Source organism: Nerophis ophidion, linkage group LG03 (genome assembly GCF_033978795.1).
Source record: "Nerophis ophidion isolate RoL-2023_Sa linkage group LG03, RoL_Noph_v1.0, whole genome shotgun sequence".
Classification (NCBI taxonomy): domain Eukaryota; kingdom Metazoa; phylum Chordata; class Actinopteri; order Syngnathiformes; family Syngnathidae; genus Nerophis; species Nerophis ophidion.
Window position 1 is genome coordinate 21,439,406 of NC_084613.1, and position 62,536 is coordinate 21,501,941.

Here is a 62,536-nt window from a genome sequence, read left to right on the forward strand (position 1 = left end):
GTAAAAGGCACATCATAAGATTTAATATTTACGTATTTTGATCATTTTAAGTATACGTGGCAAGTAATTTCAAAAACACATCACGTTAGCTCTTTTTTAACATCACTGATTATTACTCACTGCATACTTTATGAGCCAACAAACATGATAAACCATCACTTACTGTACAAATTCTGCTGTCATTAGGATGCCGACTGCTAGGATGTTCATATATCAAGCGTCTTTTCGTGTCGTTCTCGCCATTTCGGGTCTAAATTGGCTGTCAAAGTGTACCAACTTGTCGGAATACGTTCGGTCCTTCTACTATCCAGGTGAGAGGCATGATTTATGATCTACATAAAGTTTGACGAGCAAGGAAACGAGAAGCAGCTGATTGGTTGATGAGGTCAACAAGCTTGTGATTACGGCCATGCTATAAAAAGTTTGAGTTAGCGCTTAAAATAACATTATCATTAGTACTTGGTTAATATTCATGTTACAAAATACCTTTTTATTGGGTTTTATGGGCAAAAGAGAGGACCTCTCATTGGCTCCCCTGTCAGCGGACTTTTATTTACGAGTTAAAATGCATTTTAAAAAAATACATCCGTCGTGATGTCTTTCACGATGATTGTGAACGATAGGCAAAATTCCACAAAAAAGTGCATTTTCCCTTCAAGTCCATGTCTCAAAGACTGCAAGTTGTTCTAAAAGCCAGAGGTGGTGCAAAAAAGTTTTATGTTTTTTCTGAGAATTGACATATTCCGTTATTGTATATCGAGCGATCTAAAAACAACCACAAAACTAGCCATAAAGTTTCCAATTGAAACAACTATAGTTTCGTGTGATGTTTGTTATCTGGTTTTTCTCCCTACAAAATCAAACAACTGAAGTAACATCCTCCAAGTCTGCTGATTCCATCATTTTTGCCATGGGTTGTCCATATGTCTGAAATGTAAAAGTTTTACCTGGAAGAGTCACAACTTGGCGGTCACCTACAAACACAACTGACAAATGCAGATAATTAGAATAAAATGAACAGAGAGTAACGTTCTTATTATATATGATGACAAGACTTCCACATAAATTGGCCCCGGTTAACAATCTTGGTTTTTTTGGGGTTTTTTGACTGGGCATCACAGACGAAAGACGACCCGGCGAGAAGACGTTTGTTTTTAACCATCAGAACGTCTCAGAAAACAGTCCTTTCAACTCCTTTTCTTCTTTAATTCACAACGCGTCTGTTTGTAACACGGAGCGTGTAACCTCCTCAATCAAAACAAGCTTTGCGTTTCTCACGTCTATGAAGTGGCATCGATTGGGGAAGGGGAAGAGAAATAATAACATTTAATAGTCAGCCTGTCAGATGTGCCCATCCGCTGGAAAGCAAACCAAAATAAAATGTGACCACATTTGAATATCTAACATTTGAGGCTGACGCACACGGAGGTGGATCAAAGCCAGGAACAGACGCACGTTGTCTCATTTGAATAAGTGAGGGGAATAGTTTCCTAACCGCCGCATACGTTCATGCTTTTACAGTGTTTGTGCACAGGGATATATATCAAAATATGTCTAATGAGGGGCGGGTAAGATACTGCATGAAATATTGATGGAAATATGTTTTTTCTCCTAATAGAGCAAGCGGAACACCTGCAATCTGGGGTATGTTATAAACTAATCATTCATTCAGGCCATCTTGTAAATATTTATGCTCTCTTAACAACCATGATTTTTTTTATGACAGTGTTTTCAACATATAGGTACTGTATACATTCCCGGTACCAGGTACTCAACAGTATTCATTTTCTGTACTTTTTTTATTAAATATTTTTTCTGCTAATAAAATCAATTTTTTTATTGCAACATTTAAAGATGAATTTATTATGATAACTAATATCCAGTTGTTGTATATTGTTTTATTACACATTTCTGAGTCTTTTTTAAGTATAAGATTAAGTTGCAATTACATTTGCAAGTTAAACACAAAGTCTTTGCTAAATCTAGTCTTTTTGTCATGATCCACGTCTTGGATCATGACATATTCTGGTTTTGGTTCTGTTTATCACATTCTGTCTTGTATTTGTCTTTCTCCGTTCTTCTGTGGTACTTCCTGGTTTGTGTCTGTTGTCCTAGCAACGCACTTGTGTCACCTGCCTTACGTTTAATCACGCACACCTGCCTCCTGATTTATCTCCTTATTTTAGACCGCCTTTGTTGGACATACATTCTTGGACTCTTGCTTGCTACACGCAACAGCTGACGCCGCTCTTCCAAAATTGTGGTAAATCTATTTTGTATACTTGTTAGCTTCTATGCTATTTTGTTTGTTTATGTCCCTAGCTTCCACGCTAGCGCCCCTTGTTCTTTCTAGCTCCCAAGCTACTTCTGTTGGTTTTTGGTTAGTGCCTTTGTGCAAGTGGTTTTGTTCTTAGTTTGTTTTATTATATAAATAAATTCTTATTCCTACCTTTACGCTGTGTTCCATCTTTGCTGCACCCACGAGAGAACAACTCGTCACCACAATGCCACTGACACGTAACACTTTTGTTGTGCCCTAAAAAGTGTTAAAACTGTAAGTGCTGTACTTTTTAAGCACCAGCTGTCTTATTGTAACATGCATCTTAGACATAGTTTTTATTAACAAATTTGAAATCGCCATGTACAATTTCTAATGCTACTCAGTAGCATATCAATCAACGTAAAGTATAACAGGATCAAGCTACCGCATTTTTGGAAAGGAGGGCCTTATTTAACCTACGTTGTATTAGTATTTGTATTCATGTGACTATATATGTGTATATTGTATGTATGTACTGTATTTTTGTGCCAACGAAAAGTGAGTAAAGTGGGTAAAAGATTATTGATAATATATTGCAATAAGACTGGTAAATGTTTATATATATATACATATATATATATATATATATATGTCTTGATTGGATTATCCAGAGAATAGTGCTCGATACCGTGGTAGAGCGCAATATGTAGGTGTGGGAATAAATCACAAGACTACTTCATCTCTACAGAACTGTTTCATGAGGGGTTCCCTCAATCATCAGGAGATTTTAATGGAAGCATTCACATACAATGGTTTATATAGGGCACAGAGTGGGTGGGTACAAGCAGGCGTAGGGTGTGGTGATTGGCTCATGTGTTACCTAGGAGGTGTTTCCGTCTGTGGCGGCATGTTGAAATGATTTCACTGCGCTTGTTGAGGGATGATAGATCTGGATGATATATAATAAACAGTTTCTCTTTTAAGCATAGGTTGCATCTTTTATTACCACTGTTGTAAGGTGTGCTGGATGCAAGAATTTGCCATGTTATTGAATATTCAACATTATTGTCTTTGAGGTTCCAAATGTGTTTGCTGAGTTCTGTAGAATTCCGCAAAGTCTGGTTTCTAAAGGAGGCGTTGTGATTATTCCATCTTGTTTTGAACGCTCCTTCGGTTAATCCTACGTACGTGTCGGATGTGTTAATGTCCTTGCGTGTCACCTTTGCTTGGTAAACGACTGATGTCTATAAGCACCTTCCGTTGAGAGGGCAATCAGGTTTCTTGCGACAGTTACATTCATTATTGGTTTCAGAGTCGTTTAGTCTGGGGGTAGGCAGTCCTTTTGCAATTGCTTTGTTGTGGTTTGAAATGATTTGTTGCATGTTGTTCATACAGCTGTAGCTCAATTTAATGTTGTTCTTGTTGAATATTTTTCTTAGAGTGTTGCCTTTGGGGAAGTGTTTGTCGATCAGAGTGAGGAACTTGCGGCCGATGTTGGTTGAGACGTCTTTGCTGAATGGCGGATTGTACCAGATGATGTTGTTTCGTTTTTTGCTCTTTTTTGGTTGGTTACCTGGAGTGGGTTCATAGGTGAGGGTGAAGTTGTATCCGCTTTCATCAAGTGCTTTCTGGTACGGGGGGTTGCTTGGTCGAATTCAGCTTTGCTAGATGACAGCATCGATAGCCTTTTATTAATTCCGGTAGGTATTCTTTTCGTGGTGGTTGGTGGGTGGTTGCTGTCATGGTGCACGTATTGGAGTGTTGTGTTGGGTTTCGTGAATGGTTGGTAGCTGTTATTTCTCAGGTTGAAAGTGACGTCGAGGAAGTTGACGGTTTGCTTGTTGGCTTCAATCGTGATCCGTAGGCCGTTTTCTTTGAAGATTTGGCATATGCGCTTCTTGGTGTTCTCGCTGCTCCTTGGCGAGGCGCGGCACACTGCCAGTCCGTCATCACGGTAAATACCAAGGTTCAGGTTGAGGCTAGCAAGCTGGGAGAGGAGGAAACTCCCAACGAGTTCGCACGTTTCTGCTCCGTCAAAACTCCCCATAGTAACGTCAAATGTTGCATTGTTCTTTTTTTGCCATGGTGTACTGTTGTGGATGAGTATGGAGTTCTTTGCGTGGATGATGATGTTTCTTTCGTTGCCTGTGATTGAGTCGTAGTCCGAGGCGAAGTTTAGTGCTTGGGTCAGTAGGTCTTGCGTGATGGAAGGATAAAATTCTTCGATGTCGAAGGAGATAAAGTTGTGTTGTTGTTTGTCTTGGATGTTGTTAAACCATTTGATTACTGCTGCTGTATTTCTCCATTGGTTGAGTGGAAACCACAAAACCCAACACAACACTCCAATACGTGCACCATGACAGCAACCACCCACCCACCACCACGAAAAGAATACCTACCGGAATTAATAAAAGGCTATCGATGCTGTCATCTAGCAAAGCTGAATTCGACCAAGCAACCCCCCCGTACCAGAAAGCACTTGATGAAAGCGGATACAACTTCACCCTCACCTATGAACCCACTCCAGGAAACCAACCAAAAAAGAGCAGAAAACGAAACATCATCTGGTACAATCCGCCATTCAGCAAAGACGTCTCAACCAACATCGGCCGCAAGTTCCTCACTCTGATCGACAAACACTTCCCCAAAGGCAACACCCTAAGAAAAATATTCAACAAGAACAACATTAAATTAAGCTACAGCTGTATGAACAACATGCAACAAATCATTTCAAACCATAACAAAACAATTGCAAAAGGACTGCCTACCCCCAGACTAAACGACTCTGAAACCAATAATGAATGTAACTGTCGCAAGAAACCTGATTGCCCTCTCAACGGAAGGTGCTTACAGACATCAGTCGTTTACCAAGCAAAGGTGACACGCAAGGACATTAACACATCCGACACGTACGTAGGATTAACCGAAGGAGCGTTCAAAACAAGATGGAATAATCACAACGCCTCCTTTAGAAACCAGACTTTGCGGAATTCTACAGAACTCAGCAAACACATTTGGAACCTCAAAGACAATAATGTTGAATATTCAATAACATGGCAAATTCTTGCATCCAGCACACCTTACAACAGTGGTAATAAAAGATGCAACCTATGCTTAAAAGAGAAACTGTTTATTATATATCATCCAGATCTATCATCCCTCAACAAGCGCAGTGAAATCATTTCAACATGCCGCCACAGACGGAAACACCTCCTAGGTAACACATGAGCCAATCACCACACCCTACGCCTGCTTGTACCCACCCACTCTGTGCCCTATATAAACCATTGTATGTGAATGCTTCCATTAAAATCTCCTGATGATTGAGGGAACCCCTCATGAAACAGTTCTGTAGAGATGAAGTAGTCTTGTGATTTTTTCCCACACCTACATATATATATATATATATATATATATATGATGATAAGAAAGCTAGTTATTTAAATACAAATAAAGTGTGGGAGTAAATATGTTTCACTTCTTACCACTCCTTTTTGGAAATGGAAAAACCCAAACCATTGTGTTTTTAATGTTTCTATTGTGAAGTATTTTTTTTCTATTTCTGTACTTTACTGTAATGTTTTTAAGATTATTTCCTTTAAAAAAAAAATTAATATATATATATATTTATATATGGCTTTGTTTTTAACAGGGGACGGCGTGGCGCAGTGGGAGAGTGGCCGTGCGCAAACCGACGGTCACTGGTTCAAATCCCACCTAGAACCAACCTCGTCACGTCCGTTGTGTCCTGAGCAAGACACTTCACCCTTGCTGCTGATGGGTGCTGGTTGGCGCCTTGCATGGCAGCTCCCTCCATCAGTGTGTGAATGTGTGTGTGAATGGGTAAATGTGGAAGTAGTGTCAAAGCGCTTTGAGTACCTTGAAGGTAGAAAAGCGCTATACAAGTACAACCCATTTATCATTTAACAAGGCCAAAATAAACTACTAATACTACGCTGGAGCGTTTTTTGAGTAAATTTCTTTGGCATTGGAAATGACATATATATATATATATATATATATACATATACATATACATATATATATATATATATATATACATATACATATGTATATATATATATATATATATATATATATATATATATATATATATATATATATATATATATATATATACTTTTATGAAGTTTTGAGCAAATAAATGACATGAATTCAAATACAACATTTTAAAAAATTAGGTACGTTTTAAAATTGCATTTGTGACAAAATAGCAAATAAATTACTGCAATTAGTCAAAATTCAAAAGTGTGATTAATGTTCTTAAAAAAATACTTGTTTGACAGTTCTACTCTTCAAAAAAATACATGCCCATACAAGGTAAAGTACTTAAATTAGGAAAAATTATGCAAAATAATGTGAATCACACCCCCTCTACTCATTAATAATAATAAAACAAAAATTTCAAAGAAGTGAGTATACCGAAATAATCATTTTATTGGCTTTGTCAGTTCAAGATTGTGGTTTTACAGTTTTATTTACAGGCTTCTGTTGATGTACAGTATGCTTAATGATGCTTTATTCCCATATCATTATTATAATCAGTATTTTTTTTTACTTCAATCCATTAGCCAGCAGCATAGACAACATGTGGTTGGACAGTCGTGCAAAAATGTATAAAAGTTTAAGTCTCAGCTGAAAACCCAACACTTTCACAAGTACCTTTAAAAACGCACATTTACCGTAAACAATATTTCACCATTTGATGGCACGTCCCAAACATGGTTAAATATATATTGAGGAATCCCGGATTTCCACTGAATGTGGTACAGTCGTGGCTCTTTCCGTTTTTATTCAAGTCAATACGTCAATTTCCACCACCCGCTAAACGTCACAGACATGCCGTTCCGCATTCTAGCACTAAATATATGCCGCAACAAATCCGTACAATTCAGCTAAAATCTGCTAGTGCTGGACAGGAAGTTATGCACGGACACAAAATATAGTATCAGGTTTATTTTCAAAATAAAATTCCGCATTTGCAAGGCGGATTGTATTTTACACTTTTTCCCATGTTTGCAAACACACCGTCCGTGCCTGAAAGGTGATTGGCGGAGAATGAGGAAGTGTTGTTCTGTGTCGGGGGAAGTGTTTGCGCGGGAGGTAAACCCTGTTGGAACTGTGCTGTTTATTATCATAAGATTGGTAATAAAAGTTAAAAATAGTGTTTGACTTTGTGTAATTCCTTCTGTGAGCTACAATACATTATATTACTTTATTTTGTCTTCAAGTACAAAAAAAAAATGTTTTCAAGGTGTGGCGGTGCGCTACATTCAATTACATAAGGGGAAACGCTGACTTCCCTTATCGAATGATTATGCGCGGATTTGCCAGATCTCGTAAAAGGCCGCACTATTTCTCTGCTAGAAAGAACCGCGACGGGGATTGTTAGACGGTTAGATGGCGGCACCCTCCAGCGGTGAAGCCGGCCGGCATTCAGTGGAACTTCGGGGTCAATGAATCAAAGCAGAATTAGAAATGAAACCCCTGAATACTGTGTGTTTCTGATTAAACAGGAATAGTGACAAAAATGTGCTAGGAATCCCTTTCATAAAGCAATACAGGATATGTGTACACATTGCAGCGTATATGCACTGATCAGCCACTAGATACATCTTCAATCTAATATCTTAATGACTGATACTTATGGATTCCATCAGATTGTGTGAGTGTATCTGCGAGTGTGGCCGATCAGTGTGATCACTTCCTGAGTGCTTAAGTGCATTGTGCTCGTATATAAACAACCCCCTTTGAGGTCAGTCAACTTGTGCCGGTAAAATGTGGCTGTTCGTTGTCTACCTCCAGGTTCTACTGCTGGGAGACTGTCTCTAGTGGTTCTTCAGATCTCATGGTTCTTCTTCAGGACCTCCAAGTACTGCTGCTTTGCTCTGCTAACAGGATCCAACTCCACCCTGGAGGCAGAGCCCACTGGAGACATACGGGCCAAGGAGACGTCAAGTTCCGCTGAGGCTGTGGGGCAGGGGAGAGACTGCAGTCACATACACACTCACACACACCAAAGTTACAGAATAGACCACAGGTGTCAAACTCAAAGCCTGGGGGCCAGATTTGGCCGGCTACATCATTTTATAACGCATGGAATTAATATGCATCAACAAGGCACTTATTCTTTCTATCTCCATTTTGATAGAAACAATACAAATATACATATATTTTAAACTTTAATATTATCCAATATTGCAACATATAGTATATTACTATACATTCCCCAAAAAGTTTTTGTTAAAATAAATATTTAAATATTGGCTTATGATTTCAAAGCAAGTTATCCATCAAATTGTACACTGTAGAAAATCACAGTACATTTTACAATTTAAAAAAAAGCTGCTCAGTCACTGGAATTTTACTGTACAAATAGCTGTACTGTTTTTCAATTTTCATAGTAAAATGCTATAAGAAATACAGTACATTTTACAGTAAAATTGTTGCCTCCGCTGCCATTTTTTTTTTACCACAAAATCTACATATTTTTTTAGTTTGTATGTAAAAAATATATAATAATCAAATGCATAGGAAATTGTGTAATAAAATCATGGAGTGATGATGATTTTCATTTATTATCAAGTTATATTAATGTTAATGTATCATTAACTGTTACAAACCCTAACTGCAAAAGGGCCTTAATGAAAACAAATTTGACACCTGTTAGAGACAATGTGATGTGTTTCCACTCACCTTTGTTCAGCTCTCTGGATATACTTCTGTCCAACTGACGCTGCATCTAAAGAAACAAACATCTTGTAACGCTTTCGTGAAGAAAAATTTCACATTCATTTCAGTAACTACAGGATGGTTCGTTATAATCTTGCTACCACAATAAAGCAGTGGTTCTCTAAAACTTTTTTCACCGAGTACGACTTCAGAAACACACTTGGAACAACCATAATGATGAACAATAAAAAACAGTAGCGTAGTAGGCACAAGTTTTCGTTAAAAACAAGGCAGAGGTTTTATTTGACACGTATAACCATTATTTTTGGCCACTGTAAAATTTACACACAGTAACACTGTTTGAATATTTAATGAAGTATATATTTGTGTTTTATATTTAGGACACATCCCCGCTCTATAAGAAGCCTCTCCCTTTACGTGCACCTCCATCTTAAAGAGCCACTGGCCAGTTTAAATGATCTTGTTTGACCAATCAGAGGTTAAGTATGATAGCCTTTATGACTCATCAAAGCTTAGCTGTAGCATGAAAATGCACAAAGATGTAATTTCTGAATCCACGTTTTAATGTGCTCTGGAGAGTAGCCACAGGATCTGGCCGATGCGGAAACAAAACACATTGTGATATTTTTGGGGATGTCTGGATACTACGACACACATTTCTTTTAAAAGCATCAAAGGTAGGCCTAACTTTCATTAATTATGTATGTACTGGCTTTGTGGAAGGGCTGCACAATTAATCGAAATCGACATCAAGGTTTTAATATGTGCGGTAAATAACTGCAAGAAGCAGAGTTTTTTTTTTTACCTCCACGGTCAACGGCATTTGAGTGACAGTGCCAATCAGAATTGCTGAGTTTAGCGTTTGTTCGTCTCTAAAGACACGCACCTGGACGCGTTTATGTAACAGTGGAATTAAGTGAAAGGAGTGACCCCTCTTTTCACTCATGCACAATCTTTGTCTCGGCCCGCTGCCAACACGCTCACAGTACAGAAAGCCTTGCGACGTGCCAGTGAGCAGTACCGCAAAGTAAGACAAATTAGAGGCAAAAAAAATACAATTATAAAGCTAAATGTCCCTTTGTGGAAATATTTCAGCTTCAAATTGGATGGGCAATATAAGCTCATCAATACAGACGAATGAGTTAGAATGCCGCGATCACGTGATATGATAATGTCGGACCTCATTTTTCCAACTGGGAAAAAATAAATTTTCAGATGTTTAATATCTGCTTATAGAAATGAGTCCATTTTATTTTTTGTTTATTTGTTCAGGATAGCAAAGTTATTTACCTCGCAATTACAGTACAATGGTAAACCATTATACAATAATGAGAAATCAACGTTTATATCCTTTCAAAAAATTACTTACAATATATATATATATATATATATATATATATATATATATATATATATATATATAGTATAACCTTAAATTATAAGCACTGTATAGTTTTTTATCAATTATCTATTTAGTTTAACAGCATGATGTAGACAAAAGCTGTGCGTATGTCAGCACAAGGCCAAATATTTTTGGAAGTAAATTATTGTATATTGTTTTAATGTGTGGCACTTTGAGATTATAATATATTGATTGACAGTCTAAAAATAACATGTCTTCCTTCAGTTGTTTTGTTTTTGCAGTTTTATGCATTTTATTGTACAAAATATAAAAAACTCGCAAATCGAATTGCAACTTTAAAGAGACAGATCGCAATAAGATTTTTTTCCTCAAAATCCAGCAACCCTACTTTGTAGGCTGCAGCTTGGTTTACAGAAGACTTGACGCTGCTGCCGAGGAATCCTCTAGCTTATTAGCGGTCATACGATACAGCCAATGTGGTGCCAACATGCTCTCAAACTTCAGGTGCTGTAATGTTGTGACAGATTTGATCCTTGGAGGGATATGTGTGGATAAGTAGCTCACAGAGCACCTTGCATGGGTTAATATACACATTATTGTGACATACCTGGGCCAAATAGTCCTCCACACTGCTGCTCTGTCCTTCAGCCACTGAAGTGCTGAGCAGTCTTGAGGCAAAGCCCTTGTATGGCGCCCCCAATGTGCTGGCTGGTGAAACTAGGGGAACCACGCCCCCTAGTGGTCCTGGGGAGGCGATGAAAGCCCTGCTGTGGTCGTTCACCAACCTGGAACTGGCTTCTGTGAGCTGGTGGTTTGTACTGAAGACAGGCAACAGCACATTCTCTCAGTTGTTTGATTACACCGTGTGTCTTTAAAACCGGCTGCGTTCAGACCTCTGTAGATCAGCACACAGGGACTTGCGCAGCATCTGCTCCTCTCGGTACAGTTCTTTGTATCGTTCCAGCTCTGTGAGCGTGGACTCCCTCTGGTTGAGCGTGTCATGTTGGACGGTTCTGGTTCGGTTCAGCTCACTCTCTAGCTCTTGGATCTTTAAGCACAGGCTGGCTTCATTGGCTGCTTTAATCTGGTTCTCTGCCTCCTGGGTTGCCGCTTGGGACTGGAAGAGAAACATTGAGGGTATACATTTTAAAACAGAGCGGTTTAGCGTCAATGAAACTAATATTCCTTTCTTTCAAAAGGTCTTCAATCTTATCTGAGGAAATTTACCATAATTGCTAGACTACAAGCCACTACTTTTCCCCACACTTTCAACCATACGCTTTATACAATGCTGCAGCTAATTTATGAATTTTCCGTGTTCACAGACCTTACATGCCGACAATAAATTCAGCCTTGACATGGGCAAATTACGGCCAGCCGGATGTCTTCAAATAATTATTTTAACCGTTACCAACGAAACTGCAGGCCCCAATATGATGTGCCATGCATTTTTTAAATTACCGCAAGGCTTGTGAACAATGGAGAGTATTCAAATGGTTGTAATCTGCACTTTAGAGTGAGACACAGATTATTAAAGTAATCTACGTCACAGCAGCTCCAAGAAGACCAGGCAAGAAGCACAGTGGGCAGAGTTCATTTTCAGAGCAGCCAGTAAGATGTTTGTGTCACATCTCACTGACTGATAGAGGCAGATTTCTACAACCAAGTCCTGTTCTGCAGAGAAGTGATATTATATGGATCTGTGGATGTTTTTTGTTCTTTGTTTTTGTTCATGTTTCGCTGAGCATATTTGTTGCATTTTGTTATATGGTAAAAGATCGATCTTGAGACGGTCGCGTGGGAAGTAAACAGATTAAATTTGTCCAAAAATCTGGTGGGTATGGCTTATACACAGTTGCCTCGAAATTACGGTACTAAAATGGCCAGAGATTGTACAATCTGTATCTTCCAGTGCAACATATTTACCCGTTCAGTGTTATCTTACCTGCAAGAAGAGGTTGACTTCTTGTAGTTTCTCTTTTATTTCCTGTCGGGCCTTCTCCTCTATCTCATGGCGATATTGCTCTATCTCCCTCTGCTCTACCTGGGAGGACTCAACTCTGCGTTTAAGGTTTTGCACCTCCTCCTCCAGCAGCCTCCTGTCCAGGCGGGCGCCTTGGTACGCGCCCCTCTTTAGCTCCCCCTGCAGGTCGTTCACCTGGTGGCAGTTTGTACAAAGGAAGATGAAGGAATATGATACATCGGTGGAGGTAAACAGCATTCATCAAATGGACATACTTTTTCCCTCCTCCCTTCAAAAGATCTATCCGCCCAGCTGTGTCTTCCCAGCTCCATCTTGAGACTGCTCATTGGAGAGGAAAAGTCAGCCCCTGCGCCTCTGTCCTGATCCCGCAGCATCTTCTTAGCAGTCTTCAGGAGAGTTCGTATCCTAGATTGAGTAGCATAAATACCATACACTAGTCAGTGAAGTTTTGGACTAAAACAGTTTTCTGAAATACCCCTGAGGGCAGCAGTGTCGCAAGCAGCAAGGGAGATTTACACATACTTGCCAACCTTGAGACCTCCGATTTTGGGAGGTGGGGGGCGTGGTTGGGGCGGGACTGGGCGTGGTTAAGAGGGAAGGAGTATATTTATATTATTCATATATTATATGTATAATATATTATATTATTTATTATTATCATTGTTTATTGTGAGCGAACTGTGGTGCTGAATTTCCCCCAGGGATCAATAAAGTACGCTCTATTCTATTTTATATTTACCGCTAGATTCACCAAGTCAAGTATTTCATATACACATATATATATACACATATATATATATATATATATATATATATATATATATATATATATATACATGAAATACTTGACTTTCAGTGAATTCTAGCTATATATATGTATGTGTCTATATATATATATATATATATATATATATATATATATATATATATATATATATATATATACATACAAAAGAAATACTTGAGTTTCAGTGTTCATTTATTTACACATTTACACACACATAACACTCATCTACACATTGTTGAGTTAAAGGCTGAATTGTCCATCCTTGTTTTTCTAACCATATGCATGTACAGTAGATGGCAGTAGTGTCCTGTTTAAGAGTATCACAACATTGCTGTTTAAGGCAGACGAACTGCTTTACGGCAGACGAAAACGGACTGCTGTTGTTGTGTGTTGTTGCCGCGCTGGGAGGACGTTAATGAAACTGCCTAACAATAAACCCACATAAGAAACCAAGAACTCGCCCTCGATCATTCTACAGTTATAACGTCATTGGGCAGACACGCTCTTTATATACGTCACTCAGGTCCGAATGGAGCTAGAGGGGGCGTGGCCTCCAGCTCCGCCTGAATTTCGGGAGATTTTCGGGAGAAAATTTGTCCTGGGAGGTTTTCGGGAGAGGCGCTGAATTTCAGGAGTCTCCTGGAAAATCTGTGAGGGTTGGCAAGTATGGATTTACATCACTTGGGTTACACACTGTAGTAGTCGTTTTAGAACAATACACAACCCTGCAGCTAGGGGGCAGCAGTGCTCAATCTATTCAACAGGCTCCCTGTTCGACCCGGTAGAAGTACAAAGTATATATGAATATGTGTATAGAGCTAAATGGAGGTGGAGAGATATAGAAGCTTGTGACGGGAATGAAAAGAAAAAATGAGTCCTCGTCAGCTTCACAATAAAGAAAGTAACACGCATGGTGTTTGGTACAGATAAATAAATAGTATCGAATTCTAATTGTAATTCAATTCAGCCGTCGCAAAAAAATGTCTGTGCCCTGGCAAAGGATGTTGCAATCAGGGTTTTATGCTGTTGATTCCAATCATCAATGAGTGAGACGGACCGGTATCAATACCGATACTAATCACGTTTAGGAACTATAAATCTTTCTATTTATTTACAGTGAGTGCTATTGACAGTTTAAAAATATCAACGCGATATTCAAACTAGTTCCTTATTCTCTCCCTCTTTGTGTCCTGCGGTGATCACAGTGGCACTTGATAATGATAGTGATACAAGATATAATGAAAGTAAATATTACTAGCTTAGAAGAGTGACTCCACACTGTGTATTATTAATTGTTTGCATGGAGCGGGATGAGAAGCTAAAATTGTGGATAAAACTGGAAAAGTTACCATTACAGACCGCTAACACCACACCACCTTAGTTAGCCGCGCTCACCCTTTGGAACCCAGCTGTAAATTCCTGGCACTAAACCTGCACAAATAGTTTTTTACATCTTTTAAACAATTATTACATATTCCTCATTGTTACACCTTCGATTTAAGAGGTTATTGCTAAGTGTTCAATGTGATTTTAGAATTTTGTGTACATTGTTCGAGTTTTTTCCATGCTTGTGTTGACATTTCCTTTCCTTTCTGACTTGATTTTAAAGGGTATCGTAATCAGAGGTAAGGTTACATTTGAAGTAAAAAGGTTTACATTGAATATATTTTTTCCTGATCCCTATTTTACAGAGGTCATAAAAATTATAAATAATTATCAATATTGACTGATATAAAAATTTGATACAGTTTTCCGCCAAATCGAATGGCTGATTGGAAACACATAATTAGCTGGTAGCTGCTTGACAGCATGCGAACTGAAAATAAATATAGTTTTAGCCAATAAAATGCATCAATCGGCAATGGCGATTACAAATTTCCTCAGAAAAATCAGGTAATGCTGATCAGTGGTCAATCGATCGGCACATCCCTAGTCATGACAGAAAATAACTGAGAAGAACTGGACTTGGGAAATTTTTGAAGGCTCAAGCTAATAAACACACTGAATCCAAAACACAATAAATAACATGACCCAACCTTAAAAAAAGCATACACAATCACTTGTAAGCTCCATTATTAGCAAGGATGCTTAGGAGTCACCTGTACATCTCCTTTTGAAGCGCCGTGTTTCTCTCCATCTCTTGTTCCAGACGAGAGTCGACTGCGTTCTTCTGCTCTGCTGCTTTCTTGGCTTTCTTCCTTTCTATTTCCACCTAGAAACAAGTCACGCCATAAGCCATTAACCCACTACAGCGTGGTGTCAGGCAGGAGTAAACATTTGTTTACTCATAGCTAAGATCACCTGGCTGCCCAGTTCTCCTTTCTCCCTTTCAAGCTCGGCTAGACGCAGTCCTAGCTTAGAGCGGCTCTTCAGCTCATCCTCCCACATGGCCTGAGTGTCTTGGGCGCTGTTTGATAGTACGCTTTGCTTCTGCACCTTAAACAAATGAGATGAAACAAGTTAGAATTCAAAGCAGCAGTGTCCAAAGTGCGGCCAGGGGCCATTTTTGACATGCAGCTCGTATTTTTTTACGGTCTGCAACATATTCTAGAAATTAAATCACACATACCAGACAAAAAAAACAGCCTTAAATATTTGATTAATGGCACCAACAAACAAACATATCTGACTAACTGTGCCTTGTAGTATTGGTTGTTTAATTATGTTCATGCATCTAATCAGGTTCTAAAAATATTTGCACTTCATGTGGGATTTGCGCTGTTGTCTGTTGGACCCCTAAAAAAACTTTCCTGCAGGAATAAACACACAAACAATGTATACAAAATAACACAAATCAGATTTGTCATTGTTTTCTTGAAAGGCTTAATATATCTTGACGGACTTTAGATTTTGTTTATCACGTTTTATAAAGTCCAATAAATGTGAATATTCTCAAAGTGGTCCACACAGACTACAATTTTTCTCTACGTTTGGACAACCCTAGTTTAAAGAGAAAAGTGTCATTCAGGTCATAAAATACTGCACACGACTCACCTCTTTACTGAGTTGGTCTTCCAGTGCCATTTTACTACTTTGGAGGTTTGTCACTAAACCCTCCAGATGATCTCTGACCTATGAAGATAAAATAAAACATCTAAATGCAGAAGTGATCTTCTACATGAAAATGTATTTGAAATAGTTCAAAGGACTCGAACATGCACCATGCAGCTTGAAACAAAGAGGAGTTAAAGACCAGAGATCGACCGTTATGTTTTTTTCAGGGAAGATATTGATTATTAGTAGTCATGGAGCACATATTCATTTTACCTAAAGGTAGCTAAACATGAAATGTATAGGTCAGTAAAAAGTTGGACTAGGATTTAAATTTTTTTTTTATAAACATCTCTGAAAATTGGTAAAAATACGGGATTTCTCGACATCACAATAAGTCGCCGTCTACTCAATTTTATAGCAGTTTATGAATTTAATACATGATAAGGTTTCCTCATGAACATTTAAATAAAAACAATTCTGGGCTACTTCATGCAGCTTATAGTTGAGGCCTTTTTTTTTAAGCTAGCCGATATAATTTCTTCCTGGATGTTACAGAAAGTATGAGAATGTGTGAGCTGCTGTCTACCCTCCTTTACTTATATAATAAGTCTCCTATTTGTCAAGATATTTACACAAAGTTTGGATTTTTGGTAAATATATATATATAGCTGCAAGTGTTGGAACAACTCGATTGCTGCAGTAGGGAAGACAAACAAAACGGAACTGGGAAGCCGACAGGAAAGAAGGACAAAAATGGAATTTTCCGGCAAAAAAAAAATCAAAGTTTTGACAGGCAAGCAGGGGGGCATGAACGTTGCTGTAAAAGCAGCTGAGCAGATCGTAGAAGAATTCTCACAAGAACTCATATAAATGTCTTGTCAGATACCAAATCATATTTGGGGAAAATAATTGACAATGTGAGTAATTTTCATTATCAAATTAATTTAATAAAAAGGAAACTTCTTACGATTGCTGCAGTAGGGGAAGACAAACAAAACGGAACTGAGAAGACGACAGGAAAAACTGAATTTTCCGGCAAAAAAAAATCAAAGTTTTGACAGGTAAGCAGGGGGGCATGAGCGCTGCTGTAAAAGCAGCTGAGCAGATCGGAGAAGAATTCTCACAAGAACTCATATAAATGTCTTGTCAGATACCAAAACATATTTGGGGAAAATAATTGACAATGTGAGTAATTTTCATTATTAAATGAATTTAATAAAAAGGAAACTTCTTACGCAGGGCAAACGGGATGGTGCTTTAGCAGTGGTTATTACTATCTACTTCAGAAAATATTACTATTTTAAATACTGGTATCATATGTGTATGTATTGAATGTGCTGGTGTAGTTATGCTGTTGTTGTAAAAATAATAACAAAAAATACTGATTTAGGTCAAAATCGATAATCGGTCGATCTCAACTAAGGACCCCAGAAACCAAAATTATTGAACAATGTCCATATGCATATCTGCTACGTTTAATGATTGTGTGCATCATCTGAGTGATGGATTTCCGAAAGAAATCACAGAAAGATCACTGGGTTTTATTCAGTAGAAAAACTAAAAGACGCACACAGACAAACTAGAGTACGACTAAATCCACAACACCAACCATTCCTCCATTTGGACTGTCAGAGAGCTGGAAAGAAGTACATTTCTTAAAATGGTGACAATAACAAAGCATATGCTTTAAAATATGCGTAAGTAATGTGCACCGTGGTGTGCTGTATACTTTAAACATACAATGATTTCTGTGTAGCACTCACCTTTGCATCCTCCTGAGAGCATTTCTGAAGTGCTTCCAGTTTGTTGGACTGTTGCTTTGCAGCAGCCTCTAGCCTGACGTTCTCGATCTCCAGCCTAGCGTGGATAACAGGAGAACAGAATGTGTAGAGAAACATGTTAATGCACTTTCAAAAATGTACGCAGTAAGCGTTTACCTTTGCATGGCCTCTTCCAGCTGTTTGACAGTGGTATCGGAGGCGGCGGCAGCAGACAGCGCCTCCTGCTGCTTCTGAGCAGCGGCACCAAGTTCATTCTCTCTTTCGTCCAGACGAACCCTTAGCTCGTTTGTTTGTTTCTCTGCTTGTAAACACTGCCCCTCTCTTTCCTCCAGCTGCATGACAGAGCACACGCTACAATCATTTTGATAAATGGAGAACATTTTGGTCAGAATAATCCTTACATGAAATGTTCATACGGTTTCATCCCTAACACAGATAAGATATGCCAAGGAATAAAATACATGTCAGTTAAATAGTATTGATTTAATTTTTTTTCTATAGAGACAATTACTTCTTTTCAGCATGGCCATAATCTCAACAGACTGTCAACTTGTTATGCACTCCTATAAATTGAAAATGCTGTACAAAAAGAAAAATACAGTGGATCTTCGATTAACGAACCTCTTTATTTGCTATCTTTTCGGTTTACAAACTGTTAGACCGTGGCAAATATATTGTGCAAACCATGTCTCCGTATACAAACGCTTCATTCATTCACTTTGTCTCCTGCTGGCAGCCATTTTGTGCTTGCTCGTATTGACGAGATTGACAAAGCTGGCTTCGTACCACAGCAAGTTCGTAATTGTGATGAGTACTGACTTTTCTGTAAAAATATGCCAAAGCAGACTTATATCACAGAGAAAGAGAAGACTAGCTCTCTTTCAGCAGCGCCTCTCCCAAGAGCACACACACACGGCCCTTCCCCGTCCCCTCCCGTTCTGTCTGCTCCTTTCTTTAGCGCCTCCTTTTTTAATGTTAATGTATTGTATGTGGATTTAAAATATTATAATTGTTGGAATATGGTTGTTTAAGTTAAGTGTTTTTGTTATGGTTTGTGTGGGCTCTAACGGGACTTCAGTGTGTGTGCGCGTGTTAGCAGAGCAGCACAGTTAAGCTTGTCGTTGTTGTTGTTTTGGCTTGTTAACAAAGAAAATGTTTATTTCTTACCTCTTTGGTATGTTATATACAATACTGTAAAACACTTTATGTTGTGTTACGACTGGACTCCATTTTTCCTATTTACATAGCTTCTTATGGAGAATTTTTCTTCAAAATAAAATTTTTTTGACATACGAACCCTGTTCAAGGACCAATTAAGTTTGTAAATCAAGGTTTCCACCCTAACTAGTTATGTGAGAATGGAAAGAACACAAAAAGATGCTTGGAACCACTTCTCCTTTCTTTGCGAGGATTAAGAATAATTATTCATCTAAATTGGAAAACGTAAACAACGTAAACTCCGTCCGCCATAAAATAGAGCGGCTCCAATTGGCTCAATTGTAAGTGGACTTTTGATCACATTTATTTAAAATTAAAAATGCATAAAAAAAGAAAACTCCGTCCGCCGTCATGACTTTCATAACGATAGGTAAAATTCCCAAAAAGTGCAGTTTGCCTTTAAAGGGGTCATATGATTATTTTTCTACATGTAAAACACTTTCTTGTGGTTTACATAATAATAATGGATTATATTTATATAGCGCTTTTCTACCAACTAGATACGCAAAGCGCTCACACAGAAGTGAGAACCCATCATTCATTCACTCCACATTCACACTCAAATTATGAAAATGTAAAACACTTGTGGTCTTCACGGTGGCAGAGGGGTTAGTGCATCTGCCTCACAATACGAAGTTCCTGCAGTCTTGGGTTCAAATCCAGGCTCGGGATCTTTCTGTGTGGAGTTTGCATGTTCTCCCCGTGAATGCGTGGGTTCCCTCCGGGTACTCCGGCTTCCTCCCACTTCCAAAGACATGCACCTGGGGATAGGTTGATTGGCAACACTAAATTGGCCCTAGTGTGTGAATGTGAGTGTGAATGTTGTCTGTCTATCTGTGTTGGCCCTGCGATGAGGTGGCGACTTGTCCAGGGTGTACCCCGCCTTCCACCCGATTGTAGCTGAGATAGGCGCCAGCGCCCCCGCGACCCCAAAAGGGAATAAGCGGTAGAAAATGGATGGATGGACTTGTGGTCTACATAACATGTAATGGTTGTTCTTTGGTCAAAATGTTGCATAAACTATGTTTTACAGACAATGTTCCAGCTGTTTTCTGATCGTCTCTTCATAAAGTGCTATTTTGTGGGCGGTCTTATTTATGTGCCTCCACTTTGACAGTGTCTTCTCCCCGTCATATTTGTTGTAGTTTTTAGCGCTTCCATTCTGCTTATATCTGTCTACTGACAGATATAAGTTAGGACTATGCAATACTTTGTATTAGAAATGGCAACAGCTGAAAATGCATGTGCACGTACGAGCCAGTCTGTCCCACAACAAAAGCATAGAGTAAAAGAAATGGCTTATTGAAAACAGCGCAAACTAAGATGGCGGACTCGCGCAAATCATTTTGGGTAAATCTTTACCATATTTTGATAATCCGCATAGGGAAAAAAATCCTAATGACTCATTTCCCAGAGGTATGAAGGAAAGCAAGATTGTTTTATAAATATCCCCGCAATGCCTCCACTGATGGAATTAACATTTTCAGGACTTACGCAGTAGCGATGAGGTGGCGACTTGTCCAGGGTGTACACCGCATTCCGCCCGATTGTAGCTGAGATAGGCACCAGCGCCCCCCGCAACCCCAAAAGGAATAAGCGGTAGGAAATGGATGGATGGAGGACTTACGCAGATCCCAGATACACAAAAACCGATACTTATAGGTGAGAAAAGTTTGATTAGCCCAATAGCTCCACTTTAATAAACTTATTTCTCCCTACCCCGCAATACCCCTTTCAGTGTGCATGTAAAACCACAGGATAAAAATGCAAAGTTTCATACTTTTAAAAAATTCAATTCCCGTATCTAATACTTTTATTAGGGTCCAAGTGTTCATGCTGGTAAAATTTATACTGACCAAAATATAAAAGCAACATTTCTGTTTTTTGCTCCAATGTTTCATGATGTAAAACTATTACAATATACACAAAGGTCATAATTCCTCTCAAATATTGTTCACAAATCTTACACGTGGTCTGTGGTTGTGAGGCCGGTTGGATGTACTGCCAAATTCTCTGGAGAATGCTTATGGTAGAGAAATTAACATTCAATTCATGGGCAACAGCTCTGATGGACATTCCTGCAGTCAGCATGCCAACTGCACGCTCCCTCAAAACTCGCGACATCTGGGGCATTGTGCTGTTTGATAAAACTACACATTTCAGAGTGGCCCTTTATTGAGGACAGCCTAACGTACACCTGTGGAATACTCATGCTGTTTAATCAGCATATTGATATGCCACACTTGTGAGGTGGGATGGATTATCTTGGCAAAGAACAAAGGCTCACTAACACAGATAGATTTGTGAACAATATTTGAGAAGAATATGTATTTTGTGTGTATAGTAAAAGTTTTAGATCTTTTAGTTCAACTCATAACAAATGGGAGCAAATACTACAGTATTGTGTTTATATTTTTGTTGAGTGTAGTTCCGACTGTAGAAATAGAAATTGTACATGGATAGAGGACCTCCTGTACGTCGCGAACCACAAAAAAAAGTGGAACTGCTGGCTGCAAATGTCCAAGTTGTCCTCTATCGACAACACCACCCAATCTCCAGAGGGGTTTGGAAAAAGACGTAAACATAAAGTGGCACTGTACTCTTTTGATTACCTTTCCTTTAAGCTTGTCCACGTCTTTGAGGAGCCGATTCTTCTCTTCCTCCAAGTCGTTGCGGTATCTTGTGTTGATCTCCAGAGAAGCTTCGCACATTGACAGCTTCTTTAACGAGTCAGCCAAGTCTTGCTGCACCTGTCTGTGATTAGCCTGAAATAGGACAACATCCAGAGAACATTTAATGTGTTGACCTGATCAAACGATAGGCGGGGATCGTCTTGTTATTCAGGCAGGAGAGTTTACTTCTCTTTCATTTTTCTCCTCCTCTAATTGGTGAATGCGTTCTCGAAGCTCGGCAGCCTTCGCGGCCAGGTCCTGATTCCTGTCCTGCACTAGGTGTATCCTCTCCTCACAGTCGGAACGAAGCTTGGACAAAGTGTCAGTGAAACTTTTCTGGGCGTCTGTTACCGCATTATCCTTTGCGACACCTTTATTTTGGGCCTCTTCCAGCTGTTGCCGTAGCAACATGCCTTCACTTTGGGCTTGGGCTAAGCGCTCCTGTGTGGCCTCTTGGCGCGCTGCGGCCCGCGTCACCAACTCCTTTTCGGCGCGCAGAGCGGCCTCCAGCTCTTTGACCCGTGCAGCTATCTGGTCATTTTCACGCTGCATGGTGTTCAGCACAAGGTTTTTCTCCGTCAGCTGCATCGTGGCCTGATGGGCCTGGTTCTCCGTGCTGTTTGCGCGCGCCTCTGCCTTTGCCAGCTTCTGAGAGAGGCTGCTGACTGCCTCATGCTGGCTGGAAGTGTCGCCTTTGGAGATACATTCAGTCAAGCAATGCTTATGTGTATACCATCTAGTGGCACGCCAAATAATTAATTAAATAACCAAACCCAGTGTTACTGTTCAAACTGTGTGTAATGTTACATTGGCCAAAAATATCAAATATACTTGCTACATAAAACACTGGCCTTGTTTTAAATTAATACTTAAAACCTACTACACTACTGAATTTTAATGTTGCTCAATATGGTGGTACACAGTTCACTGCATAGTCATCTTTAAGTTCATATAAATTATGCAAGCGAGTAATAACCTGAGTAATAACCCGATTGTGGCTGAGATAGGCTCCAGCCTCCCCCCCCCCCCTCCCCTTGACGAAAGGAAAGGAAATAAGCGGTAGAATATGGATGGATGGATAATCATAATTAATCTAAATTCACAAGTGTGATTAATCTGATTATAAACTTAATCATTTGGCAGCACTACAAATACTTTTAAAGTATTTTAAACTTTAAATATTATGTGTTAATGCAAGAAATAGTTATATCATCAGACATTCCAAACATTTTTTTCATTAAAATACTTAGCAGTAAACATCTGTTTGACTCATTTTTCCAAAGCTAGTTATTTATCAAATTGTACACTGTAGAAACAACTATACATTTTACGGCTGTTGCCATAATCTTTATCAGAAAGAAAACCTTGTCAGTTCAAGTCTCAGACTTAGATTGGTCAGATCTAGTCTAGCGGCTGGTGCCCAAACCTCAAATATTTATATCCCAATACCAGGAGGCTGTGCCTGGGCCCTACCTTAGTGAGAAAAACCACCGTTGAGATACAAACAAGCAATCCTACTGGCAATGCCAAGCGTTATTTCCCACAGTTAGCATTGAGGTATTGTTTGGCAGAACGATCGCTGTGGATCGACCAATACCGGACCAAAATATTCGGAATCACCCAAACAAATGGCACAAAAGGATCATCAGTGACCAGAATGTTTCTAACACCTGTTATTTGTTGGAGGCTAAATTGCAGAGTATATTAGGAATTGTTGAAAGGACATTGTTTGATATTTACATACTATTTACTGTTACAAACGGCCTTTTGACGGCAGCCATGACTAAGATGAGTTTGACACCCCTGCTCTGACGTGCGAGTGTAAAGTTAAGAAAACTGAACTCATACTAACTTGAGAGCCTGTCTTTAAGACGATGATGTTCTTCTTTCTCCCGGAGTAGACTTTTCTCTGTGTCTGACTGAGCTGCCATGCAACGCTTTGCCTCCTGCAGAGCCACGGTCAGACGGGTGCGGACTGACTCCAACTCCACTGCCATCGTCTCACGGGTCTGGCGCTCATTGTCCAGGCGGTTCGCAGTCATGGTCAACTCGGACTTCAAGGCAGCCATTTGGTTGTTGAAGTCCAAGATGGTTTGGTTCAGGGTGTCATTGTTGACTCGGAGAGCTCGCCGAGCCTCGTCCAGTTGCTCCTTGACGGCATTATTCTCCTCCTGAAGGTCTCGCTGCTTGATGCTGCTGCTGGCCTGGGAATTTTCAAGGTCTGTTTTGAGGGTGCTCAGCTGCTCCTTAAATATAGAAATCTGCTGGAGCAGCTCACGCTCTCTGTCGCTGGCCTCTGTGAGCTGAGACAAGGCCTGTGAATGATGACATGCACTATTTATTATTACAACATTGAATTAACATTTAAAATATAAAACATTTGCAAGTGACTGTCAACGAGAAAAATGGCGCTCTAACATCAAAGGAAGTTTTTACAGTCCATATCAGTGTTTCTTAACCATAGAGGGCCACCCAAAATATTCGTTCCTCAATTAACAGTGGTACTTAGTTGTCATACACTTTTCCACTACTTGTGGCAGTGTGGACAATATCAAACAAACAGAATAAGTCTGGAGCCAAAGTCATACAGAAGTTTCTTAAAAGCCAAAAATTATGACTTAAGTGTTGAAAACATATTTTCATTTCAACTTCCATTTTATTGACAGTTTCGCCAAGAAATACATACATTATTCAGTTGGTTTATTTATTTTTTGCACAACATAACTGTCTGAATGCTGAGAAACATTCACACATGTAATTGTATCTTAAATATTTTTTTTCAAGTATTTACACATGGTTTCGTATCATTTGTCCAGGTGTATTCTGTTATACTGTAAATTGGCTAGAGATTAGGGCTGTGAATCTTTGGGTGTCCCACGATTCGATTCAATATCGATTCTTGGGGTCACGATTCGATAATATATCGATTTTTTTTGATTCGATTCGATTCTCGATTCAAAAATGATATTTTTCCGATTCAAAACGATTCTGTATTCTTTCAATACATAGGATTTCAGCAGGTTCTACCCCCAGTCTGCTGACATGCTAGCAGAGTAGTAGATTTAAAAAAAAAAAAAAAGCTTTTTATAATTGTAAAGGACAATGTTTTATCAACTGACTGCAATCATGTAAATTTGTTTTAACTATTAAACAAACCAAAAATCTGATTTATTTTATCTTTGTGAAAACATTGGACACAGTGTGTTGTCAAGCTTATGAGATGCGATGCAAGTGTAAGCCACTGTGACACTATTGTTCTTTTTTATTATTTTTATAAATAAATGATAAATGGGTTGTACTTGTATAGCGCTTTTCTACCTTCAAGGTACTCAAAGCACTTTGACACTACTTCCACATTTACCCATTCACACCCACATTCACACACTGATGGAGGGAGCTGCCATGCAAGGCGCCAACCAGCACCCATCAGGAGCAAGGGTGAAGTGTTTTGCTCAGGACACAACGGACGTGACGAGGTTGGTTCTAGGTGGGATTTGAACCAGTGACCCTCGGGTTGCGCACGGCCACTCTCCCACTGCGCCACGCAGTCTAATGATAATGTCAGTGAGGGATTTTTAATCACTGCTATGCTGAAATTATAATTAATATTGATACTGTTGTTGATAATATTAATTTTTGTTTCATTACTTTTGGTTTGTTCTGTGTCGTGTTTGTGTCTCCTCTCAATTGCTCTGTTTATTGGAGTTCTGAGTGTTGCTGGGTCAGGTTTGGTTTTGGAATTGGATTGCATTGTTATGGTATTGCACTTTTTTAAAATGAGAATCGATTCTGAATCGCATAACCTAAACGATTCGATTTGTATTCAAATCAAATTTTTCCCACACTCCTACTAGATATAGTTATTGAATGCGATTAAAGTCAAGAGTAAGATGATTAATTCAGTATTAATATTTGAGTGGGCCTTGGTGGTCAAAAAGGTTAAGAACCCCTGGTCTACATAATATGCGTACCTAATAGTTACATCATTTAAATGAATGCAACTCTAAATAACATAATAACTGATTGTCGATTACGGGGTAAATCTAACAAATGAGATTTGACCATAAAAACCCTCAGTGTAAGACAGCCATAGAAATATGATTTAGTTTTGACGCTGGACACCTTTCCTGGTGCAAGCCTCGCATTTGTGTGTATAATTACACCACCAGAACAATTTAATAATTAGAATGAATTAATAACGTCTAGTCAGAACCTTAATGAAAGTCAGTAATAGCTAAAATTGTGCAGTATTTAAAAAATGTTTTTTTTTAGCTGCCCTATAAAAAAAAATACTCTTTTAGAAAATAAATCATGTATTATTACTTTAAAGATTCTTGGTGCTTGTGCTTTATCAGCAAATCAATCACGGCTAACTGTCTTTTGCGCAAACTGGCTGGCTATTAGTGCGGCGGGGCTGACCTCACTACTCTTGTTTATGTTCCTCTTGTTCTCCTCTTCTATCTCCTGCTTCTTGCGCACGTGACTGTTGAGCAGATTCTCCAGCACGGTCCGTGCGCTGCGCTCCTGAGCCAACAGCGTCTGGGTCTGACTCTGGTCCTCCTCTAGCTGTGGGCGTGACGGACAAACTGTCAATGTTGGTTGCCCACTCACAGCGTCTCATTAAAATATGGCATGTAGTTGATTTCAACCTGTTTCTTGTTGTTGAGCAGTATTCGCATCTCCAATTCCAGGTTCCTGAGAGTGAGCTCCACTTTCTGCTTCTCCTGAACCTCCAACTGTCGCTGCTCCTCCGTCCTCCTCAGCTTATCCCCGGTGGTGCTGAACATCATGTTGGCATTACGGCTGTTTTCCTGCTCCTGTTTTAGCTGGAACCTGTGACGCAAAAAAAAGTGATGACAATGACTGAATCTGAATTTGTCGCAGAAAGCGCCTACCTGAGGTTTGTAACTTCGGTCTGCAACTCTAGCTGGTTTCGCTCTAGGGTAGATTTAACATCCTTGACCTCGTCCAGCGAGCTTCTCAGCTGCACCTTTTCGGTTTCCAGGAGGCTCACCTTGTCCGCAAAGTAAGCGTGGCGGCTTTTGGCTTTCTGAATGGAGCGCTCATATTTGTGGAAAATGTTCTGCAGCTTCACCATACTTCTGGAGTCTGAAGAATAAACAAATGTCAAACTTGTTTTCCTTTAGAGCCACATCGCATTTTTGTCTGCCCTCAAAGGGCGACTTGTAAATATGTGATAAAAAAATGTTTTTTTTCACATACGCTTAAAAATTTTTTTTATTTTAGTGTAAAAAAGTCGCTCAGTTGCCAGAATTTTATTGGGAAAGTTGCAGTGTTTTTGTTTTTTTTACGGGATATTACCGTAAATGGAATGGAAAAACAGTACCACTCTTTTTTTTTTTTTTTTACAGTAAAATGTACTTTACAGTTGTCTATGTAATAATGTATTACTGTAACACAAGAAGTACCAGTTTTTTTGGGGGTTAAAAAAACTGGCAGTTTAGTTGCCAAAATGTTCCTGACTATTGTAATTTTTACAGTGCACAATTTGATAACTTGCTTTGAAATCATAAGTCAAGCTGATATTAAAGTACTTATTTTTATCTAAAAAAAAATATAACCTTTTGTTGCATTATTACATAATATTACATTTTAAAAGACATGCATATGAAGATAAGCAGGCAGTTCATGTATTTTTTGAATGTCAAAATGAAAAGAACAAATATTTAGTAAAAAAATATTCTTTATTAAAGTATATTAGTACCGTTTTGCGGGCTATATAAAATGATGTGGCGGGCCAGAACTGGCCCCCGGGCCTTGAATTTGACACCAGTGGGCTACATGAAGGTGCGTTTGTCAGATTTGATATTTTGAAAGTACTACTCTCTCTTGTAGTTGGTGTTTCTCGTTGTCTATTTCTTGCATTGAACAAAGACAGTCTCCCAAGTGAAATTCCTTGTGTGTTAAAAATGCTTTGCCAATAACGTTAATTCTGATTTCAATATCTGCCTTTTTTCTACCTGTATCAGCTTTAAAAAAAATAATAAATACAAAATAACTACAACAGCAGATGCAATACAGTCAAACACCTATCTATAGTAAACCCTCAAGGGAAACGAAGAAAGTGACTGCTATAGACAGGTGGCCACTATACGCAGGTAAGCCGCCATTTTCAATTTCCTTACACGTTGACCCTTAAACTGCGTATACATCAGCAAAAAAAAAACAAAATAAAAAAATCGTATGTGACACTACATACATCATGCACAATTCTATTGCTCATGCAAAAACAGCAATGTAGCAACAAAAACAACAACAGAACAATGCTCCTTTCTGATTACAGGCATTAATTACAGCAAGGAAAACACAAACATTAATCGCTAGTAAACATTCTTATTTTTTCATATCATTACAATCACACACAAAAAATACATTTACTTTCTCTCCTTGGCCACATCTCCTTATTCATGATTATGCACATTAATTACAGCACAGAAAGGACAAACATGAATCGCTGGCAAACACTTATTTTTTCAAATCATCAATTTCACAGTCAAAAAACTGTTTGGGATTCAAAATGAGAGGCTGCTATAGACAAAGTATAGGCTAAATTTTTCTGTGGGCGGAATTTTGGTGGCAGTTATCGACAAGTGACCGCTAGAGACACAGGTGGTTGCTAACACAGGTTTGACTGTATATACAAATACTGTATGATACCAGGATTTAAAAACATATTTAGTGAAGTAGATAGTAATAACCACACGCTGTAGCCCTATTTTCCCCCAAAAATTATTTAGTAGTAACAATTACCTTGTTTGTCAATAATTCTCCCCAAATATGTTTTAATATTAACAGGGCATTTATTTGAGTTCTTGTGAGAATTCTTCTCCAGTCTGCTCAGCTGCTTACACTGCGGCGCTCACACTGCAATAAGATAGTATAAAAATAAAAACATTGCGAGTTACTGTGATGTAGATACATTATTTCTGTTTCAGTCCAAGCCATAAAATGTATTTAAAAATGTTTATTGTTTGAAAAATCTCCTTTTTTTTTAATTTTCCCAATCCATTTACCATATTTTGAAATGCAAATCTTAACGCTCCTCTCTGACCTGCAGCATTAGACACACGTAATAAAGTTGTTTGTAAAGTTCCTTGATGTTTTTTGGGGGGCTAAATAACCACAACATTAATGCCGCATATATGGTCTGACGTTACCTATAAATTGTTTTTTTTCCAAAAACAACTTAAAGCCTCTTCCAACCATTTACTACCCTATACTATTATTTTTTAGCTAAACTTTACTGCAAATGAATATCGGCTACAAATATCGTTTATCGGCTTCCTTGACTGCAAATAATTGGTAACGGTATGAGCCCTGAAAAAAACATATTGGTTGATCACTCATTTGTGACAAATGACAGACAAATTAAAAAGCGCATAATCACCAACTACTTGATTATCATCACCTGCCAAGAACTCTATAGTCCTTTTTAAAAATAAAATAAAACACCTGTAGTGACTGAGTCCAGGTTCTGGATGAAGAGGGAGCCACATCCATGGCCTGAATGGGAAAAGTCAGAGTCATCCGTGGTCATGTCAGACGACGAATTGAGCTCATCCATATCTTCGGACACCTTCACTTCTTTGAGATTCTAATTGAAAGTGGGGTCTTAATTTGCATTTCATATTAAATCAGTATTGGAACAACTTTAGAAAAAAGCACCAATACCTGTTTTTTCTTCTCTTCTCCTGTTTGGCACCTGTTGTCAGCAACCAACAAGAAATGGGATCATTGTGAAAACTGGAGGTTATAAAGGAGGTCCTTGATGTATGTACGAGGTCTGTGCCAGCAATCTAAGTCGGGTTTTAGAGTATGTCGGACCTTCTGCCTAAATTAACCCACAACTCACTCGCTTTGTACACAGCAGGGCTCTTTAACTAAAATACTCACAGCCCAACATGCCCTACCATGAATTGATTAACGTGGACCCCGACTTAAACAAGTTGAAAAACTTATTCGGGTGTTACCATTTAGTGGTCAATTGTACGGAATATGTACTGAACTGTGCAATCTACTAATAAAAGTATCAATCAATCAATCAATCAATCAATCAAACAATGGAAACACCGCTCTATATAACAGCGCTCAAATGTTTTAAGGAATCTGCTATAAGAAAGTTAAGTCTCTTCAAAGTTATTTGAACTAAACTCACGGGCTGGTCTGGTGTCATTTCCAGGCCGGATTTAGGCCAGATAGACATGATACACAGAACACATGACCGACATGTGTAACATGTATAAAGCAGTCCCTCAAGGATTTTACAGCCTTTTTTTGATTGTTGCCTAAAATTTGGATTTGTTGAGTTTTCGTGAATTGCCGCAATCACGACATCACAGTATCCTGGAGAGACTGATAAAGGGAGCGAAACATTCTTATTATGAATATAAAAATATCCTTGATGATGGTTGCGGTGTTTGAGCACTTGGACTGGGCGTGTGGGCAAAGTTTATATGCATTTCTACTTGTTTCTGAGCATGTTTTGTCGTATTTTCCCTTTCTTTTTCTTCGACGCATTACCATCGGAGAAGTCTGATGCTTCGGACAAATAATGGTGGACAGTGTTACCTAAAACAAACAAAAGGGATGCTGTCCTTCCTCAGTGTAGCCCAGTCCTTCTCAAATAGTGGGGCAGGCCCCCCTGCGGGTGGTGGCGGTGCGATGCCAGTGACCACTGGGAACATGCTTTTTTTTGCCGTACCAGAATATGATAAGGCGTATCTAGCTCTCTGTTTTACTGTAACCACGCTGAGACGAGGACAGACTGGTGTGTTGTTTCCTTTAATGTTAATAAACTAACATTTTTACACAGAGGTATAGTTATAACAATATTATAAACACATTTTTTTAATTTTCTTTTTCCTGGGAGGCGTAACAGAAAATATTTGACAGGCACTGGTGTATCCATATGTACGTAACGACTTAAGCATTCTACTACTTATTGTTTTATTATTATTCTGCCGCCCGCAGACAACTAGTTCTCGCTTTTTGTAAAAAAGTCCTTCTAAAATAGTGGGGCAGGCCCCTGTATGGGGGGAGCGGTGCGATAATTAATGTAACCATTAATTATGATTTCCTCGTTTTGATTTGTGGAAACAAAATCAGCATAAATGTTTTTCTTCATTTTTGTTTTGAATGTTGAAAATTGTGCTTCGGAGTTAATGTTGCTGACAAATTTTAATGTATTATTATTTATTGACTTTCATTTTTCAGTATCAAATGGTTTGAATAGGGATTTAAAAAAAATGTATTCTGGCAAATTGATAAATCTTTTCTATAACACAAAAAACAAGGTTAATAAAGTTGATCTATATATTTTTGTTTCATTTTATTCATTGTTAGTTGTTTTTATTAAGGATACAATGTTATGCAGAGGTGTTCTTATTACAATGTTATATACAAATTATAAATGTTTTTCTTCCAAGGGGGTGGAAACAGCAAATAATTGAGAAGCACTGTTCTATCAGGCTTTCTGCAGCTGTCAGCCAGTCTAAATAAATGCTTTGTAATTCCTTTTGTAATGCAACTTAGAAACAAATTTAAAGCCATGTCCTGATTCAGATTGTTATTACTGGTGCATATATAGTCAAAAGCATACAATTTTCTGTATAAAATTATAAGCATTTGACCATAATAATAATGTTAAAAAGGTTGAAAAGTTTACCATGAATGCGGCCTAATTAAGCACTAATTTAATCATGTTATATAATAATAACAATACAAATAACATTTTCAAACACAATAAACATATTTCATTACAGTTGTATTTTTTATCATTATTTAATTCAACTTAATTATCCTAAATCGGTAAAAAAACATGACAATAAAATGGACTATCAATATTTGTTAGTAAAAATTGCACTTCAATAAATCATTCATGAAGTGCTTTGTCCCCAATTGGAAAAACTGTTGGGTTGTTCGTTTTGTTGTCTTTTTAGTTGCCAATTGCAATTGTGAAATATTGTTTAATGCCTCTGGACATTGTATTTAATGCCATATGAAGCCTTATTTTAGAAACATCAATTTAATTACTTTTAATGCTTTTTAATGCCATTTGAGGCCTTATTGTAGCAAAATCCATTTAATGGCTTATAATGCAGTTTAATGATCCGCGGAAACCCTGTGTACAGTATGACTAACTTTTTGGGAATGGGTACATAACCATAGAACATCGTAACATGGGGCCCATCTGTATACAAGAATATACCAGAGGTTAGCTACTGCCGAATGCATACCTTTCTTCATCGTCCGTCACGTCACTCAAAGTGCTGTCATCAAACAAAGAGAGCTGTCTGGCTTCGGTCTGAGGAGTTCCACAGGCCTTGCCAACTGCTGTTGGCAGCGAGGTCTTCTCTACGGTCTTTTCTTCTGCTTTGAGTGAGAGTTGTGATTCCACCAGAGGCCTGCTGCTGCTGTGGAAGCAAAAAAAAACCCTAGTAATAACTTAACAATTGCAATTAGAATAAGAAAGTTCAGACTTTTGTACACAGTAGGTTTCTGTGCTTGTTGAGAACTCAAGCTTGTCTTGACATCTCTTAGCGACTCTCTGACCTGGTCTCAGGCTTCTTATTGGAGAGTTCCTTTAATGCTCTTCCGCCTGTGTCACTATAATCACTGATGTTCTTCATTGAAACAGCAGCCTTGTAAGTAACTTGGTCAACCTAAAAAGAAGAAAAAAGCATGTTCGAGTCAGCGTTCAGGTTAGTTTTGTATATTTCGCACAAGGTTATACATAATTGAACATCTCTTTGGAGACCGAACACCTTGCCGCAGTAATTGTACTCGACAGAGATGCACAAAGAAGCAAATTCTATGGGGGAAAGAACACATGCCAAGTCCATGCAGGATGCACTAGTCTATAGTGTAGGATGTATTCTGTAAACCACAAACACAACACAAGACTAAGAAGTGCAATATCACACATGAAAACAAAACACTTATTTGTCCAAAGTTAAAGCTCTCCACACGCAAAGTTAATAAAATAAGATGAAACACAGTCACAGGATGAGCCATCTTCTACCTCTTTTTGGAGTTTTCCTTCATGTCCCTCCAGACAGTCCTCATCACCCCTGTGCTTAAACATGTCTTCTTTAGAGTCTTCATCAGAAACAACCAAGGATGATGCTGAAAGTCTGCTGGGCCATAAATGTTTAGACTTGGGAAGTTCTTTGGGGTTCTTATTAGAGGTGGTGCGGCTCCTCTCAGGTTCTTCTGGATTAAGATTGTGACACGGTCCATGTCTGGCACCATCAGATGTGGCAATAGAGAGTTCTTTTGCTGCGAGGGCTTGTGGTGTCTCACAGAGGATGGGTTCTTCTTCTGGCATCTTCTCCTCGCTCTGGGAGTTGTCAGCAGCCTCTGAATCTTGCGATCCGGACTCCTCATGTTTGGGCACTGAGAGGCGAACCAGCCTTCTTGCTCTAGCATTGGGCCGTAAAATCACCTTCCCGTCCTCCTCATCACTTGACTCTTCAGGTAAGTTAGCCTTGGTCTCCTTTAAACTGTCAGCAGCTCTACCGAAGGTGGGTTTAACTTCCTTTTGCTCCAATTCTTCCCAAAGATTCTCATTCTGCGTCTCCAGTAGAGCAACATCATTAGACCTCGCCTCTGCACTCTTCTGATTTCTAACATCGCTACTGTTGTCTCCACCATCAGGAGCCATATAGGCAGTTGTGTGTGGATCACAGGACTCTAATACATCATCTTTCTCCTTGGAGGCATAGGCGGAAAACACAAAACAAGACAGACCAAAAAATAAGGAATTTCACAATGATCTTTCCATACCTTTTAAAGACAGTAGAATACCTTAAACATAAATGCAGAATGATAGAAAATAACCTTCTGAGACTCAGCGATGCATTTTGGTACTCTTGAAAGGTAGAATAGACCAAGTTGTCCAGAGCAAATGACATTGCAGAAAAATCTACATATTTTCAGATTTAAAAAAAAAGTTGTTATATTGTTTTCACCCTATACAACAAATGCAAAAAAATTGCAGCTTTTGGTTTTCTGGGTGTCCGGAAGTTAAAATAGAACTGCATTTTTTTAGGAGTTTGCCTATCATTCACAATTCCTATGTAAGACATTAACACATTTGTTTTTTCTTTTTTTAATGCATTGTAATTCATAAAATACGGCAAGTATGAGGCGGCTAACAATGCAAGGAATTCATTGTGCCCATAATGCCATCTAAAAAACATTGAAAAAGTGACAACAATACTCCATTTACTGTACATCTTGTGACTTGAATAATAACCAAGTATTGGCATTAGTGTTGTTATAAGTGCTAACTACTAAAGGAACTACTTTTTGTGGTTTAGTGATTACGAGTCTTGGGAGGTCTTGTTTTTTTTTCCTTGTCATCACAAACCTTCTGCAGTAAACAAAGTATAACTGGTGTAGTGAATACTACATGACTTTAATTTCAAGTTAACATTTACTAAACAACACTTTCAAATGGTAAATTATTATTTGTGTTATTTGATTACTTGTATACATCAGTGCTTCTCACCAGTGTTTGGCAAACAGCAAGTGGTCACCCACATTGTGGAGTTTTTAAAACTCAAATTCTGTATCTTATAATTAATAAAATTATATTAAAGTGCATTTTTAATTTGAGGTACTGTAAAATAATGTCTACCAACTAGGGGTGTAACGGTACACAAAAATTTTGCTTCGGTACGTACCTCGGTTCAGAGGTCACGGTTCGGTTCATTTTCGGTACAGTAAGAAAACAACAAAATGTAAATTTTTGGGTTATTTATTTACCAAATTTGTAAACAATGGCATAACATACATATACACACAGGGTCCATTGCCAGGGTTAATATATATATAACACATAACATAAAAAGTAAATAAGTTAAGGCTCAGAATGGTTTCTTAACAAAACCTTTCCACATATCAAGTGCTTTTTTTGATAGATTGATTGAGACTTTTATTAGTAGATTGCACAGTACAGTACATATTCCGTACAATTGACCACTAAATGCTAACACCCCAATATGTTTTTCAACTTGTTTAAGTCGGGGTCCATGTTCATCAACACCGCCCGCCGTCTTTTGGAGACATGTTCAATAAATATTGATGTTAAACATTTATTTTTTTGTGAAGAAATGTTTAGAATGAAGTTGATGAATCCAGATGGATCTCTATTACAATCCTCAAAGAGGGCACTTTAAGTTGATGATTACTTATATTTGTAGAAATCTTTATTTATAATTGAATCACTTGTTTATTTTTCAACAAGTTTTTAGTTATTTGTATATCTTTCTTTCCAAATAGTTCAAGAAAGACCACTACAAATGAGCAATATTTTGCACTGTTATACAATTTAATAAATCAGAAACTGATGACATAGTGCTTTATTTTACTTCTGTATCTTTTTTTCAACCAAAAATGCTTTGCTGTGATTAGGGGGTACTTGAATTAAAACAATGTTCACAGGGGGTACATCACTGAAAAAAGGTTGAGAACCACTGTTATGAGAGTAGCGTGTTCGTGGCCCTTTATTATGTGACGCATGTGACGTCAGTCAGTGTGTGAGCGAACGAGGTGAGGGACCTTAGCGCGAGTGTGGCTGGTGGATTGGCTGTGTGCAAGACTTCAATAAAGCCATGATTTGCAACTAATAGCTGGACTCTTCATTTACCATGGAGTCCGGAGCTGTGGAGACCCACTGCCGGGTAGAGTGAAGGGTTATATGCCCAAGGGAGACACTATGGGAGCCGGAAGCAGAAAAAGTGCAACACATGTTTGACGTGTTGTCAGAAGCAGCTGCTGAACAATCTTAACAAACCTCCGTCCTCCATTGTTGTATCGCGCAGCCAAAGTGTTCCCAAACGGGAGATTTTAACGAGGCAGGAGGGTCTTCCAGCTCTGGCTTTTACATGTTGTCCTAGCCTGCTAGCTGCTAGCATGTACTTGTTCGGTACCAAAACGGTTCGATACAAATACACGTACCGTTACACCCCTACTACCAACACATAAAACATGTTTAATGATTGTTTCAGGAAAAAAATGTTTTTTATCTACAAACTCAAATAATTTGAAAAAAACGTGTCTGCAGGATATTTTAGTGCATGATATATCTTTGAACAAACAAAAAGAAAAAGTCTGAATGAAAATTATTTTAAACTAAAAATGCCTTTTTCTGATTAAATTAGTGGGTGTGTTTATTCTGCCAGCCGGCACCAATACAGTAGTTTAGTCACAAAGACATTTGAGTGCCTGCATATCCGCACTCGGGGCAGGATTATTGGTGAGCTGCAGCATATATTGAAAATAAAGTGTCACTGAAGTTGCTGTCCTAAAGATTGTGTTTCAACTTTTATGCCAGCGTTAACCAAAGTTCTGTGTTTTATTTTTCTGGGCTGTACTTCCAGCTGTGTAAAAGGGAAGAGGAACAATGCTGATCATACATTAGCAAAGGTGGAATGGAAGGTCGGTCGCGCGCGCGGATGCGCCCACACACACACACACCCATAATTACAGACATATACAAGATCACGGTCAATAAAGGCAGATTGTAACGTGCAGAAAATAATAAGCGTTGTTGCTTCCTTACTGTTTACTACTGCGGTAACTTTTTACAGACATTTCTGCCATCGAGGTGAAAATGCGAACAGCTGATCACTGTGATCAAACTCAAATTAATCGCGATCATCAATCGCGATATGTAATTGCCCAGTGCTACCGCCAATCCAAAATAGGGAAATATTACATGTTGTTTTTAATGCGCCTGTTGCTACATTAAATGCATACTTACAGCATGTATACAAAACGTTGGGAGTTTTTTTTTTTTTTTTACAGCGCTTTATCGGCGGAATAGAGCAACTCCCATTGGCTCCATTGTTAGCTGACTTTTGCTAGCGTTTTTTTACGGGTTAGAATGCATAAAAAGAGAAAAACATGTGTGCTTGTCTTGCATAAGGATTGTGAGTGATAGGCAAAATTCCAAAAAGTACAGTTCTCCTTTAAGGCAGATTTCTTTAAGCTGCTATATGTGACGGTTTAATGGCTGCACAGAGGGCGTCTGCCGCAGGCACCATAACTCGTGTTCTTCTTGGTACGACTAAACCACATTTTTTACATGACTATGCATTTGTGTAGTATGCACACAACATTTGTATAAACATCCACTCATACTGTGTGGCCTATGCTACTATTTTACCAACAAATACCTCTAATGGTGGCACTGTTGTTAAACCATGCCTGTTGTCTTCGCAGGGGCATATATGACATTTACAGTATAGCACTGTGCATTGGTGTCACTTGGTTGTCTCTCACCTGCTGTTGCTGCTCATCAGACTGCAATGGGTGTTTGCTGCCACTTGTTAAAAGTACAGGGAAGTCTAAGAGCAAATAGGTTCTTTGTAAAAAAACAAACAAACAAACAAACAAAAAAAAAGAATGTGCACTTTAGAAAGATTGTTAAAAAAAGGGTCTACTTACTTGCTATAACTGCTGCCTGAGGTTGGTGATTGTCGATTTTGGCCTCATTGCATGGTGAAGCTGAACGGTCTAATTCTAAGTGGTGAAAAAGGATATTTCAGATGAAATGATGTGATTGCACGTTTTAAAAACCTGCGTGAAGCTTACTGTCGCTCTCTTGAAGCCCCATTTTCTTTGTACGAGGTTGGGGATGAGGAGCCTGTTTCTCATCAGTGCCAACTTTCCTCAGTGTAGTAATGGCCGCTTTGGGTGCCACTTCTTCCTCCTTACTGATGCATTCTGGGACTTCCTTTGGAGCTGGGCGTGTCTCGGTGTATCCTGGGAAACTCCTCTTACTGGCATTGCTGGATGTATCCCACTCGGACCCATCTGTAGAAAAATGGCTGTGAGTAAGGTGTCCTTTACGTCAAGGCCAGCTTGGTGTCCAGAACTCACAACCGACCTTCAGCATAGTCGAAGTCTCCCAAACCAAGTTCTTCCATCAAGTCTGCTAAGGATGCAGAAAAACAAGGCACAATCATGTATACTTCAATTGTTAAAAATCAACTCACCTGTCTTTTCGTTGACTTTTCCTTCACATTTGCTCAAAAGCAGTCCCCATTTGGTATTTTCACTCTAGTGGTGTGCAACGATATTACTATTAGATTGCTTTAAAAAATATTGATTTGTGTAGACGTGCCGACCATACCTCTTTTTGTGTGCCACCCACCATCTGAACACTCCCGTTATCGTCGTCTTTATGTTTGGCCGCAGGAGAACGAAGACCTGTTTTTAAGGAGACAAAACCATTTTGGTTTATTTAAGTCGATAGAAGAGCTGCAGCTATCAGTTTTTTTTTGGAACCAAATGTAATAGATTGATAATTTTTTCCGATTATTCGAGTAATCGAATAAAACACACTTTTTAGCCTCAATGCATATTAGGCCAGGGATGTCCAAACTATGGCCCCCGGCCTCTTTAATTCGTCCCACGAAGCATCATGAGTTCAAAGAGGAATCTGACACGCAGAGAGATTCTAATTTATTTTAAAAGTCTGACACCATAAATGGAAGCACATTGTTACCATCTTGTGGTCAACGTGAGAATTTCAAATCAATACGCTTTAATCAAGCCCTGAATGAATTCAAGCGCAGCATTTACAATGCAAACAACCTTCCCTTGTCATAGTGTTAAAAAAATTTAATGTCTGACATGGTCAGACAAAACACAACCTGCTCACTGATCTTTCTGAATATTACAAAATGTCCAAGCATCATAAAAAATTCTAAATTACATCTGTTTAAATCCATTACAAGGCATGATGGGAAAAATGCTAAACACTCTCTCCCCACTTATCCATGTATGGTGCATTTTAGCTGCTTGATATTTCTGATTGATTAAAACATTTTAAGGAGGTTTTATTGGAAGTAAACAAGGTCGGAGTTGAACTTTAACATACGCTTCCCATCCATCCATTTTTTAAAGCTTGTCCCGTTCGGGAGCATGGGGGTGCTGGGCGGTACATCCTGGACAACATACTCTTAATATCCAATAATATTAATAATTAATTATCAACATTTTGGACACTCCAGTAATAGGAAAAATAGATAAAATAAACAAACAAACAGAAAGACTTGCCATAACCTTCATTCCGTGTTGTAATAAATGCACATCAGCAACATATACATTGCTTTTTTTTAACATGTGTGCATTAATAAAATAGTACAAAATTAAAATACAACTCTTTCACACCAACAGATCTCTGCAGCGGCCGAATGGAAACTATGTCCGCATATTTAAAGTTCTAGGAATTCCAAATAATCAATTTTATCAGTATTTATTACCATATTTGCACGTATAAAACAAATAAATCAAAGCAACAGAAAAGTACCAAAACTACTTTATAATCAAATTAATTGATTGAGCCAGGGGTTTTAACTCTTTTTGACCTCGAGGCCCAACTTTTTCTCTACAGAGGGGCCCGGGACCCCATCAAATATTAAGACTGAATTAGTAATCTTACTTTTAATTTTAATTGTCATAATAATTATGTCTAACGTACTTACAGTTTACAACCTTGTCAAATGATATGAAACCATGTAGATAGATAGATAGTACTTTATTGATTCCTTCAGGAAAGTTCCCTCAGGAAAAATCACAAAGATTATTAATAAGGCTTAGGTCAGGCTGATTAGTAAAATAAATACTAACCAAATATACCGCTTAAAAAGGGACTCATAAAAACCAATGGAAAATAAATGTACATACATGTTGTGCTATAATAAATTCAAAAAAATTATGTATAGGTTTCTCAAATAAACAGTCTTTATTTTTATATACAAATAAAAATACAGCTTGGCCACTTTAGTATAATTTTTGCACTTAAGATACTTCACTTCGACTAGCTCCAGACTTCTTCTGTTTGATTGATTTTGTCATTACTGCCACAAGTGGTGGAAAAGTATGTTAACAACTAAACACCGCTGCTGCTCAAATGGACTAAAGCTAAGAAACAGATATTTTTGGGGGGCACTAGCGGCCCAAATATGGGCTTACCGGTCCTATGGTTAGGAAACATTGACTTAATCATTGCAGCCCTAGTTGATATATATTGTGCACTGTTGCATTGAACTGATCTGTCTTGTCATACCACTTTGCTCCTCACGGGGGACAGCAGCAAAAATAGCTTTTTTTTCCCCACCAATATATCAAAAGTCAATACTGTACCTATCAAATAGCGGGGCTGTGAGGTGTTGGGGAAAATATATTTTAATATTAGTTTGTATATGTCTACATTTCTGTCCCATGACAGAAAATATTTGAGAACCTTTTTCCAGAAGTTTAATGCAAGTCAGTGTCAAGGTGAAGTCTTTCAGTCACCCGAGAGATTCCATTTGACTGATGAACTCACAATGTAGCACAAAGGTTAACTGTAAATAGGCATGAGCAGAGGTTTTTTGTCAATCACAAGTTTGTAGTGAATTGTGAAATAGGAAATATGAAGCTCTTGGTTGATCAGATAAAAAAACGTATGGTAAAAAGATAAACAAATAGTTGCAGTTTCTTGGATGAGTGAACAAGAAGAAGCATTCCCGTGCACGTGAGCTCACATTTAAACAAGATGGTTCGGAATAGGGGTGTCCCGATCCAATATGAGTATCAGATATTGATTTGATATCAGCAAAAAAAAAAAAAGTATCAAAATTATATTGGCTTGCATGTAAAATCTCGGATATAAGCGCTTTGACACAAGCAGTCCTGCAGCATGTTTACTTGTGCATAGCTGGGCGCCTGTAAACATCTAAATGTCCTCCAATAGCCATTACAAAAGCTAGCCTAAAAGGCTATATGGCTGGGCTTCTAGAAACTAGCATCTATAAACAGGTAAGCACAAATACGTAATAAGTGTCCTTCATTGAACAATATTGCGGTCTAAAACAGCAAATACTTATAGTTGTATATTACTTACACATACAAAGTCTCCGAGGCAGAAATGTATTAGAAAGTATCCAGTAACAAACGTATCCGCATAGTCATACTGCGTCAAAAGCTTAACTTAAATTATCTTTATCTCATATTTATTTTTGTATCTGCTGATGTAGGCTTGTTGTTTTCTATCCACTCGTTGTTCGGTTACTAAAACATTTGATCAAGTTGTATACAAATAATGCAACATGAGAAGTATCCCACACTAATCTTTAAAAAAGTAAATATGTACAGCAGATATCAACGATATTGTTTACCCATGTGGCTGTACAGGACAGGTTAAAAAACAATTACCACACCACTTCAACTTAAAAACAGGATCCATCCATTCCAGATAGTTATTAAAAAATAGGTAAGTGTTTCTCTGTTTGTTCGAATAACTTCACTTAATATTTTCTAATCTCTTTCTCTGCGTCTTTTCTTAACATTCCACAAAACAAAATAATTAAAATATGTATGATTCCTGCTGATACCGCACTAACTGTGACGATCTGTCACATTCACGTCAGGCTGTGTTTCCTTGGATGGTGTTTATTTCCTGTCAGCACTCTTAATTTGGTTCCATTTCTTGCTTAGTTTTATGATTGCAGTTTCCCCTCACCTGCTGTTGATTGGCAGCCTGGCCACACCAGTTGTCAATCAGCTGGCTGCTATTTATGGCTGCCTCATCCTCCAGTCAGGGCTCGATTATTAGTTTCCTGTCTCCTGTTATCCTGTCTCCAGTTAACCTATTTAAACCATGTTTTCCTGCAACACCCCTGCCATCTCTGCATTTTGGGGTTCACTACCAACAGATTATGACACCAATTTTGGTATTGGTCAATACTCAAAGCTTGAATATCGGTATCGTAACGAAAGTGAAAAATTTGTATCAGGACACCCCTAGTTAGGAAATGCACTTCGATCTTATGTTATGTGAAATGCAAAGATATGCATCGCAGTTACTTTGGTGATCAGAAAATCTCAACAATAACTCTACAGTAGGAATTATGTTGAATTGACAAAAACATGTATGCCCTTATGTTCATTAGATAAACCCTGTAACACCCCTTAGATGATGTGTGCTTGGAAGAAGGCAACATTTACATTTTTATATTTTTTCCCTCCTAAAAATGAAAGAGTAATGTCTTCATAACAAACATTAGGGCATGTTGGTGTGCAGATTCGGCGGGCTAATGAGCTACGTGGAGTAATGCATGCTGCATGCACACATCTTGAGTGTGAATGAGGAGACAGATGGTCAGGCATCGTGCACAAATAACATGCTGCTGCCTGAAATCAGTATGGTGACCATTCCATTCCTTCACTCCTCTCCCAGGCCGCCTCTTAGCCCACCTTTACTCCACCAAGGCTCCGGCATCCACCTGCCTGCTCCTCCTCCTCTTAAAAATGAGGGAGTATATAACAGGTCTACAAAAGAAATGGTTGTTTTCAGTGAGTACCGTTGTCAGTGTGCCGAACCTCCCGTATTTACCTCCCGTTTCTGCAGCATGAAATGATTTGATTGCAATAAAAAAAAAAATCTTAAAAGTGATAACTTACCTTCTTCTAATGTGTCTCCAATGGCAGGTGTCTCATCTTGATTCTCTGCTTTCACGCTTAGTTTGTCTTCACTGTGGTCTTCATGCTGGTATTAAAAAGATAAAATATGTTGTGCACACACAATTTCTGATTCAACAAAATACCAATGTGTGTTTATTAACTCAACCTCAGAATCCCAAGAATCTTCGTCTTCCTTCTCTAGGCCCGAAACTGTATAAATCAAATTCATATTCGTCAAATATTAAATATAATGGGAGTTGCATATTTTTATTATACAATATAATTAATAATTAGAGCTTGAACAAATAGATACAGTATTAAACATTTTGAATCTTTTTTTATAATTATAGAACATTTATTACATTTGGTTTATTAGTTCCACTAAAGTTATCAGAATTAGGAAGAAATTGTGTGAATCTTGAGAATATAGATTTTTCTTTAACTTTTTAAGAATTCAATTAATATTAAGGTTGAATGATTATGGCACAAATAATAATCACTGTTTTTTTGATTGAAATTGTAATATTGATTAATTACATGATTATTCATCAATCTAAAAGCAAGAGTATTGACTGTACCACCAAAACTCAACTTTAAATATAGTTTAAAAAAACCTGAATGTAAATTAGTAAGAAATAAACCACTACAAATAAAATAATAATAGCAATAACAATGATTTTAGATAACAATAAAAAAACACAATTAAAATATTTTTTTCAATGTTTTAATTAAGTCCCGCTGGCAGTCATTTTGTGACTGCTCGTATTAAAGAAATTGGCTTTGTTCCACAGCACATTTTTAATTGTGATGAGAACGGACCTTTCTTGAAAAAAAAACTTATTTCACAGCGAAAATAGAACAAACTTTCGTTCAGTGGCGCCTCTTACAAAGCACACACGCATATGCGAAGACCCTCCCTTCTCTTCCTCTATTGACTCCTTTATTAAAATGTTCATAATTGTAGCAATTTGGTAATCAAAATTTACAATTTTTGTGATTTGAGATCGTTTGTGAGGGCACCAAAGAGACTTTATTATGAGTGTTGGCAGAGCAGCGCGTACAAAAAACAGCAGCTTGTCGTCGTTGTTTTAGCTAGCCAATAAAGAGATAGTTGATTCAGCACCTCCTTGTTATGTATGTTTAATGTTGTTAGACAGTACTGTATAACAACCTCAACTTAAACATGGACTATCATATCATGAACCCATCATTCATATTTACATTGTTTCTTATGGAGAAATTTGCTCCACCATACAAACTTTTAAATTTTCGAACCCTGTTCAACAAACAATTAAGTTTGAAAATTTCATAAATTTGGAAGTTTCGACTGTATAGTAAATCCTTACTGCTATCAAATCTATACACTGACTACTATAAAACATATATTTTTGCTTTTGATAGTATTGTAGATGATATATTAAGATACTTGTTGAAAGTTGAAGGCGGTACTCACTTTGTAAAATAGGTTGGCATGTAGGGCTGTGAATCTTTGAGCACCACATGATTCAATTCGATTCTTGGGGGTAATGATTTGATTCAGAATCGATCTTTGATTTGGAACAATTCTTGATTTTAAATCAATACTTTTTTAATAACATTGGGTGCCAGTTCATTGATTAACTACATTGCTTTATAAAATAAGTAACATTTATATAATACTTAAACGAAACGTGTTTTTGTTTGATAAAATTGTACCCAAACATTTAATAAAGTCAATTACAAATAAGGCATCAAGAGAAGTATACAACACTTCTCTTTTCTAAAGTAAATCTGTATAGCAGATAAAAGGATCTACATCATTAATATGCTTTGCCTGAGTGGCTGGACAGGACAGATTAAAAGAAGTAAAGATTTTTAAAAATTTATTTTTGACTTTTTTTTTTATATCAAGTCGTTACAAGTAAGAATCGCAATTAATTTGAAAATATATATTGTTAAATACCTAGTTCCATGCGTTACCTTTTTTCATGTCTTTAGGAACACCTGGCGTACCATGCAGGAGACCACCGCTTTCTTCAGGCTCATCACCTGATAAATCCTCTTCCTCCTCCTGTTCTTGTTCTTCCTCCACCTCCTCCCCATCCTCTTCTTTGTCGCTATCCTTACTCTCAGCATCACTGGATTCTTGTGCCTGCATAGAAACATGTGCTGATGAAATTATGTAACAGGCGGTTAACGGACTGGGAAAACAATGTGAGGAAAAAGTGAGGAATCCAGACACCATTAGCAGAAAAGTCCAAGGTGAAAAAAGAGAAAGAAGCAGCCACACTACTACCTAGTAGTCCTTAACTAGTTGTACCTGGTTGTCGACACATTCAATGTGTCTATCGCCTGGATGCGTCAAGCTCTCTACCTCATCTGGCGAGTCCAATTCAACATCGTCAATGTCTGTGTGGGGCAACGCTTCAGAAAAGACGCTCTCATGTGAATGACGACGACCAATGACGACGTCAACATCAACGAGCGGACTCGCTTCATCCATAACTTTGTTTGAGGACTCTTCTGTCTGAGGATTAGTAGCTTGGTCCTCAGTGATACACTTTTCTTCTGCTGCGATGGCTATCTTTGGAAGTTCGAAGAGACTTACTTCCTCCACCATCTTATCTGCTGGACTTTGAGCTCTCAAACTGCTGGGTGTATATGGGCGTGTCCTTATTAGCAGATGCACAGAGTCATTATCATCGCAGCTACTTTTGCTAGCTTGTTGGCCCTTAGAGAGTTGATTTCCAGTATGGTTGGCATCCTCATTTTCCAGGGACTGCGTCACTTTTGCATTTCCTCCAGCAGCTGGTGGACCGTCGTTTTCAGACGGAGAATCCCAATCGGAGTCTTCGACACCTGCTGTAGGCGGTCTACTCTCGGGTGGTTTCTGTTCATTGTTGGTCGTTTTTTGTACTGAGCTACCACCACAATTTGAACGCGATGTCTCCCTTGCAGGATATTTTGCTGAGCCGTCAGAGTCCTCTAAGGAGGAGCCCCATGATGACCTACGTTGCTCTGCTTTGAACCCTTCTTTATTTGAGCCACCATCCTCACTATCAGAAGCCCTCGCTCCCTTAGGTACCACATTTTTTTGACTGGAAGATGTTGGTGCAGTGAGAACCGTCCGAACGATCTCTTGACTCGGCGCCGACTTAAATTCCCGCCCCATGCTGTCGTCCTCGTCTGAATATTTGGACTCGACTCTCACAGCTGACACGACACAATCTTGGTCGACGTCTAACGAACGCAGCGTTGGAGGACATGGTTTTACAGCTGCTGAGTTTTCCTGAGGCTCATCCGTACAAAGACAAGGATCATTGCTGTCCGTGGATTCGAGATTGTGTACGTTTTGAGCTTTTCTTCCACCAGCACTCACTTCTGGAGGAGACAGATTTTGCCTATCTTCTATAGAAGATGAGTTGGACTGAAATGAAGCCAAACAAGAGTCATCATCCTCTTCTTCTTCCTCCATCTCTTCACTCTCCTCATCATCTTCCTCTTCTTCATTCTCGTCATCTTCCTCCTCTTCTTCTTCCTCAGAGCTTTCGTCTTGCGAGCTTTGGGCCTCAGATTCCGAACTGGATTGGCTTTCTGAGAGCTGCTCTAATGGATGACCTTTGCTGGAAAGATGCTCTGCTTGTTTTTAAATATTTAGAAAGAGAGGTAAAAAAAAAGAGGAATGATGTCAAAGGAAAGCGATAGAAAAACAAACAGACATGTTACCTTTGAGTAGGTTGGGAGAGGGGTAGAGGTCATCTGGGAGGCTTGGGAAAGGAAAGGAAGAGGTGAGGGTTCTACTGGGGGTTTACTGCTTGCGACTCTCGGGGCGCTATTGTCACTCTCAGATTCTGAACCACTCACGGATTTGTCAAGCACTGCAAAGGCTACGAAGGTTATAAGAATAATTACAATAAAAACAACCATGAAGCTAAGGGAGGTTTACCAAGACGATTATATTGACAAGTACCTTTTCCTCGTTGGGATTCAAGCATTTTCCTGAGGTTCATCTTTGGTGGGGTCTGAAAAATATAAGAAACTTATTTGCAATATCAAGTTGGTAAATCGAAAATGACAGGTGCACTAATAAACTTTGACGCGACCGACCTTTTCCACTATGAGTGATTCACAGTCATCCTCAGAGGAAGCCCATTCTTCGGTGCCGCCTTTTTTGGAGATACTTAAAACCCGACAGGGACAAAGCAGTCAATCACTAATGGAGTGTAGTAGGTATTGATGAGAAAACAACAGCATGAGTTTACCGGCTTAGCGACTCAGCCTGAGAATTGTCCTCGAAATCTGAAACGATACGAAAGGAACCTCTTAAAAATAAATACATACATTTTAAAAGCCCTTGCTAACATCTTGGCTCGAATACAAGACGGCATTTAGTGTCAAAACACGGCTTAATGGACCACGTCCAAAATACTCCAGTTGAAATGGAATAAGTCCACAGAAATTACCCAAGTCCAAAAAAACCCACCAACACCGTTAAAAACACAAATGATGGAGAAAATACTGCAAGTTAAAGGTGCCATATGAAGTAATGTGGCCAGAAATGGTACTGCAATCACAGTCATTCTCCATGACTGAGGTTGTCAGACATGCAGCCGAATCCGAATCCTACTCCAAAGAACTTCAAATGGCGATCGACGAGTCTTACGCTGTAGGTTTCTCTTGTTTATGCTTCGTGCAAGATGGTTTACTAAGGAATTATGCCACATTTTACTGATGTTGAATAGACAAATGTATTTGTAAAGTTACGCAGCAATATTTTAGTCAGATAGACCTACTTTGATGGCAAGCCAAGGCCATCAGTAAAATAACCGCCACATTTCGTTCAGCATAACTCCATGTTGCATCCAACTTGACACACTGCATTCTCTTACGCACATCAACATCTTTCAGTGCAGAGTGCAATTCAATGAAACAACCCACGTTACGCATAAATCATATCGCCTACTACCATGTCAATACACAAAGTAGAAAATCATTACATGTAATGCATTATATTGTGCCAAGCAAATACCACCCCACATGTGCCTGATGCATATACAGTGCCAGAAACCGCAATTAACCGTGCTAATGTTGGAACACATTCCTCAGCGTATCAGCATATTATGAACGAAATAGGGACTGACACTATGCATATCCACATAGGTTTTATTTGTCCAAAATATATTTTGCAGGCTAACGGGCATATATTTCCCCCGTTAGCCTGTATGTTGATGTGTCATTGACCAGGCAAGAACGCTAAATAAGCATTACACTAGGAGCTGAGCATGACACTAAGCATTTGTTGCAGGAACATACTAGCTTTGTTAGACAAGGTCATAGACTGTATTGGACATTATAGTTCACATAGGAAATTAGGAAGTTTGGCGTCAGATGAAAAAAATCTTCTCCGACTTCAATCGTCTCCATCTTTCATTGTCATCCCCGATACAAATCCTCCTTTTGTTCCAGATTTTGTCATGAATAAATTGAGAATCGTAACAAGGCCTTTTAGATTTACTAAAAGGCCTTGTAGCTAGACGAAGAGGGCGGTGCATAACTGGCAACCTGGATGTGACACAGTCACAGACTTTTTAATTGGTCAAAGGGTGGAGGGCGGGACATTGAAATTAAAACAATAACAAGATTTCGGGGATGTAAATCTAATTTTGAAATGAGAATATCCCGGCTGAACTACCGTTATCAGTTATAAGGGTCTTTGAAAAGAACATGATTTATTAATGCCTTTTGACATATCAGGATCATTTAATGATGACTTGACACAAAATTATTACATATGGCACCTTTAAAAATGTTAGTCACATGAATGCTGCAGGATCAAAAACAAACGCAAAGGATCTACAGTATGCAATATATTTTGTTTGAACTGATGGAAGATTATAAATCATGCCTTTTACCTGGATAGTAGAAGGTTGTGGACATAAACTGAGAAGTTGGTCAACTTTGACATCTGACTTAAACACGGAGAGGATAAGAAAGACACAAAATGACGCTTGTTTGCACCCATTTTTTAACCATTTGCGAGGATTATGACTAAATCTTCATCTCAACAAGAAGATATAAACATCCCATCAGTCGGCAGCCCAGCGAGAGCAGACATTGTACAGTAGATTTTTGTTTTATGTTAGCCTCTCAATAGGGCTGGGCAATATATCGATATACGCGATATATCGCAGGTTTGTCTCTGTGCGATATAGGAAATTACTATATTGTGATATTGGAGTATACGTTCTCACGCAGTTGCTTTTAGCTTTGTGCATTACACTACAGGCTCTTCCCAGTCCTTCTTGTGTCTCCTCACAGACAGGAAGCGCACAATCTTACACACGTCACATACTGTCATGTCATACGTCACATACGTATACGCCCTCACGGAGCAGAGAGGTAGCAGACTGGGTACTGTTAGCTGTGATGCTAGCGAAGCCGTGCGAGTGGTAATACGAGAGAAAGAAGGTGCGAATGAAGGAAAAATTAATTCCCAAGAAAAACAGCAGGGGATCCATCGTCTGGCGGTGGTTCGGCTTGTGGGGCACAAGCGTTGCTACCAAAAGTAGCATTACTACTAATATGTAGCATCATTTGAAAAGTCACCTGCTAATAACTGTTTAATAAATACAGTTTTGGTCAATTCACTTAGTTGTGATTTCCTTCTCTGCATGAAAGTTTAAAATGAGAATATACCAATACAGTATGAACAAAAATGGTTTACTGTAGACACACAGAATCATCATACTGCTGTGATTATATGTATGAAGTGTTAATTCAAGGCTAAGGCAAAATATCGAGATATATATCGCGTATCGCGACATGGCCTAAAAATATTGAGATATTAAAAAAAAGTCATATCGCCCAGCCCTACCTCTCATAAAGGCTTGCATGATAAGTAAGGCTGTGAATTTTTGGGCACCACCCGATTGGATTCTTGAGGTAATGATTCGATTCAGAATCAGTTCTCGATTAAAACCGATTCTCGATTCAAAATTAATACTTTTTTAATAACATTGGGTACCAGTTCTATGAATAACTACATTCCTCCATGAAATAGACAAACCGCTAATAGATATGTTCTTATAATACTTGAAAGAAAACAGGTTTTGTTTAATACAATTCTACACAAACATTTAATAAAGTCAAATCCAAATAAGACAACAAGATAAGTATCTAAAGTAAATCTGTACAGCAGATATGATCATCTGCATCAACGGTATGATTTACCTAAGTGGCCGGAAAGAATGAATTAAAATAATATTAATCATATTTTTTTATCGATTCTTTTATTTTTTTAATCGATTAAAAATAATTAGAAATAAGAATAACGATTTTTACCCCTCTAGTGTTTAGTAATAGAAAACCAAACGTTATGATAGGTATGCAAAATTATTGCGCTGTCGTATGCTTACAATGAGGAATATACATTTTACATCTTATTATGAATGTGTCTGTTACTACATTACAGTATATGTATACTTACATCATGTATATAAAACCTTGATGTAAGTGTTTGGATGTTTTTAGAGCGCTTTATAGGCGGAATAAAGCGACTCGCATTGACTCCATTGTTTGCTGACTTTTACTAACGTTTATCTACAAGTTGGAATGCATAAAAAAAGGAAATATATATGCTCTTGACTTACATAAAGATTGTGAATGACGGACACATTTCCAAAGAAAGTGACGTTCCCCTTTAAGTTTGAGCTATACTCTACTTTGTATTAGAAATGGCAACAGCGGAGGATGTATGTGCATGTACAGGCCAGTCTGCCCAAAAAGAGGAGGATAGAGTGTAATGGTAAAATAAAATATTTCAGTAATCACTTGTCTAAAATCAAAAGTTTGTGTGTGCGGCTTTGTCTTCATTAAACTGGTCTGTTTTTTTGTCCTAAGATAAGACACTGTTATGACACACTGATGCATTTTTGGAGTCTGCAACAAATGACTCCAAATCCCCATCTCCGTGAATAGGGCAAAGACTGCGCCAATGTTGCTTGATCACTATATTATGTAGCGTTTGTCTTTACAGTCACATCTGTCTCCAAATGTGTTTCTTCTACAATTGATGTTGTTAACTCCCTAACCCACTGTTTAACCAAAACATTCGTAGTTTTTGCAAATATCACAACCAGATGAAATGTGTTTTGCGCTTTTCTGTCCCCCTCCCAGGAGGCAGGATATGTTGCCCCAACCCGTCCTCTCATCCAAAGTTATAAGGTTGTGGAAGAGTTACTTGTCTCTCTCTCTTGATCTCCCTTGAGCTTCTCCTATTTGCAGCAGCGAAAACCCTTTCTTCTTTGTACAAAGTATTCTGATGTTATTTGAGTAATCAAAAAAATACTTTAAAATATCTTAGTTTTTCTCAGGACAATTCTTTGTTGAATATGAAAAATTCCAAAACAAGAGGAAGAAGGAGCATATTGACTACATCGACGGACTGCAATGGCGGACTTGCGCAAAGCACTTTGGGTACATTTTTAGCATATATGGATAATCCGCTGATGTCATGGGTTGTGCAAATTCCAAACAGCATGTTTGGCGGAGGTGTGTAGGAAAGCAAGATTGTTTTATAAATATCTCCGCAATGCCTCCATGGTTTGATTTCACATTTTCGAGACTTATGCAGATCCCAAATGCACAAAAGCAGGTACCAACAGGTAAGAAAAGTAGGGCCCCTTTAAAAGCCTTCATTTTAGACCAGGGGTCCCCAACCACTAGTCCGTGATGCATTTGCTACCGGGCCGCACAGAAACATTAAATAATTTTTAAACTACCACATTTTCAACGATTTAACTTTCGCCTGTCCCACTAAACACGGCAATAAGCTTGTTAATAGATGTATATTACAACTCCTTTGTTAAAGTACATGGGACAATGCACATTATTGGACATATAAAATGTTAAAGGCCTACTGAAATTAAATTTTCTTATTTAAACGGGGCTAGTTGTCCATTCTATGTGTCATACTTGATCATTTCGCGTTATTGCCATATTTTTGCTGAAAGGATTTAGTAGAGAATATCGACGATAAAGTTTGCAACTTTTGGTCGCTCATAAATAAGCCTTGCCTGTACCGGAAGTAGCAGATGATGTGCGCGTGACGTCACCGGTTGTGGAGCTCCTCACATCCTCACATTGTTTACAATCATAGCCACCAGCAGCGAAAGCGATTCGGACCAAGAAAGCGACAATTTCCCCATTAATTTGAGCAAGGATAAAAGATTTGTGGATGAGGATAGTGAGAGTGAAGGACTAGAAAAAAAAAAATAAAAAAAGGCGAGGGCAGGGGAGCGATTCAGATGTCATTGGACACATTTACTAGGATAATTCTGGAAAATCCCTTATCTGCTTATTGTGTTACTAGTGTTTTAGTGACATTATATGGTACCTGAAAGTCGGAGGGGTGTGGCCACAGGTGTGGTGACCGCCAGTGTCTCCGGTGGGAGGAGGTCATAGTCCGCAGCTGCAGGAGGATGCAAGCTCCGCTCATGTCTACGGTAAGAGCCGATTTATTAGCACATTTTCTCACCGAAACCTGCCGGTTGACATGTTTGACCGCTCTGTTCCATAATAAAGCTTCACCTTCGGGAATGTAACCCAGGAAACACCGGCTGTGTTTGTGTTGTTAAAGGCAGCTGCAATACACCGCTTCCCACCTACATCTTCTCTTCTTTGACCTCTCCATTATTAATTGAACAAATTGGAAAAGATTCAGCAACACAGATGTCCAGAATACTGTGTAATTATGCAATTAAAGCAGACTACTTATAGCTTGGATCGGGCTGGAAGAACATGTCTGCTACCACCGGTGACATCACGTGCACGCGTCATCATTCCGCGACATTTTTAACAGGGTACTACGTGGGAAATTTAAAATTGCAATTTACTGAACTAAACCGGCCGTATTGGCATGTGTTGCAATGTTAAGATTTCATCATTGACATATAAACTATCAGACTGCGTAGTAGGTAGTAGTGGGTTTCAGTAGGCCTTTAATGAGCCAGATTCTAGCCAAAGGCTCATTTTTCATGCTCATTTTTTAAATTTTTATTTAATCTCCTACACGTGGAAAGCCGGGTGGAAAAACGGTCCGGGAACCCTGTTTTAGACTGCCAACCAAGCTGAAATGTTAACTATATATGAAAAAATATTTTTTGCACCCTTAAAGGCCTACTGAAACTCACTACTACCGACCACGCATTCTGATAGTTTATATATCAATGATGAAATATTAACATTGCAACACATGCCAATACGGCCGGTTTAGTTTACTAAATTGCAATTTTAAATTTACCGCGGAGTTTCTTGTTGAAAACGTCGCAGAATGATGACGCGTGCGCTTGACGTCACGGACTGTCAGGAAATATTAGCGCAGCACTATTTGCGGCTAAAAGTTGTCTCTTTTCATCGCGCAATTAAACAGTATTCTGGACATCTGTGTTGCTGAATCTTTTGCAATTTGTTCAATTAATAATGGAGAAGTCAAAGTACAAAGATGGAGTTGGGAAGCTTTAGCCTTTAGCCACACAAACACAGAGTGATTCCTTGTTTAAAATTCCCGGAGGTGAAGCTTTGCTATGGATCAGAGCGGTCAAGCGAACATGGTTCCCAACCACTTGTCAACCGGTGGGTTTCGGTGAGAAAATTGTGTTAAAAAGTCGCCTCTTACCAGAGATCTGTGGTGTTTGCGCATGTCCTTGTATCTGCCGTGACTTCCCTCAGACACTGGCCTCAAGACACCCGTGGACACACTCCTCCGACTATCAGGTACTATTTAATCTCACTAAAACACTAGCAACACAATAGAAAGATAAGGGATTTCCCAGAATTATCCTAGTAAATGTGTCTAAAAACATCTGAATCCGGTCCAAAGCAATCGCCTTTTTTTTTTTTTAACTTTTTTTTTTGCTAGTCCTTCGTTATCAATATCATCATCCACGAATCTTTCATCCTCACTCAAATTAATGGGGAAATTGTCATTTTCTCGGTCCGAATAGCTCTTGCTCCTGGAGGCTCCCATTAAAAACAATGTAATGACGTGAGGAACCCTCCTCACCCTTGTGGCGTCATCGTCTGCGACTTCCTGTAAATGCAAGGCTTTTTTATCAGCACCAAAAGTTGCGAACTTTATCGTGGATGTTCTCTACTAAATCCTTTCAGCAAAAATATGGCAATATCGCGAAATGATCAAGTATGACACATGGAATGGACCTGCTATCCCCATTTAAATAAGAAAATCTAATTTCAGTAGGCCTTTAATGCTTTCAATTGGAGAACTAATCAGATTAGTACTTAGGTTTTACTTTATTTTGGTACAGTAAAATAACACCTCACCATCTTTGTCCGTGGCTGGTCCTCCAACAGAGAGACCAGTGTTGAGGCCTCGGGAAGGATTGCCCCCCTCTGCTTTCGTCTTCTTTTTACTTGGACCTGGGTGAGATGGGGAGGCCCCCTGGTTCCTTTTGGCATAGTGCTCGGCAATGAGGAGGGCACAACTACAATGACACCAACCATGCGCTGAGCTTTCATGCGTGACAGTAGAATTGAGATTTAGCTAAAGGAGACAAGCTTACGGATGATGGCTTTCCATCGCTGCGTAGTCCTCTGCTAATTGTCCTTTGCTATCCTCAAGTGTAATATCTGCGTCGAACTGCAGCAGCATTCGCACCATGCTGATTTGTCCATTGCCAGCTGCGATCATTAATGGTGACCTGAGAGTTTAGTGACACAAACAAGCCATTTTACAATATAGGCTTTTTGGAAATATAGAGGTAGTGTGTCGCTGTTTTGTCGCCACCTTTGGTCTTTGTCAAAAGTATTGACATCAGCGCCTTTCTTCAGCAGAAACTCCGCCACATCCAGGTAGTCTTCTTGGACTGACAGCGTCAGGGGTGAAAGGCCCTCCTTAAAAGTGAGATTACATGAAAAAAAACACACTTAAAATGTTAGACACTTGTGTTAATCAATGGCAAAACGTCAAATTGTTGTGCAAGACACTTCACTTTGCTCCTGATGGGTCATGGTTAGCACCTTGCATGGTAGCTCCCGCCTTCAGTTTGTGAATGTGTATGAATGGGTGAATGTGGAAAATTGTGTCAGAGTGCTTTGTAAATGGTAAATGGGTTATACACTGTACTTGTATAGCGCTTTTCTACCTTAAAGGTACTCAAAGCGCTTTGACACTATTTCCACATTCACCCATTCACACAAATTCAGACACTGATGATGGGAGCTGCCATGCAAGGCAGCTAACCACAACCCATCAGGAGCAAGGGTGAATTGTCTTGCTCAAGGACACAACGGACGTAACTAGGTTAATAGAAGCTGGGGATCGAACCAGAACCCTCAGGTTGCTGGCACGGCTACTCTCCCAACTGTGCCACGCCGTCCCCAGTGTAGTACCTTTGTATCACCTCAACAGTATGGCAGCTTTTGGATTTTTTTAAAAACGGACTATAGTCAAACCAATGTGGTCTGTAAATTATGCAAGACGCTCTTCAACCACAAGACCGCTATACTGCACCACCTTAGCCGCGCTCACCCTTTAGAGCACAGCTGTTACTTCCTGGCACTAAACCTGTGGAAATAGATTTCTCTATGTATACATTTTTACACTTTGCACTATTTTGTCATACTTTATTAAGCATGTCTTAAATGTTCCTTATTTTGCACCTTCATGTTAGGAGTTTATTGTTCAGTGTTCAATGTGATTTTACAATTTTGTTTACAATGAGTGTTTTCCATGCTTGTGTTGAGATTTCCTCTCCGTTCTGCCTTGATAGCCGAGGGGATTATAATTATAGAAATATTACATTTTAAATAAAATATGTGACATTTAATAAATGTTTCTCTTTGTCTTTATTTTCTGTAGGTCATAAAAAATTCAATAATTATCAATATCAATAAAAAATTTAAAACACCAAGCCATATGCATTAAAATAAATGCTGCTAAAATTCCCCTTTTTAATTTTGACTGTATGGATCCCAGTGTGCAAGTGTACCTAATGTTGTGACTGGTGAATATATATAACTTTTATGAAGTTTTTAACTGTGTCTGAAAAATAATATAGAGCTGACGTTTGTATTCAAGATGTATTTAACAGTGGGCCTTTTCAAAAGATAAATTCTGATATTTTTGGAGATGGCCCGGCGTGGAGTATACGCCTCGTCAAGCAAACAGCTTGCAGACATATGCAGAAAGTGGGTTATAAATGTGACTGTGGAGCAAAATTATCCAAAGCATATCAAATCCATATTATCAAAACCAAAACAAAGTGTAGACTAAATTCCTCACAGGTCCCCTCTGAGGAAATAGAGCAAAGAATCTCAGAGAAATCACCTTATTGTGGACGTTGATGTCAGCGTCATACTTCTGGAGGATATCAACAATGGAGATGGAGGGGATGCTTGATGCTAAGTGTAAAGCTGTGTTGCCATTCATGTCCACCAGGTTGGGCTCAGCATGGTTTTCCAGCAGGATGTTCACAATGACATCATGCTGCCCTTGCACTGCCTGTTAAAATGAAGCAGAATTGACCCACATTTAGTAGGATACAGCCGTCTGGGATCATCAAAATGCATATTATGTTAAATTGTATAAAATGCAGAATTACCTTCATTAAGGGAGTTCTGTTTTGATTGTCACTTAAGTTGAGCTTGGCTTTTTTCTCCACAAGGAATTTTACCACCTCATAATTTCCACTGGCACACGCAATGTGTAGTGCTGTCCTGTAACAGAAAATGTTACTAATTTTATATGGAAGATTATTTAAATCCAGTAACCTAAAACATACACTTTTAGTTTGTCATGTAAAAGCCACAAAATTGACAATGTAACTGAATCTATTTACATCAAATCATGCTGAGAATTTCATTGAATAACTATTTGTGAGCAACATTTTCTTTTTAAAATTCATTGTAAAAAGAAATGTAGTGCAGAAAAATGTATTCCAGAAAACTGGAAAAATGTGTGTATCATTTTGTTCGAAATAAATTTCAACCATAACACTATTTGTTGCTTCAAAACGCACAACCTTTTATGGTATAGCATCTTACCACCATCACTTTTTCCTGCTTTGTCACGTGACCTAAACTTGACACCTGATTGGCTGGCTCTGAGACAGGATCAATTGCTTCAGTCTTAATTCATGTGAGTCTTGAGTTTTAAGAAAGAAATATTCATGCACTGAATTTTTTACAGTAAATCTTTATTCACTGAAATATAACAAACAGAATAATCAAACACATTTTTCACAGAGATGTGTTATTCAATAAAAATATCAGTATAACTTTATGTAAAAAAAAAATAATTTCACAAAATATAAAAATTTAAAATTCACTAAATTTAAAACATTAATTTCACAAAAATCAAAAGCAAAAAGTTCAGTCTCCAAACAAAGCTTTCGTAATAAAGACACCAATGAACCTCTATATATCTGACTGCTAACATCAGACCTGCATGCAAGTTTACTTGAGTAATAGTTTGCTGGAGTGGGCGACGCTGAAGATTTTGGTATGAATTTGATACCTAGTAAAGACACGGGAAGAATTGTTGAGAATAATTTAAATATTTTTCAATTGAAAACAATGTCAAGATCAGTGAATAATTTTAATCAGAATTAAAAAAAAACAGTTATGGAATGCAAAAACTGTTTTTGTGATCCATAAGCCAATGCTAATAATTAAATGTTTTTGTGGCAGAAACATGGAAGAAAACTTGAATATGGATATCATCACACTTAGAATTGGTCTGATACAGATACAAATCTTGGTATCGATGCTATATTTAGACAGGTTTAACTTTCTTTAATTGCACAGCAGATTGCTAAAAAAAAACCCAGCAGAGCACTGTCATAGAAGACTTTTGACAATCATTTGTTGGTAGTAGGTCCTTTACACCACATGTTCCTGTCACGTATGTAGATTGTAGGGGATCTTTGACTAGCATGTGTTGCAGAAGGTCCTTAAGAACAGCAGAACGCTCTCTTGTCATATACTGTAGAGGATCTTTAGCAATCATTTTTGGCAATAGGTATTTAAGAACAGCATATACCGTCTGTAATATATAGGATCTTTGACTAGCATTTTTGGCAATATGTCCTTAATAACAGCAGAGCGCTCGGCATAGAGGATTTTGACTGGCATTTGTTGTAAATGGGTCCTAAATATCAGTAGAGCGTTGTTGTCATATAGAGAGGAACGTTGGCAATCATTTATTGGCAGTAGGTCCTAACGCAGGGGTCGGGAACGTTTTTGGCGGAGAGAGCCATGAAAGCCAAATATTTAAAAATGTGTTTCCGTGAGAGCCGTAAAATATTTCTTAAACACCGAATCCAACTAAATAAGTGCATTTTTAAGAAGGGCCGACATTTGTTAGAGTATAATAAGTCTCTTATTCTTTATAATACCATTGTTATTCTGAAGCTAACCAATAATAAATAAAAAACGTCTTACCATTAATGCAACTTCTTGAACAGGATGGAAGGATTAAAATGCATGAGAATGTTTTATATTTTGAAGGTTAATTTTAACACTGTGATTACCGGCGGTATTATTCATTACATCGTGCTAAGATTTATCTGAGAGCCAGATGCAGTCATCAAAAGAGCCACATCTGGCTCTAGAGCCATAGGTTCCCTACCCCTGTCCTAACGGATACAGTCTGTTATATAGAGCAGTTGTTCTCAACCTTTTTTCAGTGATGTACCCCCTGTGAACATTTTTTTAATTCGAGTACCCCCTAAATACAGCACCATGTCATCAGTTTCCGATGTATTAAATTGTATAACAGTGCAAAATATTTGTCATTTGTAGTGGTCTTTCTTGAACTATTTAGAAAAAAAGATATAAAAATAACTAAAAACTTGTTGAAAAATAAACAAGTGATTTATTTAAATAAAGATTTCTACACATAGAAGTAATCATCAACTTAAGGTGCCGTCTTTGGGGATTGTAATAGAGATCCATCTGGATTCATAAACTTCATTCTAAACATTTCTTCACAAAAAAGAAATCTTTAACATCAATATTTATGGAACATGTCCACAAAAAACTCGAGCTGTCAACACTGAATATTGCATTGTTGCATTTCTTTTAACAGTTTATGAACTTACATTCATATTTTGTTGAAGTATTATTAAATAAATAAAGGATTTTTGAATTGTTGCTATTTCAATTTTTTTTTTTTTCAAATCTCACGTACCCCTTGGCATACCTTCAAGTACCCCCAGGGGTAAGCATACCCCCATTTGAGAACCACTGATATAGAGGATCTTTGACTAGCATTTTTGGCAATATCTCCGTAATAACAGCAGAGCGCTCGGCATAGAGAGGATTTTGACTAGCATTTGTTGCAATAGGTCATTAATAACAGTAGAGCGTTGTCCTATAAAGGACTGTTGGCAATCATTTATTGGCTGTAGGTCCTGAACATATACTATCTGTTATATAGAGGATCTTTGACTAACATGTTTTGGAAACAGGTCCTTCTTAACAGCAGAGCACTTGACTTATAGAGGATCTCTGACTAAGTACGGGGTTTCCCCTACATTTACTTTCTCTGCCACGGCAAAATAAAAGCCACCACACCTTAAAAATTAGTTGGTTTGTTTTTATGCGAAAACATATTAAAATAATATAATGCATTGTAGCCTCCAGAAGAATTCACACAAGGTCTGACGCTCTTTTTAACTTTTATTGCCAATCTTTTGCTGACAGCAGACCCAATTCCAACACATATTCCCTCCCATGCACACATGTCTGTCCATGTGTTTCACTCCCACTCTCAGGCACGATGTGTATACGATCATGGGAACGATGAACATCCATAGCACACCAACATGCACTTTTACCACCAGCATGTCCTTACAGTATGAATGGAAATATATAGTCTAATATTTGCGCACTATAGACGAGTGATGCACCCAAAATTTGGCCGCTAAAAAAGACTTTGACCACTGGAACCACACTGCCGAAACCGGATGTTGTGACGACGAAAGCAATACACAACGAGATTGTCTGGAGAGGCGGCAGCATGTTTGCGATGTGGACGTCAGTAATAACAGTCCTCGAGAACCTGGACCAATTCAAATTGTTATGTTATTTTTTTATTGTGTAATTTGCATTGCCTCACACGATGAACACTACATATATTTTTATATGACGCCGGATAACACTCCGGGAGCCGTCACTTTTTTGCGCTCGCTATCCCGGTACCTTCCCGGCTATTATCCGCCGACCGCCGTGTTGATGTAGTTGATGTATCCCTTATGCCGTGCATAAGGGATACGATTTGAAACGTCATTATACAACTAGACATGCCTAAGAGTATGCAAATATTTTTTTAAGAAATCATTTCTTGCGGCCGAGCCTCACCCAGACTCCGCATCCAGTGGCCCCCAGGTAAATTGAGTTTGAGACCCCTGATTTAGATGGATATGATATAGGTTGAATTGAAAAAGCGGCTTACCTATTCTGCTTATCGACCTGATTGACATCATTGTTTTTGACAAGATGCTCCAGCTTGGACACATCTCCCTTCCAGGCAGCCTTGTGCAACTTTCCCAGGTCCTTTTCTTTCACTTCGTAGCCGACAGAGAGAACGTTCCCTGGGTCGGGAGTTCCCGATGGGGACTGTTTCCTCTTGGAAAAACTGAATAATTTCTTCATGGCGCCAACCCAATGCACTGCTACTTAATCGCTCTCATATCCCGGACGAAATAAGGCGTCCAAAGCGGATTACCTCGGGGGAAAATGTCCCCGGTGGAAGACATATTGTAGCGACGCTAAATAGTCACGCCGATGAATTTTCAGCCACTTTAGCGTCCACGGAGGGTATAAATGATGTGTGTTTGTATGGAATGTTCCATATGGACCTAGGAGACCGCCACAAGCGTCGTCTTAGCGATGGAAAGGCTCGGGCGCATGCGCAAATCTGGGCCGTCTTCTTCAACGGGATGCCCAGGTTTTTGGTGCTACAGCGCTGCCCTGTGTCCTGGAATGTGTTCACACGGTCTAATACAGGGGTTCTCAACCGTTTTTTCAGTGATGTACCCCCTGTGAACATGTTTTTAATTCAAGTACCCCCTAATCAGAGCACAGCATTTTTGGTTGAAAAAAGGAGATAAAGAAGTAAAATACACCACTATGTCATCAGTTTCTGATTGATTAAATTGTATAACAGTGCAAAATATTGCTCATTTGTAGGTGTCTTTCTTGAACTATTTGGAAAAAAAGATATAAAAATAACTAAAAACTTGTTGAAAAATAAACAAGTGATTCAATTATAAATAAAGATTTCTACACATAGAAGTAATCATCAACTTAAAGTGCCCTTTTTGGGGATTTCTTCACAAAAAAAGAAATCTTTAACATCAATATTTATGGAACATGTCCACAAAAAATCTAGCTGTCAACACTGCATATTGCATTGTTGCATTTCTTTTCACAGTTTATAACTTACATTCATATTTTGTTGAAGTATTATTTGATAAAATACATTTATAAAGGATAGGTTGATCGGCAACACTAAATTGGCCCTAGTGCAGGGGTCACCAACCTTTTTGAAACCAAGAGCTACTTCTTGGGTACTGATTAATGCGAAGGGCTACCAGTTTGATACACACTTGAATAAATTGCCAGAAATAGCCTATATATATATATATATATATATATATATATATATATATATATATATATATATATATATATATATATATATATATAAATGGGTATTTTTGTCTTTCATTTTGTCGTACATTTTTTTTCCTTTTACGGAAGATTTTTTTGTAGAGAATAATTGATGGAAAAAAAACACTTAATTGAACGGTTTAAAAGAGGAGAAAACAGGAAAAAATAGAAAATACAATTTTTAAACATAGTTTATCTTCAATTTCGACTCTTTAAAATTCAAAATTCAACCGAAAAATAGAAGAGGAAAAACTAGCTAATTCGAATCTTTTTGAAAAAATTAAAAAAAAGAATTTATGGAACATCATTAGTAATTTTTCCTGATTAAGATTAATTTTAGAATGTTGATGACATGTTTTAAATAGGTTAAAAGCCAATCTTCACTTTGTTAGAATATATAACAAATTGGACCAAGCTATATTTCTAACAAAGACAAATCATTATTTCTTCTAGATTTTCCAGAACAAAAAATTTAAAATAAATTCAAAATACTTTGAAATAAGATTTAAATTTGATTCTACAGATTTTCTAGATTTGCCATAATAATTTTTTTGAATTTTAATCATAAAAAGTTGGAAGAAATATTTCACAAATATTCTTCGTCGAATAAACAGAAGCTAAAATGGAGAATTAAATAAAAATGTATTTATTATTCTTTACAATAAAAAAATAAATGTACTTGAACATAGATTTAAATTGTCAGGAAAGAAGAGGAATGAATTCAAAAGGTAAAAAGGTATATGTGTTTAAAAATCCTAAAATCATTTTTAAGGTTGTATTTTTTCTCTAAAATTGTCTTTCCGAAAGTTATAAGAAGCAAAGTAAAATAATAAATGAATTTATTTAAACAAGTGAAGACCAAGTCTTTAAAATATTTTCTTGGATTTTCAAATTCTATTTGAGTTTTGTCTCTCTTAAAATGAAAAATGTTGAGCAAAGTGAGACCAGCTTGCTAGTAAATAAATAACATTTAAAAAATAGAGGCAGCTCACTGGTGAGTGCTGCTATTTGAGCTATTTTTAGAACAGGCCAGCAGGCAACTCATCTGGTCCTTACGGGCAACCTGGTGCCCGTGGGCACCACATTGGTGACCCCTGCCCTAGTGTGTGAATGAGTTGCTGTCTGTCTCTCTGTGTTGGCCCTGCAATGAGGTGGCGACTTGTCCAGGGTGTACGGCGCCTTCCGCCCGATTGTAGCTGAGATAGGCACCAGCGCCCCCTGCGATCCCAAAGGGAATGAGCGGTAGAAAATGGATGGATGGATATTTATAAAGGATTTTTGAATTGTTGCTATTTTTAGAATATTTTTGAAAAATCTCACCTACCCCTTGGCATACCTGCAAGTACCCCCAGGGGTACTCGTACCCCCATTTGAGGACCACTGGTCTAATAAAATGGTTATTATACTTGTATAGCGCTTTTCTACCTTCAAGGTTCTATTTCCACATTCGCTTTTCTACCTTCAAGGTTTTATTTCCACAATCAGGAGCAAGGGTGAAGTGTTTTGCTCAAGGACACAACGGACGTGACGAGATTAATAGACGAATTGAACCAGGAACCCTCAGGTCGCAGGCACTGCCAATAAGGGTGTCCAAACTTTTTTACACAAGG

At 38.3% G+C, this 62,536-nt stretch overlaps 1 protein-coding gene across 10 annotated transcripts; it reads right to left on the reverse strand.

Moving 5' to 3' along the window:
* Positions 1–7,222: 7,222 nt before the first annotated feature.
* LOC133549312 (ankyrin repeat domain-containing protein 26-like) lies at positions 7,223–60,151 on the reverse strand. 10 transcript variants are annotated; one of them, XM_061894577.1, is made up of 43 exons: positions 59,707–60,151; positions 55,853–55,967; positions 55,579–55,752; positions 54,037–54,143; positions 53,813–53,950; positions 53,574–53,734; positions 46,496–46,532; positions 46,341–46,413; positions 46,204–46,255; positions 44,554–45,869; positions 44,214–44,385; positions 42,421–42,464; positions 42,255–42,339; positions 42,048–42,122; positions 37,936–38,012; positions 37,799–37,862; positions 37,690–37,737; positions 37,395–37,616; positions 37,248–37,322; positions 37,083–37,147; positions 32,815–33,504; positions 32,346–32,455; positions 32,030–32,206; positions 29,466–29,496; positions 29,247–29,388; positions 26,669–26,882; positions 26,423–26,606; positions 26,193–26,339; positions 23,626–24,088; positions 21,960–22,465; positions 21,714–21,866; positions 18,040–18,215; positions 17,866–17,959; positions 17,712–17,738; positions 16,103–16,180; positions 15,410–15,544; positions 15,208–15,320; positions 12,576–12,726; positions 12,283–12,495; positions 11,231–11,454; positions 10,945–11,155; positions 8,978–9,023; positions 7,223–8,251 (listed from the first exon to the last, which is right to left on the reverse strand). In XM_061894577.1, the coding sequence occupies exons 1-43, from the start codon at positions 59,904–59,906 to the stop codon at positions 8,121–8,123; spliced, it is 7,716 nt and encodes a 2,571-aa protein (XP_061750561.1). In that variant the 5' UTR covers positions 59,907–60,151; the 3' UTR covers positions 7,223–8,120. The 10 variants fall into 10 exon arrangements, with proteins under 10 accessions (XP_061750561.1, XP_061750562.1, XP_061750563.1 ...); XM_061894578.1 differs by having other exon boundaries at positions 37,690–37,734; positions 44,554–45,872; XM_061894579.1 differs by having other exon boundaries at positions 32,030–32,203; positions 44,554–45,872.
* Positions 60,152–62,536: the final 2,385 nt, after the last annotated feature.

What these genes read in the sequence shown, in the direction of transcription:
- LOC133549312 (XM_061894576.1), bottom strand. Translation starts at nt 59,906, where the DNA reads ATGAAGAAATTATTCAGTTTTTCCAAGAGGAAACAGTCCCCATCGGGA. An exon ending in TGGAGACACATTAGAAGAAG is followed by an intron (nt 42,123 to 42,254) that starts GTAAGTTATCAC and finishes TTTCTTTTGTAG; the next exon opens with ACCTGTTATATACTCCCTCA. An exon ending in ATCCAGAGAGCTGAACAAAG is followed by an intron (nt 8,252 to 8,977) that starts GTGAGTGGAAAC and finishes CCTGCCCCACAG; the next exon opens with CCTCAGCGGAACTTGACGTC.